The sequence below is a fragment of the Acinonyx jubatus genome, chromosome D4 (genome assembly GCF_027475565.1).
Source record: "Acinonyx jubatus isolate Ajub_Pintada_27869175 chromosome D4, VMU_Ajub_asm_v1.0, whole genome shotgun sequence".
In the NCBI taxonomy this organism is placed as follows: domain Eukaryota; kingdom Metazoa; phylum Chordata; class Mammalia; order Carnivora; family Felidae; genus Acinonyx; species Acinonyx jubatus.
The window spans coordinates 5,117,730-5,185,315 of record NC_069391.1 but is presented as its reverse complement, the minus strand read 5'-3'; the positions used below and the strand labels follow the sequence as shown (position 1 = coordinate 5,185,315).

Here is a 67,586-nt window from a genome sequence, read left to right as displayed (position 1 = left end):
GAGTCTTAAGTCTGGTGGTGACCAGAGCCAGGAGGAAGCCGGGCAGAGCCACCTGCCCTGCCCGGCACCACACACCCCTGCCCTCTTAGGCCTGCCATCGGCTCTCGCAATGTTTCTTCCCCAACAGAGTCCTTCATTTCAGAAGAAATACCTGCCTGCTTGTGCCGGGGACACTGCTGCGGCCCTTACCACGCACCCGTCCAGTCTACCCCACGCACGTGGGCTGACCGTGGACATGGACCGCAGCAAACGTTCCGCCTAACGTGCGGTTACGTGCCCCCATTCTGCTGGCTCCAGCCTTGTACGTGGTCATCATCCGTCTAAACCACGGCCCCTGGGAGGGAGGCGGGGCAGAGGCTCAATCTCTTCAGCCCGTGTTGGTGCACACCACACACAGATGGGGGCCGACCGGCTGCTCTCTGATGAAGGCGATCGGACCCTGGAGGAAGCAGCTGGCTTCATGCCCTTGAGCCGTCTAATCCCCTCTTTCCTGTGCCGTCTCTTCCGGGGACGGCTTTGAGGCTTTCCAGAGTCCCCCAGGAGGTCAGGCCACAGACCCACCGAGGCAGCAGTTGCTCCGTTGTTCGGCCCCTCTCTGCTTATAAATAGAATCCTGTCCATTCCACAGCCCTGGCCGGAGATTCTCCACATTGTTTGTGGCCCGAGATCACCGGCTCCGGTCTGTGTGGGGAAATGGGGGGAAACGCAGGCAGGAGCCCGCTGCTGCACGTTGCAGCGAGCCGGGCTCTCCCCCATCGCGGTGTGTCCCCTCACGCCCCCTCCCCAGCACTGCCCCTGCCCACCCTCCCCTCGCAGGCCCGGCTGGGCTTGGGCCAGGGGGACACCAAGGAGGTGCTGCTTCCTGACCTCCCCGCGTTCGCTGTCCACGTTCACACCTCGGCTTGGCCTTCCACCTAGAGTCCTGACCATAGCCTGCGGGTCCCACATCTGGTCTCTCTTACCTCGGCTGCCCCCTCTTCTCGCCTCTCTGTCCTGATTCTCCAGGCCCCTCTGCGCTTTCTCCCTTCTTGATGGCCCGTTGTCCTTCCCCCACCCCACTCTGGGGCTTCCCCACTCAGTTTCTGCAGCCCTGCGTGTCCTCACGCCATTCCCACTCGCCTGCCAGGCTCAGGTTAAATAAGCACACTTGCCCCCAGTGCCTGCCCGGCTCAGACTCCGCAGCTCCCGTCTCGTTCTCTCCTGTCGCTCTGCACTAGTTTGAGGCAGGCGTCGCAATCACAGTTATTCATGTAATCGATCGCTTGATTTGTTTATCTAGTCTCGTCTCCCCCCCCCCCCCGCCCCCACCTCCAAAAGTCAGTTCCCAGAGGGCAGGGGCCATGTCAGCCTTGTCTGTCCGCCCTCGACCGCACCAAGACAGCATGAGTCAGGAACTGTGGAATAAATGCCACCCGGAGCAACTTCCTAGGCGGAAGCTAGGACGTGCTCAACAGCCAGACCCCGGCAGGAGATGACAAGGCTTGGGGGCAGGTCAGGAGCCCCGTACACCGGGGCCACACAGCAAGGGCCGTGTTCGAGCGGGGCCCGGGGGCCGGCTCCAGTGCTCTCTGCCCGGGCCGAACAGAGCCCCCGCCTGTCCCCACTGCGCTGGCCCCAGGAAGGCACTGGCTTCGCGCTACAGCAGCTGTCTGTGGCACTCTGGTGACAGCGAGCACAGACCGGACACGGGGACGCCTGGCCGTGAGGCTCTCTGACACCTGTCAGCTGGAGCCGGTCACATCATCTGGCCCAAACTGAAATGGGGCGGGTACCCCCTACCTCACAGGGCAGGTGTGCACAGGGCGGAGGGCAGTGCCTGGCAGAGCCCCTGGCCGTCTCACAGAGGAGCCCCGGTGCCCCCTGCCCCGGGCACACGCCGCCCCCAGAGCTGACCAGCAGCGCTCACTTCCGGACCAGGCTCCCCAGAGGAGGGGCAGGGCCTCGGGCCGAAAGACCCCTTGGCCTTGGCCTCGTCTCCCCTTCAGCCTCATCCTGGCCCAGGAAGGAGGGTGCGGGGCCGGCCCCAGGGAAGGGTCACCCCCCCCCCCCCATCTTCCAGTCTCTAGGTTTCTGGCCCCGCCCCTTGCCAATCTCGGCCCCAGAGCCCTCCGGTTGGCCAGGGGGGTGCAGGGGGAGCAGGAAGGGCCGGCGTGGAGTCACTGGCTGCAGCTGACAGAGGAGCTGTGGGAACTGAGGGTACAGCAGGACTGTCACCAGCCAGCATTCTCAGAAGCGTTTAGAATTCTCAAGTCTCGAGATGTCTGCTTCTAAGTCACTTTCGTTTTCTGGGTTTTAGGGAACAGCGCGTGCCCCAGCGTAGGGAAATGGAAATGCTGTAACGCGGGTGGTTTGACAGCGTGGCCCGAACCCCTCCCGCCCAGGGCCCGAGGGAGCCGAGCTCCTCTCTTTATCCTGTAGTAGCAGTTGGCCCGGAGCTGAATCGAGCCCCGGGTCCGCTTCCCCTGGCGAGGGCTTCAGACGTCTGGCCTGGCCCGACTCCCCTCCGTAGGGTTGTCTTTTTTCATTCGGAGCCATCGCGGCAACAGGAGTAAACGCCACATCTGAGGCACGCAAGCCAAGTGGTGCTCGGGCCGCGCTGTGGTTGTGAGCATCACAGATGGTGGGGACCAGCGGTCATCATCCAGAAGCACTTACTGACGTGTCGTACTTCCTGCGTGTGGCTCCCCAGCCGGTTCGCCATCCGCACGGCACACACGCTGTGCTCTCTCCTGTGGCACGCTGGGTCTGGCCGTTCCCATCCACACACTTCTCACCCGGGCCCTATTCTCACCAGGTGTGCTGGCTGGCTGAAAGATGGGTGCTCAAGGGAGGAGGCGGTCCTGTCTGTGGCCCTGTCACACAGCAGAGCTGGCCCAGGTGGGAACCAAAGAAGCCTAGCAGTTTAGGGCTGAAGATCATCCGGTTTGCTTCCCCCACTTGAACACAGAAGGGAATCGAGACCCAAAGAGGGGAAGAAAGTGACTCAGCCTGGCAAGTAGAGTTTCTTGGTTAAGATTGTGGGTATTGTCTGCACCAAGATCCCGTCCTACCTGTGTGACCTCAGACAAGTCACTTAACCTCCCTTAGAACCCTAGATTCGTCACCTCTCAAAAGGGTGAATGATAACACATTCCTCTAGATTTGTTGGGGATTAAACGAGACGTTGTATAGAAAGCCGGTAGGACTTTTGTCATCATCTGTTGGAATGAGCAGAATGCAAAGTTCCCATTTCTGACCCATTTGTCTTTGCACGTAATGATTCTCATGTTCATTAGTATACGGCTATAACCAAAGAGCTAAAATTGAGTCTGCTGCAAGATCTGAGTCACTTGCTCTGTTAGCAAATGCGACGGCTGGCCAGAGGTGGAAACTTTCTCAGAGTCTCACAAGTTAAAAAGATACGCCTGATGGGTCAGCTTGTGCAGTGAGTGTTCACCGGATAAGAAAAAGATCCACGGTCAAATTCATTGTGGTACACATTTTATCTTCACCTATTCGGCCACAGAAATCAACTGTTGGAGAGGCGCCTGGGTGGCTCAGGCGGTTAAGCGGCCAACTTGGGCTCACGTCACGAGCTCCCGGCTCGTCAGTTCGAGCCCCACGTCGGGTTCGGGCTCTGTGCTGACAGCTCAGAACCTGCAACCTGCTCCGGATTCTGTCTCTCTCTCTCTCTCTCTCTCTCTCTCTCTCTCTCTCTCTCTCTCTCTCTGCCCCTCCTCTGCTTGTGTTCTGTCTCTCTCTCAAAAATGAATTAACTTAAAAAATTTTTTAAAAATCAGTTATTGGAAGTCACATCATGGGGATCTGCTATCCCATGGGTCCTTATAGTCTCGAATGGCAGGAACGCATGGTCCTTTAGAAGCTTTTGCTTGGCCTTAGAAAACGGTGCCCAGAGCTCAAAGGTGCAAACCAGGCTGGTCCCGCCTCCTCTCACTTCTGCCTGTTTACCAAGATTTGTACCTATTTGCCTTTGGGGGTCCCATTATAATGCCCTCACTGCATAATTTCCCCCGACAGAATGGCACCTATGAAGGCAAGATTTCACTTCTCAGCAATCCGTGTTGAAGTGAGGCCTCAAAATGCACTGGGCCTGAAATTGGAAGCTGCTAATAATACACAGAAATTAACACTCTCCCTCCGGAAGCTTCTAGTCTGATTTTTATTGTAGAGATGAGCATTTTTCATGATGGTGTCCATCCACTTGCCTCTTAGATAGAACATCAGAGCGCACCTTGAGTTTCTCTGCAACTCTCTCTTCTTTCCAATGGCCTATCCTGCCTATAAAGATTATGTTGTACTGAAGGGATTAGATTGGATGGTCTGGAGCAGAAAAGGGCTTGTCTCAACTCAGTTGGTCAGGTAACGTTGATCAGGGCATGAGCGCAACTTGTCTGAGTAGGCAGAGCTATTCTAATCTAAAAGCCAATTTACTTTCCAATCGGATTCTTTTTCTTAAGTCTTTTTTAAGTTTATTTATTTTGAAAGGAGTGAGCGAGCCGGCGAGGGACAGAGAGAGAATCCCAAGCAGGGGGTTGGGGCTCGAACCCTGGGATCATAACCCAAGCCGAAGTCAAGAGTCAGACACTTAACCTACTGAGCCACCCAGGCGCCCCTCCAATTAGATTCTTAATCAAAGATGTTCATTTTGTCTTACAGCTAAACTTCTGTCTAGAACAAATAGAATATTGTAAGCACACTTGACTTAGCTGCCTGCCAGTAACAGCAAACAGGGCCTTGGGGACCTGTGTTAGGGTGATTCATTACCCTGTGTAGGTTCATGAATACCATCAAATACTCCTGTCTTGTTTTGTTTTGTTTTTCCCGGTGCTAACATAAGATTTGAGAAGTAGGACAGGGCAAAGGACGAGAGAAGACAACGGAACCTCCACTGCCCATCCTTAAAGCAGAATTCTCCATCTCCACCTCAGCCCCTGGTGTCAGCCACTTCTTATTGGCCCAGTGCCCAAGCCTCTGGGCAGCATTCTCTGTGGACCTAAAAATGAACGTCTGTTCTTCCACACAGAATTAGATTTCTTTCATGTGCAAGGAAAATGACCTACTGCGTTAGAAAGGGCTACCCATTGTAGCTCCTCACAAGTTAGAAGTTTGGAGAAAGTCTGTGGGGGACTCTGAGTCCCGGTGGAGGCGTGTGGCCATTGTGTGACTTTGGGCAACATGTGCTTCTGCAAGAGTGCCTGGCCGGAGAGCCTGGAAATCCTGCGGTTTGGGCGAGGACCGCGTTGTTTCTGCAGGCGCCGCCGTTGTCTTGAGTTGCTCATGGTTTTCGGTCACTGCCTGTGGATGAATTAACGAACCGTAGAATTATTATTGCTTTTCTCTCTAGTAATCATGAGGTTCTTATGAAATGGCTACAGTAATACCTTTTTAAGAAACCCGTTGATTCCTCCAATTCTAGGTTGTTTCTGAGTTCTTTTCCTCTAGAAGATGTGGAAATGGGGGACACTGGCCCACAGATTGTTTTATTCCCAAGTAAGCTGAGATGAGCTTTCCTGTTTCCAGCAAGATGAATGGGTAGGTTACTGGATTCACTCTGATCCGACGGAAAATTCGGTCAAATGGTTTTCCAGATGGTTGACGTCAAACAGCAAGGGATGCTGACCCCTGAGATTCAAGACATAAAGAGGTAAGCCCTCCAGTTGCCCCAGTTGCCCACCTCGAGGACATTTCCAGAGCAGCATAGGGGAGGAGAGTCCGAGTGGAGCCCAGTGATCTCTGTGAGTTCACAAGGTATCAGAGAGGAGAGGAGAGGGCTCCACAGAGAGGACTCTGGCTCTGCAGAGGGACTCTGAAGTATTGGCTAAGTAGCGATCGGTGTGCACATTTGAGGGAATTCTATGGAGAGAAAGCAACATGAAGGGTCTAGAGGCAGAATCCTCAGAACTTTAGGGCAGAAGATAGTGCTGGCTCCTGCCAGCCGAAGTGGAAATCCTCATAACTCACCTAGCTTTGGGTAGAGTACTCAGAAGGGTTTTGCCTCAGTAGCAGGGAAATAGTAGTCCTAAACACATGGCCACTCTGACCTCATGTAACAAAGCTTAGAAGCAAGACCCAAGTGAATCAGACTATTTCCAACTAAGATCCCAGAACTAAACTCAAGAAACTCACAACAATACAAAACGACCCAGTACCCAACAAGGTAAGTTTCCCCATTTCCAGCATCCAATCAAAAGTTACCAAGTATGCAAGGTACCTGGGTGGCTCAGTCGGTTAAGCATCCAACTTCCGCTCAGGTCATGATCTTGCGGTTTGTGGGTTCGAGCCCCACATCTGTGCCAACATCTCAGAGCCTGGAGCCTGTTTTGGATTCTGTGTCTCCCTCTCTCTCTCTCTCTCTCTCTCTCTCTCTCTCTGCTCCTTCCCCACTCATGCTCTGTTTCTCTCTCTCTCTCTCAAAAATAAACATTAAAAAAAGTACCGAGTACACAAAAAGCAGAGAAATATGGCCAACAATGAGAAAAATCAAATAACTGAAATTGATCCAGAAGTGACACAGATGATAAAGTCCGTCATCGAGAACTTTGAAGCCATTATTAAAACTGTATTCTGTGCGTCTAAGAGGCTAGAGGAAAGACTGAGCATGTTACATAGTGGCATGGAAAAGACCCAAATCAAACTAGAGATGAAAACTGTAATGTCTGAGATGAGAATGTCCTGGATGGCACTAAGAGGCTGTTAGGCATCGCAGAGGAAAGCTTTGATGAAATCGAAGATTGAGCGATAGTAATGACCCAAAATGAACCGCACAAAGAGAGAAGACTGAAAAAGTTGGAATAGAACATCACTAAAAGTGGGACAACTTTAAGCAGCTTAATAATATGTGAAATGAGAGTCCCTGAAAGAGAGAGGAGAGTTAGAAGAAATAGGAAAGACATCAGAAATGGTAACTGCATGAGTAAGTATAAAGATTTTGGAAGGTATTTTTCAAGTCTCTTTAGAAGATAACTAAAGCAAAGATTAAAAACCATGCATTATGGGTTTTATGACATATGTGGAGAAAAATGTCTGATAACAATAACAAAAAGGTAGGGAGAGAAGAAATGAAAGCATACTGCTGTAGGGTTTATCTACTACCCCCAAATGGTAGAACACCAACTGAAGACAGACTATGACAGGTTAATGTGTGTGGGTGAACCTCAAACCAACCACCGCAATAGTACAACAAAAAGGTACAGCTGATAAGCCAACAAAGGGGATATAATGAAATCATAAAACCTGATCCAGAAGAAGTCAGAAAAAGGGGAAAAGAGGAGCAAAGAACAGATAAGACAAATAGAAAGTAAACAGACAGTCAATTTAAACCCGGCCATATCAGTAAGTACAACAAACGTAAATAGTCTAATTTCTCAATCAAAATGCCAAGATTGTCAAATTGGATTAAAAAACAAGACCCAACTATATGCTGTCTATAAGAAACTTTAAGACACAAGTAGGTTAAAAAGATGGAAGAAGATAACATGCCAACATAAATTTTTCTGAAAAGCTGGAGTGGCTCTATATCAAATAAGGTAGATTTCAGAGCAAAGAATATTATCAGGGAATACACAGTCGTTTCATAATCTATCATGCATCCTGAATGTTTCTGCACCTAACAACAGAGATTTAAAGTACATGAAGAGAAACCATTAGAACTGCAAGAAGAAACCAATAAATCCACAGTTACAGTCAGAGGTTTCAATAACCTGGTCAATAACTGATAGAAGTAAACAGAAAATCAATAAGGCTATAGAAGACATGAACAACACTTCCAACCAACTTCAACATAATCAACATTTATACAACACTACCCAGTATCAGAATATATTTTCTTCCTTCCTGTCTTTCTTTTCTTTCTTTCTTTCTCTCTTTCCTTCTTTCTTCCTTCCTTCCTTCCTTCCTTCCTTCCTTCCTTCCTTCCTTCCTTCCTTCCTTCCTTCCTTTCTTGTAGGCTCTACCCTGGGTGGGGCTTGAACCCATGACCCTGACTGAGATCAAGGCCTGAGTTGAGATCAAGAGTCAGACACTTAACTGACTAAGCTGCCCAGGCACCCCAGTAGAATATATTTTCTTTTCAAGTGTACACAGATACCAAGATAGACCATATCCTGAATCATAAAACAAGTCTCAATAAATTTGAAAGGAATCAAGCCATATAAAATATATTCTCTGACCTCAGTGGAATTAAATTAGAAGACATTAAGAGAACGATATCTGGAAAATCCCCAAATATTTAGAAGCTAAATAACACATTTCGAAATTACTTGTGACTCAAAGAAGAAATTTTAAAATAAATTAGAAAATAATTTTAACTTAAGTATATTTATTAAAACAAAACCAATCACAATTTGTGGTGCTAAGGCAGTACTTAGAGGGAACTTCATAGCACTAAATGCCTATATTTTAAAAGGAAGAAAGCTATCTAATGAGAAAGTAGATAAAGAAAAGTAAATGAAACCCAAGATAGGCAGAAGAAAGGAAATAATAAACAGAGCTGAAATGAATAAAATAGGATACAAAATAAGAAAAATCAATGAAACTAGTTCTTTAAGAAAATCAATTAAATTGATAAATCTCTAGCCAGACTGATGAGGGAAAAAAGACAAAAATGACAGTGTCAGAAATGAGAAAGGTAACATCACTACAACTTCTTAGATATTAGAAAGGATAATCAGGAATATTATGAATATCTTTATACCAGTAAACTCACCTAAGATGAAGCAGACAAATTTCTTGAAAAACACAATCATCGAAGTTCACTCAAGAAGAAATAGATAATTTAAATAGCCCAATAGCTATAAAAAAAATTGAATTTATCATCAAATTTTTCCCATAAAATAAATTCCAGATCCAAATGGCTTCCCCAGTGAGTTCTGCCAAGTATTTAAGGAAGAAACAATATCAATTAAATACAACTCTTCCAGAAAATTAAAGAGAAGGGAATACTTCCCAGTTCATCTTAGGAGACTAGCATTCCTCTGATACCAAAACGCAACAAAGATATATAATAAAACTACAAACAAATCACTCATCAAGATACTAAGAATTCTTAACAGAAGGTTAGCCATCCAATCCAACAATGTATAAAAAGGAAATGCATAATGACCAAGTGGCACTTTTCTGGCAACTCAAGGTTGGTTTAACATTTGAAAATCACTCAGTACAATTTAGCATATTAACAGAGTAAAAAAGAAAACACATGTGATCATCTCAATAGATACAGAAAAAGCATTCAATAAAATGCAGTGTTTGTTCCCGACAAACTCTCAGCAAAATAGAAGTGAAAGGGAACTTCTTTGGCCTGGTAAGGAGCATCTGGGAAGTAGGGAAGAACCTACTGTTGGGGGCGCTTGGGTGGCTCAGTCGGTTAAGCGTCCACCTTCGGTTCCGATCATGATCTCGTGGTTCGTGAGTTTGAGCCCACGTCAGGCTCTGTGCTGACGGCTCAGAGCCTGGAGCCTGCTTCAGATTCTGTGTCGAGGTCAGTTATGCAGAATAGAAAGTCCAGAGATAGATCCACACATAATACGATTGATTTTTTGACAAAGGTGAAGAGGCAGGTCAGTGGGGAAAGAGTCATCTTCAACAAATGATACCGAACAATTGGTGGCAGATAGAAATGTAACCGATTCATATTCGTTGGCCACATGCCCTCTTACTATGCTAAATTTGTTTAATTCTGTGTGTGTGTGTGTGTGTTGTTGTTGTTGTTGTTGTTGTTTTGGATTTTCTGCACACATAATTTATCATTTCACTGCAAATTTTTTTTCCTTAACATTTTTTTTTTAGTTCGTTTATTTATTTTGAGAGAGAGCATGAGCAGAGGAGGGGCAGAGAGAGGGAGAGAGAGAGAGAATCCCAAGCACGCTTTGCACTGTCAACGCAGAGCCCACTACAGGGGTCGATCTCACAAACCGTGAGACCATGACCTGAGCTGAGAACAACAGTCAGACACTTAACGGACTGAGCCACCCAGGCTCCCCTTAAGGCACTTTTTTAAAGTAGGTTCCATGCCCAGCGTGGAGCCCAATGCAGGGCTTGAACTCATGACCCTGAGATCAAGACCTGAGCCAACATCGAGGGTCGGAAGCTCAACCAACGGAGCCACTCAGGCGCCACTCTTTATGCATTTGCTTTTTCTTCTTGCTTCGTTGCTCTGTGCCCAAGGCTGAATACAAGTGGTAGAATGGATAGCCCTGTCTGGTTCCTCCTACCTGCCCTCCAAGCAGCCAGAATGATGTGCCACGTAGCAGGGGCTTGGCCATGGGAAGGAAGAGCTGCTCCGCAGGACCTAGCTTTCCGGATTCTCAGGCTGGATTTCAAAACCAAAGGGAAGTGGGGCTTCTTCCTAGGGCGTCCACCTCCCTCCGACCTCCCAGGAGAGCAAGACAGATCGTGGGCAGGATTCAGACCTTTCTGGGTCTCGTGGCCATCACACAACCAGTTATGGCCAACCCCACCGCTGTTTCTCACACCCACAGTTTCTATAAGATCATCAGCTTCCTGTTGGGAGCAGGGAGTTGGAGTCTCATCCGTCAAAGGGGGATGGAGCATATCCGTGTGGCACATCACTGTGGTGTGGTGCTGCCTGTCAAGGGGACAGCTGCAGAGCTCGTGCCAGCCTTCCCTCAGCAACCTTTACAGGAAGCGGCCGTTTGCAGGGAAGTCTCTTTGCCTCCCACGTAACAACATCCTGATAAGTGCCACATTAACCACCCAATCCACGGCTCTGCAGTGAAAAGCCGGTGCCTGGTGCTCACGCCTTGCCAACCGCGAGGCTTATTCTCTGAGGCCCCGCAGTGCCGAACTCCTCACGGATCAGAGAGGTTCCAGAAGTCCCAAAGAGAGCTCATTTTCCGTTGCTGACAGGTCTGCAGCCAAACCGCATGATCACTGAACGTCAGGGCAGATGCCTCCTCTGCCAGTAATTCGTGATGAGGACACCGGCCGGTGGTCAAGTGGGGCACCCTGGCCGCAGCCTCTGGGGCTCCCCCTCCTGTCCCCACCACATCTTGGGATGAGCCGTGCCCAGATCAAGAGGATGGGGGGACTCCAAGTTTACACCTATAAACACCTGCTCCTGAGGATACGGTAAAGGACCTTCTCAAAGCTCACCCTGGAGTCCACCTTGGCTAAGCACGTCCCAAATGCTTCCTCCTACTCTTACCTCCTTATTCGCGCCTAGAAATAACCTCATTTCATGGAAAATAGCGTTTTCCAGCTAAGGGAATTTTCCAGATGAGAAAAATTTATCTCTTGAAGCACTTGGAATTTTATTATTTTAACCGATGGGGAGGGAAATCTTCCAAAAATGAACCACACATGGACTTCCTTGTACAGCTCTGTAATTTACTGGTGTATTGACGACTCACTTCGAGCAGCAGGGACTAGGCTGTAATCCCAGGATGCCTCTGGGTAGTCGAGACCCACGGCTCAGACCGAAAAGCCTGGAAAGTAAGGACCAGCCTTAAAAAGGAAGGAAATTCTGATGCACGCTACACTATGGATGAACCTTGAGGACACGATGCTGAGCGAAGTAAGTCACAAGACAAATTACGATCCCACTGATATGAGGTCCCTAGATACGTCCCATCCAGAGGCGGAAAGTAGAGAGCTGTTTGCCAGGGGTGCTGGGGAGAGGGGAGCTGTTGTAGAGAGTTTTCGCTGTGCAAGGTGACAAAGTTCCAGAGACGGACGGTTGTGATGTTTACACGACAACGTGTACGTAATGGCACAGAACCGTCCACTCAAAAGTGGTTACAATGGGAAATTTTAGGAGTATGTTGTCACAATAATAAATAATAGCCCATCTACATTTTCGGCCAAGGGCGCTGACGACGCTCAGAAGAAACCAGTGAAACCAAGATGGCAGGCAGTGGAACCAGCCTTGAGTTGCATGGTGCAGGACCATGCAACTAAGCTCTTGGGGATGGTTTCCAATAGGAGCGTCGGTGGTGAACGTTAACTGAGCCTTAAGCACCCAGCGGGCAGAGGCCAAGCCCATGCAGAGACGGGCTGGCAGGGACAGCCATCTTGGTGAGGGGCTGGAGTGAAGCGGCCATCCCGAGGAAGACAGGGTGCACGGAGAGCCCTCCGCAGGGCGGCCTTCCTTTGTCCTGCTCCATCCACTGCGCTTTGCTCACACCCCTGCGCAGGGAGCGGACCCAGGCCGGCCACGGTGCTCCTCGGTCCCTGGGCACGTCCAGCGTGCGTGGCCTGTGAGGGGGTCCGAGGGTGGGGCCGTACCACTTGCGTTGTTCCCTACCTTCTACGTGGGCTGAGACGGGGGCAGAAAAGAACACCATTTTAACATCTGGTCACAAGGTCAACAACAACTACCCCCCATGGGGCGCCTGACTGACGTGTGAGACCCTGCGCTAAGGGCTTTGCTTGCTGACCCCACTGAGTCCTTCCCTACGAAGAAAGCACTGTAGTTCCATCTTGCGGATGAGGAAACAGGCCCAGGGGCCAACCAGTATCAGTGGGTCAAGTTTCCTGAGCACCTGATGTGTACCCGATACTGTCGTTCCGCTTCCTTCGTGTCCGTTAACCTTTGGACGCCCACCACAGTCCTGTGAGGAGAGGAACCCCTCTTGTGCCCACTGAGGAAACCGAGACCTGAGAGCAAAGGTTACCTGCTCAAGGTCACACAGCCAGGGAGGGGCGGCGCAGGCCTGCAAACCCAGGTGAGCTCACTGCGTCCCCTCCCGCCTCCCTTTTGGCAGGTGTATATCAGAAGTGAGAGGCCACGCGGTCCCAGAAGCCCAGAGAACTCCCTCCTGACCTGCAGAGATGTGGGCTCTTCCCCTCCCTCCCGGAACCTTCTCCTTCGTCCACAAGTGGCAGTGCCTTTAAAGAGCTACGACCACACAGTTAACTGGGCGGAGGGGTGTCGGTAGGCGCCCTCTCCCACGGGGGCGCTAAGAGCCCGCAGAGAGCGATGGGCCCCTCCCTGGTGGCTCTGCTTCCTGTGGCTGCAACGCCCTTCCTCCCCACTTCTCTCATGTGGCCGAGAAGCCCGCATCCTCCACGGCAGGTCGGGCCCCCTGCAGACAGCGGCACAGCGAGCTGTCTCCCTGGGACAGCAGCCACCAAGTTGCTGCTTCCCCAACGCTTAGCAAAGGGCCTCACACGCAGGAGATGATCTCAAGCATATCTGGCAAAAAGGGGGCGCCGATGCACGCTGCAACACGGGGACCCTGAAAACGTGTGCCGAGGGAAGGGAGCCAGGCACGGGCGAGTCCGCGGGGTCTATTTCCATTCACGCCGGAATGGCCAGAGTAGGGACATCCACGGGGACAGAACAGAGATGGGCGAGCGCTTCGGGCTGGGGTGTGGGGGCAGCGCTACCTAACAGGGATGGGGTTTCCTTTTGAGGGGATGAGAACATTCCAATGTTGGGGTCCTGGCTGCACAACTCTGTGAATAAACGCCAATGAACCATACACTCTAAATGGGCGAGCTGTTTGATACGTGAACTCGGTCTTGGGGCGCCTGGGGGGCTCCGTCGGTTGAGCGTCCGACTTCGGCTCAGGTCATGATCTCGCGGTTCGTGGGTTCGAGCCCCGCGTCGGGCTCTGTGCTGATGGCTCGGGGCCTGGAGCCTGCTTCGGATTCTGTGTCTCCCTCTCTCTCTGTCCCTCCCCCGCTCACGCTCTCTCTCTCTCAAAACGAAAGAAACATTAAAAAAAACAAAAAACGTGGTGTGTGAACTCCAGCTCAATGTAGCTGAGGAAACAACACTGAAATCCACTTGCCTGACTGGCTGGCACTCCGTATGTGTTTGTTGAGGATGCTGAGAATCCCGAATAAACCCAGTAACGTTGGGATGTTGGATGTTGCCGGTGACGTTAGCCATGTTGAAGAAAGGAAGTCTCTGGTCCCTGATGTCAGAGGCGGCCCCGCGTGCAGGGTTAACACTGAGCGCAGCTGCTGTGCTTCGCTGGGAGGGCGAGTAGGTGTGCGTGTCCCGGCCTGCCGATCAGGAAACCCAGGCGTGCGAGGTCAGGCAACCGGCCGACCTCACTTAGCGAGACAAGTGGCAGCCAGTTATGGCCAAGAATAGCGCGGGGCTTCTGACTGCGTCTCGCTCGCTGCAAATACCGCCGCCCGTCATCTGATTAAAAAGGGACCATAAAATATGAAGCGGGGCAGCAGCACTCAGACCTAAGTTGGGCTCGGGCTGGCGGAGGAACGGATCCCGTCTCTGCCTTCCAGTCCACCTGGCCCCACGTCGGTCGTGCGGGTTAGCCTCCCCGGACACAAGCGCGGAGACGGAGCTCATTCGCTCAGATGCGTTCTCTTTGCACTTAATGATTTTCATCTTCCAGTGTCCGTGGGGCCGCTGCTGGCTGGTGTTCGGCACCACGCGGTGGGGTGGCCTCCGGCGCTGAGGTTTGCAGAAAAACGGCTACGGGCCGTCTGGCGGAACTGGAGTGCTGTGGCCAGGAGAGAAGAGACGGAGCGAGGGCAAAACACGGCTGTTTGAAACCCGCCCCGTTCTGCAGCGTCCCAGCTGAGTGACCTCCAGCAAGTCCCGCCGCCCTTTCTGAGGGCCACTTTCCTCCTCTATCAAAGTTTCCCTTCTGTATTCCGTGGGCTCCGCGGTGACAGGCACCTCTAGGGCCCCCCAGCCCTGAAGCGCTCGCTCTGGATGTGCGTCTTTGCAGGACTTAGCCGCACGCTGAGGACTTGCGAGGGCCCTTTTGGATAGTGTGTGTGCACGGTGCTTCGGTATTTGCCTTAACGCAATGGCCGGCCCCGGGCCCTGGCCAGGTGGGAAACAATGTCTGTGGGGCCAGCCCGGCGGGACAGAAGATGGCTGAGAGGCAAGTCGAGCCAGAGGTGAGAAGGCACATGTGAGCCGGTCGAAACGTCCAGGGGCCTGACGGCTCCGGCCGCCCTCGCCCTTGCAGTTCCCATTAAGCTGTCTTCCTCTTGGACCACAGCAGGTGGTGTTTCCTCTATGGACTGAAGCCCTGACAGTGAACCAGAGTCCAGAGCCTGGGCTCTCCCCAGAAGGGGCCAGAGGTGACAGGCAGGCTGCGCTTGGGGTCCTGGTGTGCCTGCTTCTCCCAGGCATCCCGGGGCAGGTGGGCCCGGCCCAGCCCAGACAGCCGGCTCGCCCAGGCCCCGCTCCTGGAGGGGACCTTGCGACAGCTGGCTCGAGTCTGGTGTCTGCGTCTCATCCCAGTCTGGGACTTCTAAATTTAACCTGCTATCAGCCTGAGAGGCGGGAGGGCTTCCACTGGGTGACTAAATGCCACTTGGAATCAGCTATACTCATGGACAGCCTCCGGACACACTCCCACCCCCCCCCCCGAAGGCTACCCCCAGTGTGGGGGTGCCCTCAGAGCACCCTCAGCTGTGTGCCGGCCTGAAGGTTCAAACCTGAGCAACTCTGGCTTAATCCTGATGTGATCCAGCTTGGCTTTTCTCCCGCTGCTGGCTAGGCCTGCACCCCTGTTCTGTGTTCACGCATGAACATGTACACACACACACACACACACACACACACACACACCAGGCACTCCCAGAGGCAGAGCTCAGGCGCCGACTCCACAACCGAAAGCCAAACCTCGGCAGTGAACTGAACCACCCATAAGCCATCTGGGTGGAGGGCGGCCAGAGGGGCCTGTTATGCAATTTCCTGCTTTGGTGTCTCAGACCCAGGAGACAGGATGCAGAATGCTATTGGGTGGATGCCGCGTGGAAAACCCAGAGAAGAAACCGAGTCCCCGATGCCCAGAGCGAATGGGGGGGGGGGGCCCTTGCCCTCCGGGGCAGTGCTGAAAGGCTGCCGCCAACCCTGAGGGGTGAGCCTGCGGTCTGCAGCTGACCGGGTAGCCCCAGGCCCGACTCACTGTGGGCATCAGGGAACTGAGGGCTGCACAGAACCTTCCTGTGGGAGGGGAGAGGCATTTCCTGCCCGGGGAAGCCCAGGATGGAGTGAGCCAAAGGCACGGGGCTTTCTTAATAGTCATTGATACTTATTGAGCACCAAATGTATGCTTCACAGCAACAAGCCAAGATTGAGCGTGCGCATGCAGCGGTAAGGGTTTGGGCTCCAGGGCCAGGGTTCAAACTCCACCTCTGCCTCTTCCCGGAGGCGTGGCCTTGGGCAGCTTGTCGACTCCTCTGTCCCTCAGTTTCCTCATCTGTAAAATGGGGATCCCACTAGCACCTGGTTTTGTGAGGGTTCAGTAAGTTAACACCTGGGAAACTGAGTAGGACCCGTGTTTTCACCACGTCAGCTGGGAGGCAGCTACCCAAAGAATCGCCACTTTCCATACAAGGTAAATGGGGCTCGGAGAGGCGTGGTGTCTGACCCAAACTGGTGCAAATTGCCTGGAATCCATGGCCCGCCCTCAGAGCCCACACCCACTCCAGGACCTCTGGACTCACCCACCTCGCCTCCTTTCATAAGAAAGTTCTCAGTAAAAGAAAGTTTTTACTCTGCAGGCTTGGGCCCCACGCAACCCCCTTCCGTCACCTGCCGGCTGGGGGCAGGGCACAGGGCCATGTTCTAGACTGACACTGTCCTGATGCCTGCTTCTCCATGCGAAGACAGGTTTGCAAGGTCCAGGGGGTAAGGGCCCCATCTGAGCACTAACTCCCCTTGTCGCGCGGGTTTCTTCTGTTTTCCAGAAAGCCAAGCCGCCCTCAAGTCCTGCCTCCACCTCAAGCCTGCGGTCCCTCCTCACCACGGGGCACAGCCAGGGGCACTTTGGGCGGGGACCTGAGGCCCCAGGGCTGCAGACAGCGGAGGACGCGTCAATAAGGTGACCCACCTCCAAATACGCTCACTCCCGTGGCCACAATACAGGCCCGTGGACCCCAAAATGAACCAGCACTTTAGAAACATCCAGACCCTAGCCAGGCCTACTTTAAAATTACATTTTATTTCTCTTTGTGAATATTTGTTGTTTTTCAAAAAGGTTAATATTACATGTTCTTCAAGAGTCTTGTGCCTCCTGGTAAGTGCATTGGTTTGTTTTCACAGTACTCTCCACGACCACGGATGGTCCTTATTGCTGGAGGAGTGTGTCCACGCCAGGAAACGGGGACACCGGAGGGATTGGGGACCCAGGTGAGAAGCCTGGGGTCTGTGCTCCCGACAGGGAGGAGGCCCAGGGACCAGACCCAAGCTAAGCCCAGTGTCCTTGGCCAGACCTGCCGTTTCTCCAGGGTCTTTCTAGCCCCGTGTTCAGAAAGGCCGGGAGGGACAGAGAGAAAGGGGTACAGGAGGGGCAGGGTGAGTCAGGGAGCAAGGTGAGCTGGGGCCCAGGCATGCGGGGGGGTGGGGGGGCGGGCAGCCACAGCAGGCGTGCCCCCTTCGGGTGGGCACAGCGCCGGCTCCTGGCAGGAGGGCTCGCTCACGCTCAGCGAGCGCCTATTTGCGGGACGCTGCCCCCAGCAGCTCAGGGCCACCCCCTAGCACAGTAAGATCCCCTTCGTGGTGACCCAGCCCAGAACCAGAACTCCAGCTTCCTGACCCCTTGCCCAGGGCCCTTCCTCCTTTTTTAGTGCAAGAAAGACCTGAGTGCAGAGAAGGGCCGCTCCGTTAGGAGGCCAGGTCCTGTCCACGGCATCAGGACGCCGTCACCCTGGCCCCCCGCCCACCCGCTCCCGGCCTGGCCCTTCCCCAGAGGTAGAGCTGGGACCCATCGTCCCTCTCACTCGAGGCTCAGGCCTCCCCGGGCGACTGGGTCTCTACACACCAAGGGGCACAGGGGGAAGGTCCTAGGCCTGACACAGGGGTTCCCGGGCATCGCGCAGGCAACCACAGTCCCGTTGTTCCGGGACAGCTGTGGGCCCGATGTCGGGAGCGGGGCTGGAGAGAGAGTTTGGACGTGAAGCACCCCTTGGATAAGTACCACGTGGATAAAGGAGCAGAGCAAGGTGACCCACATCCTCCCACGCTGTCACCGGGGCTCGTCCAAGTGGCTCATCGGCTGCAGAAATGAACGCTTTTTCTTTTCTGACGGTTTTCTGTGCTTGGGTATTATTATTAGTTGGAAACCCAGGGCCCGGTGAAGTGGCTGTGGGGTTTGGCAAGCTGGAGGGAGGGGGGCTTCCGTGGGGTGTCCCTTGTAGGTCCCGCAAGCAGCCTTCAAGGCAGAAGGCTCGGTGTCGCTCAGGACCATCCTAGGGCTCCGGAGGGCCCTGGACCCGAGGGAAGGTGGCCCTCCAGACTGGCCACGCTGTCCCGACCAGCCTCCAGAGTGGCCCCGATGCCTGTCAACCATGGCCCCATGTGACCCCCGCCAGTCCGAGGCCCCACTTTGCTTCCTTGAGAATCAGCAACAGAGGGGTGTCTGCCGACAGCCTTCCCGGCCTCCCCAGATCCGGGACCACCCCCCCGTCACCGCCCCCCGCCGGACAGCATCTCCCCAACCTCCGACACTGGCGCCCAGAGCCTGTTTGCAGCTTCCCCCAGAGCCCCCGGGAGGGGCATCCCCTGAGAAGGAGCCAGGAGGGAAGTCACCCGCCTTTCTTACCTTAGAACTAAATCTGGCTCAAGGTGGCCGGCCCTCCAGGCGTTTGGGGCCAGTGTGGACGGAAAAGGGAAAGGCGGACCCATCTGTGGCTGGGTGCTGAGGACAGGAATGGTGAAAATCCCCTGGGCTCAACCCTCCTTCTCTCCTCCCAGATCCACCCCAGGCAAGTTAAGGCTGCCAAGAAGAGAGAGGAGGGAAGCCCAGATCCCTTCTGCACAGGTATGGGGTGGGGGGGTGGGGCACGGGGGTTTCCACCTGAGCCCGAGAGAAGGGGGGAGGGGTCTTTAGGTGGTCTGTCTGGTTTCGTTTCTGCTGAAACGAAAGAATGAGCAGCTGGTTTTAGGTCTAAATCTGTCCCCCTGGCCCCCCCCCCCAAAAGCCACCCGGGAGGAGGGGCCAGGCACCCTCTCTCTCTGCCCTGGCCCTGCCCCCTCCCTCACCTCTAGCAGAAGGTGAACAGTCCGGTAGAAAAGAGATCCTATTTCTTTGTCGGTTTGGGGCTTTTTCCTTTAAATTCAGCTTAAGGCAGAAGAAGTTTGGCAAAGCGAGTCTACGTAAGGCCGCGTGACGGGGGGGGGGGGGGGAGGGGGGACGAGGGAGCTGCCGCGGGGGTGGGGGGAGCCGCCACTCACAGATCAGCAGCAGTGCCGGTCAGGGTCATGACCAGCTCCGCCTCCTCCCGCCCCTGAACCTCGTAAAGAGGTGTTTAAAAAACAAAACAAAACAAGAAAAAAACCAAAAAACAAAAAAAACGAAGAAGAAGAAGAAGAAAAACTGAAAAAGCAGTTGATTCGGGGGGGCTTGCAAGTGAATGACTGGACTGCCAGGAAAGGAGACCCGAGGTGAAGGGGCACGTGGGGTCAGGTGTCCCGGCCGGGCCTCCCCCTCCCCGAAAGGAAGCAGGTGCCAAGAGGGCTGGGGGAGGCCATCCCGGGGCCTTTGCACAGTGAGATCCGCCCGCTCGAGAAGGTAGAGTGGTTGTATTTTGCTGAATGACCGAAGAGTCCGTGCGGGTGTGGGTAGGAGCAGCGTTATAATTCGAGTCTAGCCTAGCAGGGCGCCCTGGCCGTTACCGGTGCTTGGGCGGGATCACCACGAGCGGCTGCCCGTACTTGGGCCGCCACATGAGGACCTGAGCGTCGTTGGCATTGGGCTTGACCAGGGCGCTGGGCGGTATCGGCTCGTTCTTGCTCAGGATCTTGGGCTGGTCCTGGGCGATGGGCTCCCGCAGCCTGGCGCGCTGGCCGAGGGGCCGGTTGGGGTTCACCTCGATGCTGAGCTGCATACGCCAGTGCAGCGTCTGCAAAATGATCATGTCATTGGTCGAGGTGTTGGTGGCCACCAGCCACGTGGTGAAGCTCTGGTCCCGGTAGATGTTGGTCAGCTTGGCCACGTTGCTCTCACTGACGGGCACGGCCCATGTGACACTGGGGTAGAAGTTGTCGTTCATGCTGATGATGAACTTGGAGTCTCTCTTGGTGGGGCCCACGATGGTGCACGTCTCCGTGGTGTTGCCGTACCAGGGGTAGTTCACCCCGTCTGAGTCACTGATGGCCTCGATCTTGCCCTCCTGGAGGTCCGGGAGCTCCCAGCTGGACCTGAGGACAGGAAGACCAGTTTACTCAGTCGGCCACCCACAAGGCTGCATCCCTGAGGCTTACCTCGCGGGGCCAGGGCGGCACCAAATGATACACAGACAGCCACCGTCATGTCTGGGCTCCCCCAGACACAGCCCCCATCAAAGCCACATCCTGTCCTCCTGCACCGTCTCAACTCGGTCACGGCAACTGTTACTGTGACAGTAGCTCTCAGGCGGAAGGAGACACCAACCTGTCCTAAGTTACTCTGGGGACACGTGCCCCCGGGGGGCTGGGAGCACAGCAGCGTCTGGGGCATCAACACTCATCAACAACACTCATGTCCATCGTGCGCCCGGCAGATAAAGAGAGTGAAGCCAGGGGCTGGATTTTTCTTCCCCAAGCAGTGGGGCCTGGGACCCAGGCGGCCAGACTTCATCCAGGGCCACTCCCACCCGAGCCCCTGTGATCCCAAAGGTCAGGCCGTGCTGCACCCAGACTTCGGCACAACCGAGGAAGCCAGCGGTCCTCTCCAGAATACACTGCTCCCTGCGACGCGTTCTGGTTCACAGCCGCATGATTCGCAGTGGCCAAAAGGTGGGAGAAACCCAAGTGTCCATCAACGGGAGCGTGGATAAACAAAATGGGGTCTGTCCACACAATGGAATATTCTTCAGCCTCGAAAAAGAAGGAAACTTTGCAATATCCTACAGCGTGGATGAACCTTGAAGACATCATGCTGAGTAAGAGAAGTCAGACACAAAAGGATAAATACTGTATGATTCCACGTATAGGAGATCTCCCTCGGGTCATCAAATTCATAGAAACAGTAGAACAGTGGATACCAGGGGAGTGGGGGTGGAGAGTCAATGTTTAATGGGTGTAGAGTTCCAGGTGGAGAAAATGGGAACGTTCTGGAAACAGATGCACAACGACGTGGATGGACTTAATGCCACCCAACTCAAAAATGGTTCAGATGGTGAATTTCATTGGGCATAACTTATCGGTATAAAAAGACGCACCCCTCCACCAAAATGCATCGCTTCACGTCAGCGATTAGCAAACCTGGGGCCACCCTGGGAGGGATGAAGAGGCATGTGATTTTGCTAATTCTCCTGTTTATTTCATTTCTGTTTTCGTTTCATTGAAAAAGTCACAAATTAGGGTAACACCTGCCTACCAGGCCATCTCCTGCCCGGGGCCCTGAGCTCATCAAACTCCCAGGGAACTGGGGCAGCAGCTCAAACGACCTCCCATTTCTGAAGTCCCCACCGGTCCCCGAAAGCCAACAGGCCACAGCAGTCACGGGCAGGCGAGGCCAGGCAGGCCACCCACACAGCAGGTCGTGAGCCTGCTGACCCGGCTCTCCTCGCAGGTGGGTATCACGGGCCGGAAAAGGAGTTTAGGGTCCCTGTCCTGGATTTCTTAGAAGCCTGTGCCTTTGCCCCACCTGTGTCCAGGCGCCTAGAAAGCACCCACTCTGTGCTCTCACGGTGACCGTACTCGCTTGCAAAAGGTTTTCTTTTTTTTTTTTAAGGCAGAAAAGTAAACTTGCAAAAGGAACTTTACTCTTCAGTGGCTTTCACTTCCTAAGAGCTGGCTTGTTTTGAGGGAGCGGGGCTCAGCACCAGAGCGGCCCCCCTCTCCCCCAGCCTCAGGTTTCCTTTCCTCCCCAGCCTCCAAATGCCCGAGCCTCGGCTCAGTCACAGGCGGGTGACGGTCCTTATGAGCCAGCAGACAGTCGTGTCTCATGTGGGATATTACTCAGAATCAGGTTCCGGGGCCTTTGTCTTCCAATCATCACAGACCCGCATGGGCTGCCTCTGTTCCCCAGGGCCCCAGCCACCCCCCGCCGCCCTCGCCTAGTCGACGAGGTGGGAGTGAATGCAGTTAAGGGAACAACTTCTGGGGGACACACGCCAGCCCGGATCCAGCCTCAGTCCAGCTGCTAGCTCTGATTAAGTTACAAGTCTCTGAGCCTCCGTTTTCTCATCAGTTAACCGAGGATAGTCCTACCCACCTTGCAAGGTTTTTGTGATGATTAGATGTATTGATATAAACATATAAACGGCAATACGTAGAAGCTTCCAGAAACCATGTTGGGGGGCATTTAGAGGTGCGCCAGCCCTGACTGATCTGAAGCCTTTGTGACCTCTGCAGTTTGGGGATCATACATGCTTGGAAAGGAATGAACTGCATGCAGTCACTGCCTCCTCCAAGATTCCCTGTTTGTTCTGGGACGACCTTGAACTTCAAAGCAGACCCTCGGTTCTTTGCTCCATGGCAGAGAGGGGCGAGGTGGGACCCCAGCCCTGCACACACCGAACCTTTTCCTTGTTGCACGGCAGAGGTCCCACAGGCGGGCTGTGGTGCACAGAGGCCACTTAAAGGTGTGAGCAAGGCTCCCAGGACGTGCACACACACGTCGGAATCAGACTCCTCACTCTCCCTCACATGCCCTGTTCCTGTGGCAATCCCCATCCACCATCCACTCACCAAATGTTTGCAGAGCACCCGCCATCGGTGTTTGCAGAGCACCTGCCGTCGGTGTGTGCAGAGCACCTGCCATCAGTGTGTGCAGAGCACCTGCCACTGGAGGACGCTGCACCCTCCGGGCACCTGGCACCATCCTGGACTCTCTCTCACCTCTGCACACTCCCCTTCTCCTTTGCCTTCACCCTGGCCAGGACCCCTCCCTCCTCCCCGGTCTCCCGGCCTCTACTCCTGCCTCCTACAATATTCTCCCAGAAGCGGGAGTGATCTTGTCAAAACACAAATCTGTCTGCACTGTCCCTCAAAGCCAACGCATCTGAAGCCCAGGACCCCTCGTGCGCACGCACGCACGCACGCACACTCTCCCCAGGCTCCAGACCCACCAGCCGCTCTCAGTTCCTCTAATGGGCCGTGCCCCTCCTGTCCCTCCCTGTCTCGAGGCCTTCTGCCAGGACCAGTGTCCCTCCTCCTCCTGTGCGGGTCACTGCTCCTCATGGCTCAGCTCCGGAGCCCCCCAGAGAAGCCCACCCTGACCCCACCCAGGTGGCCCCATATCCACTGCCATTCAGTCCTCGCCCTGCTGCTTCCTGGAGCATGCACAGGGGTGATCCGATGACCATGCGATCGCTTGGTGATGATCTCTAGAGGGCAGGGGCCAGGCCTCCAGGATGTAGGCAAATAAGTGTTGGTGGCTTGGATCGGTGACTGTGGGCGGCCTGCCCGGCCTCGCCTTCAGGGCCTGGACCCCAAAAGGGGGTCTCCTTAAGGAGTTTAGAGTGCCCAAAGCCACCCCGTTCATGCATTGTCTCACCTGGAGCAGCTGTCCCTAGCACCCGCTGTCCTTGCAGTGACGCCGGTGACAATGGTCATGTTCCCTAAGCACAGAGGACGTGTCAGGTACCCTATGTACGTACGTCTCCCCAGTGCTTCTCCTCAACCACCCTGGGGACACGTCAGAGGGGCACGTTTTATACAAGAGGCTTGGAGACGGTACAGGCCTATCTCAAGGTCACACAACCACAAAGCCGCCAGGCCAGGACCCGCAACCTGAGGGAGCTCTTAGCCAGCGGTTTCAAAAGACCCTCACTCAACCATGCACACACACACACACACGCATGTGCACACACACACAGAGGCCCTTACCCACAGGCCTCCAACACAGGCCTCGCCCAACACTCACACACACATGCACATACACACACGAGCTCGAGCATCACAGCTGGCCGAGGGTGTGGGTCTGAAGGGGTTAGAAAGGCCTTCCCTGGAGACCGAGGAGGGTAGAGGCGATGCTGAGGGCCACCCCTGGGGGCCGGGGAGCATCACGGGGGCAAAAGCTTCTGGGTGGAGGTGAAGGAAACCAAGGATGCCCAGCGCGGTGCCTCGGAGGGAAGGTGAACTGGCCCTTTCATTGACCTGGGACGACAGGAGCACACCTCTCCCAGCCGCCCGGAAGAGCCTGAAGGGCTCTCCCCCCAAAACAGACGGCCCCTCACACCCCCAGGGTTTCCCCTCCTCTCCCGGGGCTCTGACCGCGTTTTGAGTTCTGGACCCCAGAGCCAGACTGGACCCCAGACAGGGGTCTCAGAACAGAGTTTCCAAACTTCCCATCTCTATTCATTTTGGTCCCATCTACATTCTATATACTTCCTGTACTATTATTCACTTCATTGTTTTCCTTAAAATCATTTTTTTAAAAAACTGCATTTAGTTTTTCCTAAGAAACACACGGAAATAACACGTTGAGTGTCCTAGATACATTTTTCCCCCAAATATACATTCAAATAAACACGTTGCTTTAAATTACAGTTGCATTGGGGCGCCTGGGTGGCTCTGCTGGTTAAGCGCCAACCTCAGCTCAGGTCACGATCTCATGGTTTGTGAGTTCGAGCCCCACATCAGGCTCTGTGCTGACGGCTCAGAGCCTGGAGCCTGCTTGCGATTCGTGTCTCCCTCTCTCTCTGCCCCTCCCCTGCTCGCACTGTCTCTCTCTCTCAAAAATAAAATAAACATTAAATTACAGTTATACTTAGGCTTAAATGAGTTCACTTCAATATTATTTCACATCCCACAACTGATGCCCGTTAGATGCTCTGAGAAACTCATTTACAGACAAGGAGTTGAGGCTTGAGGGCAAGAGGGCTGCTTGGACCGAGGCTTTTCTGCCCACACTGGTCCCACTGGCACTTAGGGCTTATCTCGCCCGGTCCCCAGTTTTACAGATCTCATGGTCTTGTACAATTTGCAAAAAGTTCAAATTCTGCAAAAGTTTGCAACCGGGAGCCCAGTTTCCTGATTTCTGCCCCGTGTGCCCGCCTGCCAGGCCAGCCCCTTCCCACCAGGCACCTGCTCTCCGAGGGAGGGTCTGGGGGTGTCCCCCCACCGCCTGCTCCCAAGGCTCTCCCAAAAACCAAGCCCCACTCCTTTTGCAGCCCACCCCCCCCCCCCGCTTCATCCAGGCCCCAGCACCATGTCCCCTGGAAAGGACCAACGGTGCCTAATCTTAATTTTTAGTTGTAAAAGCTGTGTTTTTCTTTAAAAAAAAAAAAACCAAAACACATTGCTATAGAGAAGTATATGAAGTGAGAAAGGAAAGCCACGTCTTCCACGCCCGCCCCCACCTCACTGAGGTTACTCACCACATTACGCTTTGGTAAACATCCTTCTAGACCTTTCTCTGCATAGACCCACGGTACGTGTTCCCATTCACAGTGTTTTCTTTTAAACAAAAATGGGTTCCTACGCTACATGCTTTACAACTTTTCAAGAAACGTTTTATTTTGGAGAGGCAGACTGAGAGCGAGCGAGCGAGGGCACAAGGAGGGGAGGGGCAGAGAGAGGGAGACAGAGGATCCCAAGCAGACTCCACGCTGTCAGCCCAGAGCCCAGTGTGAGGCTCAAACTCACGAACTGTGAGATCACGACCTGAGCCAAAGTCAGATGCTTACCGGACTGAGCCACCCAGGCGTCCCCTTATATTTAAAAAAAAAAATTTTTTTTTGCAAGTGCTGGAGTTTCCATCCTCATATATACATCCTTCTGGCCTGGGTCTTCCATTCACACATTAGGCAATTTGTTGTTGTTCAGATGTTTTTTGTACGCCTACCCTATGCCAGGCCCCGGGCCAGGTGCTCAAAGTCCCTGTAAGACAAACTCTACAGGTAGAACAGCACTGAAGGGCATGTAGGTTTGAAATTGTAACAGAGCCAGCCAAACCCACCTTCTAGACGCTGCCTGAACTGTATGTACCCCCTCAAACAGCCCGTGAGGCTGCCCATTTCCCCCCAACCCCAACACCGAATCAGCTGCATTTCTACCCGGAGCCGATCAGCAAAGACCAGAAGATCTCAGGATTTAATTTGTTATTTCCCTGATTGCCACGGCTGTCGGGTGCCTCCTCGCACGTCTCCGGGTGCAGCCAGCTTTTGTTTTCGGCACTCGGAAGGTGAGGGCTGGAGCCATCGCTTGGCTGGGGCCGGTCCGTGGGGAGCTCTCTTTGGGCTGGGCAGTCCCCCTCACTTCCTCCCGCCCCAAAGCCTGGAAACAAGGACTTCCCTCTCCCACCCACGCCACCCTCGCCTCCGCCAGGGCCCAGCAGATGGGGGGAGGCAGCCTTCCGGTCCCAGAGAGGAAGCTTCGTCCTCGATTGTTCTGCGTGGGCCCGCGGCTGCAGGAAGGGGCCACGTGGTCACCCGCTGGAGCAGAGCAAGCCTCCTTGGGCAAGTGGCCTCAGGTCTCAGAGGCTGTGTCCTCGTCATGAAAGGAGGGCCCCATGACGTCCTTGGGACACAGGAAGGGGAGCCCGGGCAGCTCTGTTCATCACCCAGCTCCGGTGTCCTGCCACCGGCCTGTGGCCTCAGTCCCTGCGCCCCCGCCTGGCCCCTTCCCACCAGCCTCCTTGTGGTCCCGAAGCAGGTGTCCCCCCGTGTGCTGGCTGGAAGGACCTTGCAGGTCTCCTCGCTCCAGGCTCTCACGCCGTAGGCGGGTCTGCGACACCCAACCCCGGAAGAGAGAATGGCTCTACATACAGCAGTCTTCCCGCTGACTCCACCAGGCATCCCAGATTTAATAATCAACTACTAGCAGCTACCACACCGACACCTGTCGTGGATCGAGTGCATCGTGTGTGCCGGGCACTGTGCTGAGCTCTTATCGTGCACTATCTCATTTAACCCCTCACAGGGAAGGGACCATTCTCCCCATCTCACAGATGGGAACAGAGAGGCCTGGAATGGCTAAGAGACTGGTCTCAAGGTCACAGCACCGTGGGAGGGCGGAACTAGGATCCGCACCCGGCTGGACCAGGGGGACAAGGGTGAGGGGAGGTGGCCCTGTCCCCCCTGAGAGACCCTGTCTCTTGAGCTATCCCCCCACTTCACCCCCAAGTCTGCCCTTTGGCCTTGGCCGTGGGCCGGCCGCCCTGAGGGCTTCAGAGAAGGGCAAATGAGGGACGACATGAAGCGTCTCCCGCGCGGGCTAGAAACTGTGACTTGTCACTTAGAAGGCTGTGCCAGCTGACAGGTGGTGGCTGAGGAATTGCGGAGGATGGGGTTGTGAAGACAGGTGTCTCCAACAGTTTGGGGTGGGGGAGGTGGCTTTTAAAGCAGTGTGGGCTGGCCCGAAAACCATATAGAATCCCGTGAAGCTGGCACGGAGAAACTCAGCGCTCCATGGCTCTCCTCTGGAGGAGTCGGGGTATCACCGAGGTGGCTTGTGTGACAGTTCCACTGCATATATTTCCAGCCCGGGATGTCATTCCGTAAAGTTCTCCTGGATTAGGGATTAATTTTAAGCAGGGATAACGTCAAAGGGTATTACGGGTTCCGGTTAAGGATTTGGAATTAATATTTTGAATACAAGCCCGTTCGTAGAGAACGGGAGCCCTGACCTTAACCTTTGCCACCTGGCTTCCCTCTCCCCTGGCCACTGAGGTCCCGGGCGTGGGTTTCATTCTAATGATCTCGATCTTCTGGGTCTAGTCTGGCGGTTCTCATTCGAGGGTGGCTTTGCACCCTTCCCGGAGACATCGGGCAGGGTCTGGAGATCACAGCGGGGGCACTGGGTGCTCCTGGCATTGAGATCGTGCCCCGCGATCGCGAGTTCGAGCCCCGCGTCGGGCTCTGTGCCGACCGCTCAGAGCCTGGAGCCTGTTTCGGATCCTCTGTCTCCCTCTCTCTCTGCCCCTCCCCCTGATCGTGCTCTGACTCTCTCTTTCTCTCTCTCTCTCTCTCTAAGTTGAATAAACGTTAAATAAAAAAAAAAAAAAAAACAGGAAAGAGCGTCGTTTGGGGTTGGGAAGATGGCACCTAAATGTTTCCAATGCTCAAGAAGGAGCAGACATCAGGCTTTCTCTAAACAAGCCCTTCTCATCTGCAGAGGCCGCCGGTCGAATACAGAGCTCTGCCCAGGATCGGAGGAGCCGTGCTCTCTGCTAATTCCACTTTTTAGCACGATTTGGCCAATCAGTGGTAAGTGGAGCTTTTTCCAACTCAGCGTCTCAGCCACACGGTGGTCACCTAGCACTGTCCTCTCACTGGCCCCTCAGAGCCACCTGCGGGCAGTTCTCTCCTTATCCGCCCTGGCGGCTGTCACCCGGCACACGAGGTGGCTGGCAGGGGGGATGGCTCCACACGGCCCCTGTCCAGAGAGCCTCAGGTTCTGCCCTCTCTGTGGAGCTGGTCCTGCCCCAGCCGGGAGTGCGGAGGCAGGAAGAGCGGGTGCAGGGGGACCCGAGAGGGGGCGGGGGGGGGGGGGAGGGCAGGGCAGAGGAGGAAACAAAAGGAAGCAAATGGAAAGCACACAAAACGGCCTTCAACCTCGGAGAGCTCAAATCATTCGTGACTTGCGCTATTTTAACATTTTTAAAAGTCAGGAAGTGGGTGCTTTGTGAACGAGAGAGACCTGGGCTCAGGAGAAACTTCACTCCCAGGAGAAGTTTGATCTGCCCGGATTCAGCCACGATTCTCAACTTTTTACGGACACCGTGGCTCACCCCCACCCACCCCCCAGGAGAGAAGAACGCTCACATAATAACCACGTTAAAGACCACCGAGGGCTTGGTGCCGTGCCGACTGCTTGACAAATGTCATCTCTCGTAATTCTCGCAGTAAAAGCTACAGGGCAAGGACTATGACTGGCCCTACTTGCAGACGGGGAAACCGAGGGTCAGAGTGGCTGAGGTCACACACCCTGGAAAGTGGCAGAGCCTGGACGCCCGCCCAGGTCTGCCTGACTGCAGTCTAGGTGCGCACTGGGTTCCTCTAACCAGGAACCAAGGACTGGCACAGAAAGGGAAAGTCATCTCGGGTCTCCGGCCTCAGGCCTGCCTCCAGCAACAGTGCCTGAAAGTGCTCAGAGCGGAGGCTTTAAGCCCCTGTGTGCAGATGGGGAACTGGAGGCCCCGGCCGGGCCTGTTCCTCCTCGCTGCCCGCCGCGCCGCCTCGGCACTCGGCCCCTTTGGTTCTCCCCCAACTTCCTCCCGGCACTCGGATCTTTCCAGTCTTTCCAAGGTCAGCAAAACCCTCTGCCTTCCCTACCCCTTCTCGGGAAGAACGTAGCCTGTGCCTCAAACCCCCAGAAAACCCTCTGCGCCTGTGTCTTGTCACTCGTCCCGGATCCTTTGCAGGGTCCAAAAAAGGTTTCTGGCTGAAGGCTTCCTAGGATCTAGTCCACGCCGAATAACTCAGAATCATGTTTCCCTTCTTGCAATAGAAAGTCAGCACCCCCCCTCACACACACATACACACACACACCGAGTTAAAAGCCACTTTGGAGAATGAAAGGGCCTTGGGTAGAGACATCAGGTTGATGGAGGGACATGCCCCGCGTGGGCCCCTGTGGGGTGATCCTGTTTACGCCCTCATTTTACGCTTTACCGCGTTTCTCGTCTGCCTCACAACTTCAGAGTCATTAAGGAAACGCAATGAGATTTAGGGTCCTGCCACCTTCCATCCCCTCCCTGCCCCCTCTAACTTCAGAGGGGCCCAGGATGTCCTGAGACCCGGGAAAAGGCCCAAGTCCTGGGGGTGCTCCCCTGCTCCGCTCCTCCCTTGAAGAACTGGGAAGAAGCAGCGTGCACCTGGAGAGGCTGGCCGTGGGAGAGTAGCCCCCGCCAGTCCCGGGCACAGTTGGGAAGCTGTCCCTGGGGCCCGCCTCGCTCTCTCAGAGGGACCTCGTGCTCGGAAACAGCTATTTTCACCTCCCTGTCTTCAGGCGGCCCTGGAAGCTAAGTGGCTTTCCTTCCTGTCCACCTCTTCTCTTTCCACACTGGGACGACCACCCCCAGGAACCCCAGCGCACGCCAGGAAAGAAAGCGTCGGCTCCCCGTGTCCTGCACTCACACGTGCATTGTCCTGGGAACGTCCTGGGCCCCAGGCTGGAGGGAAGAGGCCAGTGGGCTCCTCTCAGCTGTGAGGGCCCTCTGGAGCCTTCTGGACACTGACACAGGATGTCTACATCAAGCGGCCTTCTGCCTCGGGGAGAGAAAAACGCTATACCCTGAACCGAGAAGGCTCGGTTTCTAAAACGAGCCACCCTCTCAAACAAAACACCGGAACAGCAAAGCGTTTCCCCCCCCCCCCCCCGCCCCACCTCCCCGTCCTGATATGCATGTGAAAACACTGCAGAGACAAGTTCGAGCCCAGCACCTGTGCAAGTAACTATGGAGGGCTCCACTCTCTTCTCCTTAACTTCCGCCACATGGACCTCTCCGGGAGGCCTGAGCCCCGGGGTGGGGGGGGGGGAGCGAGAGGGGGGTGCCAAGCCTCAGCCTCTCTAGCAGCCCCAGGACAGCACGCTTGTTTTGCCAAAGAGACACCTGGTGGAACGTGCCTCTGCTTTCTCAGCATCTCGCAGGGAAGGACGCAGGAACCCCAGGGGCCGGTGACAGCAGGAAGAGAGGTCCCAGAGCCGTGACCCCGATCCGAATCACCAGGCAAACCCTGGAGATCACCTGGCCAAGGAGGACACAGGGACGGCTTCCACCGCTGCCTGAAGCTTCCCTCCCACCCCAGGCCTCCAAGCTCCCCACCCCGAGCAGCACCCCCCCACCCCCGACAGCTTGTGTCTGAGCAGTACTCACATGCCCTGTTCCCCATACTGGTTGTAGAACTCCATGTGGCTGCACGCCTGGATCCAGCCAACGACCCAGGTCTCTTTCTTGGGGATGGGTGGCATGACCACCTGGGCCGAGGCACGGAAGTGGGGTGTCCTGTAGCGGAGCACCACGCTGGAGGACTCATCGATGCTGGTGGGGATGGGGTCAATAGAGGCTTTCACGTCAATCACGGTGATGCCTTCCCGGAAGACTCTGGCTTTGCCCCCGATGCTCTGAATACAGCCCATGGCACAAAGCAGCGCTCTGATCTCCAGGGAAGGCCAGCAGTCCCAGAGAAAACTGGGCATTGAAAGGATGGAGGTTGCGGGACCCAGTGCAGACAGGACTGCTCTCCAATCTCAAATCTCAAGACCGATATCCATAGGATAGAAAACTTCACTGAGTAGAGGGGGTCTGCATATCACTATCTCGGGCCTGCTTAGAAATAAGGATTTTGCTGCATTTCAAGAGCCCTGGGTCCTCTCCTCTTCTGCTAGCAGTGGACAAAAATCACCGATATTCTTTGGGTTAAGAAAAAGGAAAGTTTGGAGGTTAATGGGTAATCATGGTGCTCAGCCAGCCAGCCCTTCCGTGCCTCACACGCGGGGAACGCAGCTCGGAGACGCTCCCTGAAGTCTTCGGGCGGCGAAGGCGAACGCCGGCAGACACATAAATAAGGAAGGCTCCGTCCCCTGCGCCGCGCCGCCACCGTCGCTGCAGAAGTCCTACTTCCTGCCCTCTGTCTTCCGCACGCGCTCGCTCGGGGCACACGCACCGGCCGCTCGCCCAACGGGGCCCAATCAATGGAAGAGCAGTTTCTGTTCGAGCGCAGAGGCCCCGGCGCCCTCGGGGGCGAGCGCCGACCCGCGGCTTCCAGGAGGCGAGCGCCGGGCACCGGCCGCCCGCGGGGTCCCCGAGGAGCGCGGCGCGGCGCGAGTCCCCGTCGGCGCCCACTCGCGGGCGCGGGCCGACGCCCCCACGCGGGCGCCCCGCGTCCCCCCGCCGCTGTCGCTGTCGCCGCCCGCCGCCGTGCGGGGCTCCGGGGCTGCGCTGGGGCCGCCGCCCGGCTCGCCGCGACCGCCGAGGACCTGGTCGGGGGGTGGAAGGGACAGGGCGTCAAGGCCCGCCTCAAAGTTGAGCCGAACTTTGCTGCGGGGAACGCGCGAGGCGGCGACGCGTGTGCGCGGGCTGCAGAGCTGAAGGCGCAGCTCTGGGCGGTCTCCCCGGAGGCGGCGGCCCCCCCCCCCACCTCCGCCCGCCCCGTCAGTGGCGGCTGCACGACCGCGCGCACCAGCGAATAATCGCCGCCCGTGACATCTCCGCTGACACCTCCCGGCCTGGGAGTGGCGTGGGGGGGGGGGGGCGACCGGCTGGCACTGCAGTGGGCCGCGTGGACTTGCCCGCCCTGGCACTGCCCCTACCGCCTCGCCGCCGGCGCCCCTTCCCCGCCGGGTCCCTCCGGCCCCCTGGGGGCGCAGTGCCACCCCGCAGGCCGGTCCGATCGGGCGTGTGCCCCTTCCCGGGCCGGGATCCTCCGACTCCGGAGGGTGCAGTGCCCCAGCCCCGCCGCGTCGGGCGCCTCTGTCCCCCACCTCGCCAGCCCCAAGCGGCCCCGGGTCCCCGCGCGTCGGGCGCGCTCACCGCCGCCGGGCAACTTTGGCGCGCACGCCCCCACCCGGGCGGCGCCACCGACTCACCTGCCCCTCGGGCCGCTCCGCGTGCCCCGGCCGCCGCCCTCCGGACGCCCCTGACCCCGCCGCGGGCACGTCCTCGGGGCGTCCCCCCCCTTCCCCCGGGCAGTGTCCTTTGGCTCTACTGGGGTCTGGGGCGACCGTGGGCGCCCCCGGCCCCCACCTCCTCCTAGCTCGGGGCTGCCAGTGGGTGGCCGGGGGCGGAGGGCTGAGGCTCGGGGCTCTCTCGCCCCCACCCCGCGCGCCCGCTTTATTTTATGATCATTGTGAGCGTGCTGTCGCCTCTCAGCCCCGCCGCCGCGCCGCAGCCGCCTGGCGCGCCCCGCGCTGCCTCGCTCTGCTGCAGCATCGGAAAGGCAACCAGGTCAAACTTTGCAGAAACTCAGCTCCTGCGCCGGCCTGGCCCCGCGTCCGCCCGCAGCCGCCGGCCGGAGCGCAGCGCACGCAGGGACCGCCGCCCGCTCGCCGGCCCCGCGGGGATGCAGGTCCGCAGGCGGCGGCGGCGGCGGCGGGCGGGCGCCGCCTCCTCCTCGCCGCCCGCCCAGCTCTCCACCCTCGCTCCCCGCACACAGCCCGCCCTCCCCCTGCTAATCCTCTCCCCGTCTCCCCCCTCTCTCCCCCTCTGCAGCTTGTGGGGAGCTGAGCCTCTCCTTGCATAAACGACATTTCCTTTTTGGCCAGCCCCGGGAATTCTGGGTAGTGTAGTTCGGGTTCTGTCTCTGGTCCGGGGGGGCTCCTCTGCCCTTTGAACTGGGCAGCCTGTCTGGGGAGAAGGGTTGCACCGTCCTGGTGTTCCTGGCCAAGGTGGGGCCGTGACGGAGTGGAAACAGGACAGGGGTCCCGGGAGGCTCCAGGGCTGGGAAGCTTGGGGTGGGGGAGAGAAGTTTGGGGAAAGGGTGCCTGGGACTGAGCCTCTTGGCACGCTGACAGGTGGTCAGGCCTGTTGAGCCCCAGCTGTGATAAGTGCTGGACAAGCTTCATCATTTCATCCACCATCAGGAGGTCTCTTATGCATTCCTCACAGAGCTGGAATCCAAAGCTGGGAGACCCCAGAGACTTGCCCTAGGGCCCTGGCAGGTGGCCCAGCCGATCCTGGGACCCCAGAAGTCTGAGTGCAGAGGTTCGAAGAGGGTTTGACCCTGGACGGCGGTAGGATAACTGTGAACCTCTCTAAGCTGCCTCAAGCCAACCGCCCCACCCCCACCTTGCAGTTTACCCCCCCAGGGAAAGGCCAGGTGGTTTGTGACATCAGAAAACCTGGCAGCCACATTAGAGCCATGCTCTGCCCCCGCCCCACCCCCATGACTCTGACTTCCAAAGGTACCCACAGCCGGCTGGGGGACAGATCATCCTGACCCCTTCAAGCCTGACCGTCTTGCGTGCCAGTGAGGGCAGGAGCTGGAGAGGAAGAGTTCTGGCCGCTCTGAGGTCTCTCCTTTGAGGGATGATCAGCCAGGTCAAGTGATCTGTCTCATGCCAGCACCAGCTCAGGCCACAGGTACCTTATTTCTAGTCCTGCTGACTGAGACCAAGGCGGGGTGGCCTCGTGACCTGCTTTCTGCCACACAGTAGAACCCCAGACAGCAGAGGTCTCCTAAGGACCCCGTGCAAGTGCCCGTTTCCAGGCAGAAGACTTCCCTGAGCTCATAACCATGGTGGCCCCTCTCTCTGCTGTAAAGTCAGGGCACACCCCCCCACCCCCGCAAACATTCTGCCCTCCTGGGACTCACTACAGCCTTCCACACCCCCTTTGCCAGCAGATGATTATTAGGATATTCAGTTTGTATGTAAGTAAGATGTTAGCATTGGGGGACGTTACAGACATCACCCCCAGCACCTAGACCAGAGCCGCCTGCACCGGCCAGGGTGCTCTCTGAAGTCCCAGATGCCACCCTGGTGACCAGGACAGGGGTGCTCCATGAACACGTGCTGAGCCGCACATTTTCCTCATTTGTCGTGAAAAGGACAGAGACCAGAGACGTAACCTGCTCACTAAGCAGCCAAAGCCCTGGATAGGAAGCTGCCTGAGTGAACACCGAGCCCGGGAAGTGGACTATACAGGCAGAGACCCGGGGGTCGGGGCACAGTAGCTTTTCAGAGTCTGGATCCCCAGCCACATCTGGCCAAGTCCAAAGCCCGCTCAGTTCCTCCTCCTGGGATGCTGTCCTTGCTGGCTGGGGCCAGCGCCTCTGAATGGAAGGGAACCAACCCCTAGAAAGCCCTGTCCCTAGCGAATCCCACCAGAAGAGGTGCTCAGGTGCCCATGGGGTGAGGGTTCTTGCAAAATAGAAGCCCCCTCCTCCCTTAACCTCTCAGCCCCGTAGATGCCTCCCCTTTCACATCACCCCTCCCCCATGCAGTGCCTTGTCCTGGGTTAGGTGAGGGCCCCTTTGGTGGGAAGAGGGCTAAGGCAATGTCCGTAGGCCTGTTTGTCAGGCCCTGAGCTGAGGAGTGCTCCCCCCAAGGCCAGCCCTAACAGACAGAGGGGTCTTCACGGGCTGGGCTCATGTCCCCATCCCATCCCAGCTCCCGATGAACACTTCAAGGCTCCCTAGCTGCTGCCCCAGCTGCCAGGCCCCTTTGGCCCTTCTGCCTCCCGACTCAGTCTTCCTCCCGCTCAGCATTTTCTGGAGCTTTGTGGGTGTTGGACACAGACCCACAGCTGCCTCGGCACATGTGGAAGGCCCAGGATGCATCCACACGTGTGTGAGGCGCTGGCATCTGCAGAAGAGAGGAAGGGGACATCTGGGTGTAACATGCCCAACGCCACGGGCACACTCACATCACCTCCACCGCCGGCCTCATCCCCTCCCCCAGACCTCAGTCTCCCTAGACTCCTCGCTAAAGTCACCATTGAAGGGGGAGGAGGAGGGACTGGAGGGTCCAATCTCGGCCCGGAGATGGTGAACTCTTCAACGTGGCCACTTTGGGGACTCAGGGTATGGTCAGCGGGAGGACAAGGTCCCTCAGTTCTGGGCACGTTGGCCCAGAGAGGCCACGGAAAACCAGTCACGCAACTAATCTACATGCCCCTGCCCAGTTGGGCTTTAACGTGCAGCCCAAACGAGCCGAGAGCCCTCCGAGGTCTGCAGAGACAGCTGGATGCAGTTTCTCCCCACCGAGCATCACCCATCACCGTAAACCATCATACATGGCTCCCCACAACCACCCCACCAGCTGGCCTGTGTCACCACGGCATCCCGCAGATGAGGCCCTGAGACCTGGCGAAGACGGTGGTGTGGACTGAACGCAGCAGCCTGGCTCTAAACCCCGGAGGCTGGTGATTCAGTGTAGCAGGTGCTCTCGCTGGTGTCCCTGCAGGGGTAGGGGCCTCGCTTTCATGGCCATCGGAGACCCTCTCAAGGCTCCTCCTCCCTCATTGGCCAACATGCATCTCAAGGCCAAAGCCAGTCCTTCAAGAGCTCTCGGCCTCCAAGGGTGTGGTCATCATGGGACTAGAAAGGCATTTCTCAGGAAGGAAAAGCCCTTGTTCTGCAGATGGAAATGTTAATGCTGGAATTCTGTTGCCCTGGGAAACAGGGTTCTCTCCTTAACCGTTTGGGACCAGACTGGAAGGCAGTGGTAAGGCTTGGAATGTCCACCTGAGAGAACAGCGGGCAGGGCTGGACGGCCAGGCAGACGGCTGGAGGTGAGGCGCCGGGGGACAAGGAGGTGAATCCAACTGGAGAGCCCACCTGACCTCCTCACTGTGTACCCAACCTGGGCCGGGAGTGGGCGCAGGCCTGGCCAGGCGAGCAGAGATGGGATCTCAGACCGGGCTGGTCCACGGCCTCCGCTATGGAACACAGTCCCGGTGAGGTCATCCAGAGAGGGCCCCCGGTTTGGAACCTAAGTCACTCTCCCCGGAGAGGCGGCGGCATGGCGTGGGAGATGTCTGCGAGGCAGTGTGTAAGACCAACTGCTTAGGGTGGCTGCATGTCGGGAGGTGAGGGCCTTTCCGGCCAGAGGTTCAGAACCACATTTCTTCCAGAGCGCGTTCGGGTTAGGGCTTCTCAGCTGGCCCTCCCACCATCCGCAAGTGCCTCCCTTCCCCGGTGTTGACTGGACACCTGCCCTGGGCTGGACGCTCAGAGGACACTGAGGGCATGGGCAGGGCCGGGACAGCCAGCAGGTGTGGTCCCCACACCACTTAGGTCCCATGGGCTCGAGAGAGGTCAGTGTTAATCCAGGAATGATGAATGGAGGTATGAGTTAACATGAATAATAGAGAAGTACAAATTCATACTTGAAATGGTCACAAGTATTGCTTGCTATAAATCAGGACCTATAGTGTAAGTTGTTTTGATTTGTGTGTGTGTCTAGTGTTGGGCTGGGGGAAAGGAGGGGGAAGGAAGCGCTCTCAGGAGGGCGGGGCGGGGGGGGTGCGAGGGGGCGCGCAGTAAGCACAGTAGAGGAGGTTAGAGGGTGTGATTGAGCGTGCGTGTGCGGGTGAGCGTGGCAGTGTGGGTTTGTGCGTCTCCGTGTGGGAAGGTAGAGTGACGGTCGCGGGGGGAGGGGGGTATGCGTAGGAGTGTGTGTGTCCGGGTTACTGTATGTGCCCATGAGTGTGAGGGTGTGGGGGGGGGGGGGTGTCCGTGCGTGTGAAGTGTGTCGTGTTGCGACGAGCGTAAGTGGTGTGGGTGCAGAGGAGCCCGTGCGTCTTTACCGTGGACGACAGTGCGTGTGCCTCGTGTGAGGGTGTATCTGTAGGAGCGTGTGCGTGCGCCCCGCGCCCCACAGTCCGCGTTGGCCGGAGGCGGCGTCAGCGGGCTGGGTGCGGCCCCGCTTGGTGCGGCACTGGGAGTTCTCCAAGGTGCTAAAATAAACCCCGCGAAGGATCAGGTTTCCCGACCGAAATAACCCAGGAGCAGCCTTCGAAATGCGAACTGCGATAGAGATCCGGGAGGGAGCGCCCGGGGGCGGGCGGGCGGTGGTGAAAAATGCTCCCCTCCCCTCCCCTCCCCTCCCCGCAGGGGCCCCGCCACCGCCGCCGCCGCCCCTCCCTCTTCTCCCCTCCAGCTGCGCGCGCCCCTCCCCAGGACGCCGCCCTCCGGGGAGCAGAGCTTCTCCCCCACCCCGCCCAACCCCCTTCCCCCTCCCTTCTGGGGTCATCACCCCAAATAACCGGCCTCCTTTGGCCATCCGTCTTTGTAGGAGTTAGTAAGTTTGTAGGAGACTTGGCGCCCGGGTTCCAGAACCAAATAGTCGTTCATTTGATGAATATTTATTGACTGCCTTCTATAGGCCGGGCAGTGCCCCTGGGCCCGTAAGTGAACGAACAGACGGCTGTCCCTGCCCCCCCTCCCTCGCCGGGGCAGACCCTGTGTTAGGAGGACACTAGCCATAGACACGCACAGAATAAGGGTGACGGCACGTTAGAAAGGACAGTGACCAAGAGGAAAGGAAGAGAGCAGAGGAGGGGGAGGGGTATTGGGGTGATGTTTGAGTCCTGGGGTACCGCGCTGGCTCACTGGATGACCGGCAAAGAATCCCTTCGCCTCTGAGCTTTGATGCTCCCATTTGTGTGATGGAGACTAAAAGCTTGACTGTGAAGTTGGCCGGAGGGTTAAGGGACCCACACTTAGCTCCAAGTAGGCAAGAGCAACCGTTAAGTACAAGCCAACGATAAATGCACTTGGCGGTAGTAAGTAATAGCAGATTGGTGCTAGATCGGAGCGGAGCTCCATCTTAAAGCTTCAGAGACAACAAATAACCCGTGTCTGCCATGTGCAAACTGCTCTAGGCCCCACAAAGCTGCCAGAAAACCTCTCCTACTCTCAAAGGAGAGAGAGGCAGTGTATCCAGCTGGTTAGAGGCAAGGGCTTGAGGCTGAAACCCAAGTCTGAATCTCGGTTTCCCCTGACGAGCTGTGGGCCCTAGCAAGTCGCAGCACCCTCCACCCGGCCCTTCCTTCAGCAGCTGACAGGGCTGGGACAGGAAGGCTGTGTGGACCATGGGCCAGGGAGGGCAATGGCTCAGGGGAGGCCAGGTAGTCTGCGGCATGGGGCCACCCCAGAGTCACCTTCGCGCTTCCCTCGGGTCCTTGCACGAGGCCTGGTGCGTAGCGGGCCTCAAGCAGTGTTCCAGGAGTGACCGAGTGAATGAGTGAGGGCCAAGCAGTCGGGAAATAGAGAAGCGGTGAAGCATATGGCCAGAAAGACAGCCTGCAGGCTCAGAGTTGCAGGGACCAGCCAGCCCCCGTTCCAACTCTGGCCTCGACCCGCTGTGCAGCCTCACAGGTGATGTCACCACCCCAGGCTGCTCTTCCTCATCTCTAACGTGGGGACAGGGTGGTTAGACTTGCCCTGTTGGCTAGACGTCTCTATAATCCGTGCTCTTCTGGGCCCGGGTACGGCAGTGGGTGGCTCAGGGTGACCCATCGGATCTCTGGGGGTGCACTTGGCACTTGCCACTTTAACCACGTATTCATATTCTACTCTGGTGTGCAGGGGTGTAGTGTAAGGATGGCCATGCCAGAGGAGTTCTGGAGAGTCATAAGATGGGGACAAACTACCTGTCCAATAATCAGGGGTCGCTTCCATAAAGTATGGCCCGTCCACATGACCGAATGCCAAGGAACCGTTGAAAAAAAATGGTGGGTCGTCATGGAAACATGGTCAGGTTTCTATTAAGTGAAAAGGGTAGGTTTTTATTTTTTTTATTAGTTTTCTTGATTTTTGAGAGGCAGAGAGAGACAGAACGCATGTGGGGGAGGGGCAGAGAGAGAGGGAGACACAGAATCGGAAGCAGACCCCAGGCTCTGAGCTGTCAACACAGAGCCCGACGCAGGGCCCGAACTCACGAACCGTGAGATCGCAACCCGAGCCGAAGTTGGATGCTCAACCGAATGAACCACCCGGGCGCCCCGAAAGGGTAGGTTATTTTTTTAAAGGGCATGTAATCCAACCATATTTTTAAATGCATTTCTGTGCAGAGATGATATCTATAGATACAGTCTGTTTAATATAGATTCTTTCTGGTTATTAAAGTAATACTCGCTTTTGTAAACTATTTCCGGAACCGGAGAGGGGACCCTTTATAACCTGACCGCCCTCGTGTTAACAAGGGGTGGTCTCCAGGCAGTGGGATTACACCTGTATCATCTGTATTTATTGAGTTTATTTGAACAGGCATGTAAAACCTTGACAGTAAGGAAAAAATAAGGGTATCGGTAAAAGTACACTGTTTTATAAACTGGCTAGTTATTTCATGGGTGTATATCCTCTCTAATTAGACTTCAGGAAAAGATCAGTGACAGCATCGATTCAATGAGTGAATGCATTCTGAGAATTCTTTTTTTTTTTTTTTCAATGTTTATTTATTTATTTTGAGAGAGAGGGAGAGTGCAGGGGAGGGGCAGAGAGAGAGAGGGAGAGAGAGAATCCCAAGCAGGCTCTGTGCTGTGCTGTCAGCGCAGAGCCTGACCCGGGGCTCGATCCCGTGACCGTGAGACCATGACCTGGGCCCAAATCCAGAGTTGGATGCTTAACTGAGCCACCCAGGCGCTGCTGAATTCTGAGAATTTTTGAGAAGTAGGACTGTGTGGCCTATGGTAGGGCCCCGTAAAGGGGTGGAGCCTGCTTCTCAGCTGTCTGAGAAAGTGAACAGGGCCACCCTACCTGAGAGAGGAAGGAGCAGGTCTCAGGCTCAGTGAGCCCCTCACACCATCCTTCCATCAGCCCCCCGCACCCCCCCAGGATGGGGAACAGAGGCCAGGAGGGCTCATAAGACTCACTCGTGGTCACTAAGCTGGAGGTGGCCAAGCCAGGGTTTGAACCTGGGGCTGTCTCACGCCAGAGCCTCCCCTTAACCACTCCTGGGTCAGAGCGCAGCTGGACCCCGTGGACTTCTTCAGCATGGGTCCCACTGTGGCCCTCAGAACCTGCTGGCCGCTCTGACCAGACCGAGATGCTGACACAGACCTCGGGGTATTAATAGCCCCAATCTGGGCTAGGCTCCTCTTCCCCTCCTGAGGCCAGCCCAGGTCATGGGCCCCACGCAGGGAGAGGGAGATGCGTGCCCTGGTGGAGGACTGAGCGAGTGTGCCCAGGTCCCTGCTGTCTGAGGGATCCGTGTCTGGACGCCCTCCTGTTCCACCCCAGGGGCTGGCTTGGGAGTTGAACCTCCACCCTTTTGGGCTGTTTGGCTGGAGGCCTTCATGCCTCTGAGCCTCAGCTTCCTCATCTGTAAAATGGGGGTGGTATCACATCTTCACAGAAAGGCTGGTTATGGGGCGCGAAGGAGCTAGAGCACACAGCTCAGTACACTGCCCGCCACCCACGCATTCCGAGCACATCTGCATGTGTAGCTGTCTAGGAGCCAGGATGAGGCCGCCCGGGTCATCAGTGCTCCACCCAAGAGGCTGGGACGCCACCCAGTCTGGAACATCGTCTTCTGTGGCTGCGTGATCTGAATGGAACAGTCTGGAAGAAGGATGCCGGGGAGTCTGCAAGGGACCCCGGACTGAGGGCTCCTGGAGTCTGCCTTCGCACCAACCAGGTATGGCATAGGTGTGGGTCCTTCTGAAAGGGACACTCGGAAGTGAGACAAGACTGGGCCTTTTTTGCCAAACAGGATCAATTCCTAACCCACAGGGTTGAGGGCTCACTGTGGGGCAGGGACCCTGCTCAGCATTTAACAGACGTCATCTCACTGACCTCACAATGGCCTTTGAGAGGTAGACGCTAATATTCCCATGTTACAGGTGGAGACACCAAGGCCCAGACGGGCCACGTGACTTGTTCAAGATCCCACGGCTTAGTTGGTGCCGGATCCCAGGTCATCCCCCATTTGTCAGACTCTGGAGACCATGGCTGGTGCCCTGTGGCCAGAGAGCACTCACCTCCCCCACCTTGGAAGGCTCTGAACCTGGTGCCTGGAGGCTGTGGGGTGTCACGGGTGGGCTCCATGATTGGAAGGGAAGGTCACAGCCTCCTGCCTCCATCCCAGCTGGATGGACAGGCCCTGAGCTGTGAAACCAGGGCATTCATTGCTGAGCCTTCTGGTCACCCTATATCAATGGCTTTCCCTTGAGCCCAGGCCCAGCCAGCCCTCAAAGGGCTGTAGAGACTTTGGGTTCCTGTAGTCACCCAGGTGGGGACAGAGAGGCCTGACTCAAACCCCAAGTCCTCAGCTGGGCCCTCTCAGTCTGCCGTCTTTGGCTCCCAGCCTCTCTTGTCCTTCTGCGTCATGCACTGGCCGCACAGGCCTCTGGGACTTCATGTGGGGTAACCTGTCCTCCCACCGTGATTCTCAAGACAAACCCAGGCTGTGGTTCTGTGACCCTATCCCACGTCTCTGCACCTGCAATCATTTCCATGTCATTTGTCTGACCCCCCCCCCCCCCCCGAACTGAGCTTCCTGGGGACAGGACGGACCTGTCATTTGTGGTGTGTGCCAGGCCCCTCGGGTCGCATCAGGCGTTTGATAACCACTGGTGGGCTGCCTGAAGCTGCTGGAGTGCCCCTGTCCTTCGAAAAAACTCTAAGCAGTGGAGGCAGCCTCCAAGAGGCAGATCCATTACCAACCGATCACCCAACCCTCCCTCTAATGGAAATCAGATTATTGCCATTTGATTGGACTCTCATGCACCGAAGCCAAATTCAAGACTGATCAAAAAATAGGAATAAAGCCCCAAAAGCCCCAACCTGCCAGCTTAATGAAATGCTGTCACGGGGGGGGGGGGGGGGGGGTGCTGGGCCCGGCCCCAGCCGACCCAAGATGATGCCGTCAGTGACGTCCTTCACTCCGTCTGGTGCCCGGGGAGGCCTTTGGCGTGGCCCCACCGTCCGGTCCACAGGACGGGGTCCCAGGGCCCAGGCCAATGGGGCGGGCGGGCCTGGCTCACAGGGGTCCGCGCTGCTCCGAGGGAACCTGGTAAGAGCAGGGGTTAGTTCAGGGCCTGCGTCTGGGGGCCTCTGGGCCAGGGCAGCGGGAGGACTACATTTCCCAGACTCCTCCAGTCCCGGGGAGTGAGCCATTGGAAGATTTAAATAGCCCAGGCCCCGAGGCAGCGAGGCCGCAGCTGTGGACTCGTCCGCCTCCCCGGTGGCTCCATTGGCGCTGGCCCGCATCGGTGGGCTCGATTGGCTGCGCAGCTGGCACTGACGTCCCCGTGGAGCCCGGTGGCAGCTGGAGGTAAACAGCCATGTGCAATCCTGCACTCTATATTTAACAGCTGCTGCGGAGAAGGCAGGGAGGCAGGGAGTGGTGGCGGGATCCCCGGGCGGCTCCAGTCTTCGGGGAGAAGGCCTCCCAGCCCGGCTGGCACCGGCCCTCGTGGCGCGAGGCGTCACCATGCCAGCCTCCCAGAGCCGCGCCCGGGCCCGGGACCGCAACAACGTCCTCAACAGAGCCGAGTTCCTGTCCCTGAACCAGCCCCCCAAGGGCGCCCCGGAGCCCCGCAGCTCGGGCAGGAAGGCCCCGGGCCCCTCGGCGCAGCCCCCGTCCCCTGGCGATGGGGCCCGCGAGAGGCGCCAGTCACAGCAGCTGCCCGAGGAGGACTGCATGCAGCTGAACCCCTCCTTCAAGGGCATCGCCTTCAACTCCCTGCTGGCCATTGACATCTGCATGTCCAAGCGGCTGGGGGTGTGTGCCGGCCGTGCCGCGTCCTGGGCCAGCGCCCGCTCCATGGTCAAGCTCATTGGCATCACGGGCCACGGCATCCCCTGGATCGGGGGTACCATCCTCTGCCTGGTGAAGAGCAGCACACTGGCCGGCCAGGAGGTGCTCATGAACCTGCTCCTGGGTGAGTGTGCCTGCCGTCCGCCACCCGCCCCGCCAGTTCCCCCGGGAGGGAGCCCACACCACCCCGCCCCGGCCGGCATGAGTGGGGCCCTCAGAAGCCGCCTGGCACCATCTAATGAGGTTAGGCAGGAAGGGTGCCCCAGAAACAGGCAAACCTCCAGCCTGGGAAAGAGAGAGCCGGGGATGTGCAGGCGGGGGCCCCCCTCCAGAGCGGGGGCCTCGAGAGGGTGGAGGCCCTGAGGGAACCTCCAAGGAAGGGCCCGGCTCTTGGCAAAGTGCCCCCACTGCCCCAGAGGCGGCTTGAAGGGAGGGGGTGCTGGAGGATGTGGCCTCGAGGGAGGCCGTCAAGAATCTGGTGGGGGTCCTGGAGCTGGGATCCCGGTAAGTGTCCAGAGAGGGGGAGCTCCCATCCCATGGGTTGGGGTCCTTGAGTTCCTAGGCTGCTTGCAAACAGGGCTTGTGAGCTGCCCCCATGCCCCCCCCCCGGTTGGTTCAGAGCCCCTGCCTGCTGCCCAGGCCTGGGGGTGCCGGAGGTCCAGTCTGGGGCTCCTGCCCACTTGTGGCCGCCTAGAGTCCTTACCTGCTGCTTCCCTAGGTGAGTCGCTGGAGGAACCGGCCAGGTGAGCTGGTGCTGGTTTGTTTTACCACCGTCTCTGCTGCCGGTATCTCTCCGTTTGGCACCGTCCTGTGCTGGGGGACCCACTCCCCTCCACTCGCAAGGTGACACCGACCCCCATCCTGCGCACCTGCAGATCCCCAAGGTGCTAGGGGAACCCCGGCTTCCACCCTCCACGCCGGGCCCACGTTGGTCCCCTCGGCCCTCTCAGTGCGGCCACCAATTTGGGCACAGGTGGTCGGAGGTCTCAGGCCAAGCAAACCCTGCCGAGGGAACCCAGCTCCAGAAGGGGGGTAGTAGGCTGGGACACCAACAGCTGCGATCCCAGATAAAGTTAGGATAATGTGCATCTTGCTGCTTAGGTCTCAGAGGGTCTGGGACTGGACATGCCGTGGGTGGGACGTGGGGAGGAGGAGATGGTCAGGGGCTTCCTTGCAACCCCCCCCACACATGTTTTTCCGTTCTTCTTATTAAATCGTTTACGTGACTTGTTGTTTGTCCCGAATAGACAGTCCCGCGTGACTGGTGCTATTATTGCTCCCACTTTACAGATTAGGAAATTGAGGTTCCTATAAATAAAGCAACCTGGCCAAGGCTTCCGAGCTAGAGATTTGCACCGGGCCCGCCTGACACCAGGCTTGTGCTCTTTCCAGGCGCCCTGCCACGGGCTTCCCGGGACAGAGCCCTGCGCTCATTATCCAAGGTTTCCCTGGGGCTCTTACAGCCCCAGACAGAGCAGCCGTTCCAGAAAGCCGTGTTGGGAGTTAGGTTGTCTGGTGTCCGAGGACAGGGGTGAGAAGGGACCCTGAAGCCTCCCTCTCAGCCCTGCTCCCTAGCCCCTGTCCGCAGGTCCCTTCCCTGGGTGAGGCTGGAGGTGATAAAGCTGTATTTGTAATGTGTTCAGTGTTAACTGTGTGCCCAGCATTGCATGAAACACACCTTCGCTTCTAATCCTCTCACAGTCCCGGGAGGGAGAAGCAGCATCTTCCCCTTGTAAAGAGGAGGAAACTGAGGCACAGGGCGGCGGCTTGCCCACGGTCATGCAGCTGGTCAGAGACGGTGCGGGGAGCACTTCTAGCTTGTTAAGAGGAGGTTTCTGGCTCATTCCGGCAACCAGCAGCTGTGGGCCCAAAGGCACCTGCTTCGGATTCGGGATGCCTCCCTTCTTGAATAAGAATGACAGTCGTTCTTAAGTTTTTAAAAACCTCATTCATTGAGCTTCTTTGTGTACCGAATACGATGCCATGAATGTCCTGTATTTCATAATCTAAAAATACTTTTAACGACTTAATAAGCATTCGTGTACCCGCTTTACAGATGAGTTAACCGAGGTTCAGAGGGGTCCAGGGACATGCCCACTCCACACAAGCGTTAGTGGCAGGCCCAGGGACCAAAGCCACGTCCTCCAGATGGCAAACCCTTTGCCTCCCCACTCGCCGTCAGCCCGCAGGCTGCGGGTACCACCCCATCGTTCCAGAAGCATGAGTACAGCAAGGAGGTGAAGGGTCTGGGGGGAAGTTTTCCACCTGCCAGCACCTTTGCTGGTGTATCTGGGCGCTAAGAGCACAGAGAAATAGGGGCCTGGCACAAAGCAGCCTCTCAACAGCAGGTGCTCAGAGCAGGCAGAGCGGTCTGTGGGCTCCACTCTGTGGGGGTGCAGACCGAGCCCCTCAGTTCCGTGGCAGGAAGCAGGTAGCCAAGGTGGGTTCAGTGCAGAGTTCGGTCTGTCCTTCAGTCTTTGGGGGGACGGCGGGGGGCAGCTTTCCACCCTAGACCACAGGCTCCCAGGTCAGACTGGGCTTTTTCCAATCCTTCCCTGACCCTTTCTCTCTGTGAACTTGTTCAAGCCAGTTCCCGTCTCTGAACCTCAGTTTCCTGATCTGTACGTGGGGCCCCAGGGCTTAGAGGAAGCTGATAAGGCACTTGGCACAGTGGGTTGCAGGTGAACATCCCAGTCCTGCCCTCCTGCCCTGAGCACTGGGGCACCTAGCTAATTCCCGGGGGCAGTCTCTGGGCTGGGAGCGGAGGCCCCGCCTGTGTAGTTGGGACCTAGGCTCCCTGCGGCCCCAGAAGGGAAAACTCAGGTGCCCTGGGAACTGAGAGTTCTAGCCGGTCACCCTGGGAGGGGTCCCAGCTGGGCCAGGAGGAAGTCCTCTGCACTGCCCCCCCACCTCCGTGTTCCCTCCCCCCAGGGCCATGCTGCCCAGCCTGGAGAACAAGCCAAAAGGGGTCTTAGCAGCTGGCAAAACCTTGGACTCCAGAGTCGGCTGGACCTGGGTGCAAATCCTAGCCCCGCTGTGGGAACTCGGACACGTGACTTTGCCTCTCTGAGCCTCATTTTCCTCATCCGGCAAATGGGTGGCTGGGACAGCTCACTGAAGAAGCACGCATGAGCAATTGGCTCATACTAATGCCAGTTAACGCTTGTGCGACTCTGCATAGCACTATCCTTGCCCCATCTCCATTATCAAAAGCAGTCCTGGGTCCCCCCCGCCGCAGGCCCCAGACACCTGTGAGATGACTCAGTCCCCTCCCTCGGCCCTCCCCTGCAGCGTCAGGCTTGATGATCCCACAGAGAGCCATGCGACAGGTGACCTAGGCCAATCCCAGCTCACCAAGCCCATCCCGGTTTCTTCGTGGGCCTGTCCTTGGCGGACCATGGCTCCCATGTCTTGTTGCCATGATCTATAAAAGTGTCGCTATTGAGATTGTCCTGTCTATTAAAATTTTAGCCATTTTAAGTGTTCATGGCCATTGAACGCATTCGCAATGTCATGGAACCATCACCGCCACCCGTCTCCGGAGCTTTTCCTCTTCCCAAACGGAACCCCCATCTCCATTAAACGTTGATTCCCCAGCCCCTCGCCCAGCCCCTGGCACCCACCGCTCTCCTTCCTACGTCTCTATGAACGTGACTTCTCTAGGGGCCTCAGAAAAGTGGAGTCACACACCGTCGTCCTTCTGTGTCTGGCTGATTTCACTTTGAGTAATGGCCTCCAGGTTCCTCCGTGCTGTAGCGGGCATCAGGAGTCGCTTCCTTTTCAAGGCTGAGTAATATTCCGCGGTATGGCTACGCCACGTTTTGTTGATCCGTCACCCATCGGTGGACACTTGGCTTGCTTCTGCCCGATGGCTGTCGCGAACAGCGCCGCCGTGAACACGGGTGCGCAAGTCCCTGCTTTCGGCGCGCTGGGGTAATTTTTCGAAGAACACCCGCACTGTTGCCCGTGGCCGCTGCACCATCCCACCGGCGATGCACGAGGGCTCGCGTCTCTCTGGGTCCTTGCTAGCGCCCACTGGTTTCTGGGTTTTGATAATGAGCATCCTAGTGAGTGTGCAAAGTGGTATCTCGTGGCTTTGAGTTGCATTTTCCTTAATGATCAGTGACGCTGAGCACTCTGTCATCATATCCTCTTCTAGCAAGGGAAATTCGAACATTGCGAGGACAGATGACCAAAACAGTGAGGGCTTCCCTTAAACCCCCTCCTCCCCAGGAATAACATCCCCTGCGGCTTGGGTCATGGGCCTCTGGACGCGTGTGACAGCCTAACTCTGGGCACATGCTAACATAGCGTAGGTTTCTCAAATGACCTCCTGCAGTGTTGTTCCCAGCAAGGCCTCCTTCTCACAGGACCCGCCGGGCCATGAACGTGCCCTTTGGGAACATGGTCTCAGCCCCGCGTCCCTTTACCTCAAGTTTCAAGGTTCAGAAATCAGAACTGGCCCGTCGGCCTTGCAGCAGCCCTAGACCCACCCGGCCCCCCGTGCAGACCCTCTGTATAATCTGTGATGTCATCTCTCCCTCACCACCCACTGGGTCCGCTCTTAGCGACGCCTTGGTGACGACCGCCCCCCACCCCCCCACCCCGCCGCCTGCCTGTCCCTAATTGATGGCTACCTAGGCCGACCGGCCTTCCCATCTGGAGCTCTCCTGTGGAGCCGGTGGCTGCCAGATCTGTAGGGAGAGAACATTCCCCCGCCTTTTCCTGGCTTCACTTGTCATGTCTCCGTGGGGCTCAGTGAGACATCGGTCCCTCCACGGGAGGGGGCCTTCAGCCGCCCCCTGACCACGCACCGTCCTGACAGCTGCCCTTGTGGCCATGCGTGATTGGGCAGGCTCATGTCTACACTGCCTGGTGCTCAGCTGAGTGAATAGATGATGCTGTCAGAGTCCTGTGCCTGTGGCTTTGATTTCCTCGTCCCCCAAGAGTCTTCGGAGAGAGCTGGAGCCGGCCTTGGTATCTGGATTCTTCAGATGAGAAAGCAGATCGTTCAGGCCAGGGGAGGTAGAGACAGGCCAGGGCCCTCGCATTGCCTGTCCCCCCCCTGCCAGGGTGCCCAGGGCTGGGGGCGTGGCTCTGGCTGAAGTCAGGGGCTGCCCAGGTCGGGAGAGGTGCCGGGCATGGGCACATGCATCTACACACACACACTGCTCACACCGACAGAGTGGAGGTCCCGGTGCTAAAAGACTAGAAGGTTCCCACCTACCCTCGGGACACCCACCCCCGACTCCACCCCTCTGCTCGCTGTGCACCTCCCTGAGAGCTACATCCTGCTGGAACCGTGCACTGGTTTTTTAAAGAGATTTCACGTGCCTGTGCTGAAACACACATGAAGTTGACCACGTGAACCATCTTTAAGCGCTAAAATGCAGGGGCATTAAATGCATTCGCATCGTAGGTAACCGTCACCCCCACCCACCTCCAGAATTTTTCCATTTTCCCAAACTGGGGCTCTGTCCCCACTTAAACAAGAACTCCCCATTCCCTGCCTTCACTTGAGAACGTCCCCAGGGTTCATCCATCCCCCAACCCTTGGTAACCGCTGTTTACTTTCCGTCTCTATGAATTCGTCTATTCTAGGGCGCCTCCTAAAAGTGCAGCCTACTTGTCCTTTTGTAAAAATAACTGTTTAACAATGTGCCCAATAACGCCTGTTCGTGGGAAGAAAACGACTAAATGCAGGATGACAGAAAGACAACAAAAAAAATCACCCTCGTCTTCCTACCTAGAGAGAAGCACTCTTAACCAGTCGGTGGAGCCTTCCGGACTCTGTGTCTCTGCATATAGACACATTTACATCTTATTTTATAAGAACGGCATCATACTGCCAATCCTGTTTGGTACTTGTCCTTCTCCACTTAACAAAAAACCCCACAGGGCTCCTTCGGTGGCTATAAATACACACCTGCCTCATCGTTGGAGGTGGCCCCGGCACGCCATTGTCTAGACTTGGCCACGACACATCCCATCCGTCTCTGACTCAAGGGCATCGCGTTGGTGCGGTCCTCGGTGTTAGGAAGACCGTGAATCACGGTGCGTATCCCTAATTATTTCCCAAGGAGATATTCTACGAATGGAAGAGCCGAGTCAAGGAAGTCGTGTTGCAAAGGCTTCTAGGTCTGAGGCCGAATGCCTTCAGAAAGTTTAGAGGGATTGGTGCTGCCCCACAGCCCTGCCGGCCGGTCCCCCAGCTCCTGGAGGAGTTGGAATGGGGGGCTAAGAGGCAGGGTCGGCCCCCGGGGCCGGAAGAGCTGGGACCCCTCCTCCCTGCCCCAGCCAGTGAGAGTCACGGCCCACAGACCCGTCCCCTCGCCGGCCAACAAGGAGCCCCCACCCACCCCCGCCCTGGTCAGGCCGGGTTTGGCTCTCTGCTGAACCCACAGCCTCCCCCTTCCCGCCTCCTGCCCAGCCTGATTCCCCCATGCTGGAAAGCAGCTGAAGCTCCACGGGGGCCAGGAGAGGTCACCTCAGCCATTCCTCTGCCTCCGGGCAGACACACACACACACACACACACACACACACACACACACACACACACAAGCGGCCAGTCACAGGCAGGCAGGAGGCCTCAGGAGCGGCCAATTCCAAATCTCCCATGATAGCAGCTCTTTTCTCAGAAAGGTCTGGCCCCTGGCCTTGGCCCTGTGACCCCCCCTGGTTCCGCAGGCAGCACAGGCCCCCAGGGTCTCTGGGGTGGGGAAGGACAGGGGACGCTGAGACAGGTCTCTCGTCCTGCTCTGAGGCGGGGAGGCTGCCGGGGCAGCAGGGCCTGGGGAACGGCTGTGCCTCCTGCCTGGGGGCCCGGACATCTCAGAGCCCAGCTTGCTGAGAGGGGCCGGAAGTGGAAATGGCTACAACCGGGATGGTGAGGGAGGCCGAGCCCTGTGTCCCAGGCGCCGTTTATGAAGCGCGTCCTGAGAGCCGCGCTCTGAGTGGCCTCCGGGACTTTGTCAATGAGGGGAAGGGAGGCTGGGAGAGGCGGACGTGCCAAGGTCGTGCGGTCGGCAAGCAGCTGACCTTGAAGCTGGCCTCGGATTCTGGAGCCCAGGTGCGTGCACAGCCACTGCCCTCGTTGACCGCAGGGGGTGGAGGCCCAGGGAGGCCAGGTGGCCCGATCTGCTCGCACGGCGCGCCGGGGGCGACGGGCTTCTGCCGCCGTCCCGCGCCTCTCCCCCGAGCATCCTGCCGGGCCGACCTTCCCCGTGGGCCCCCGTTGCCTCCTCTCCAAGGCCAGGAGGAATGTAGGTCAGGGAAGTTGACAGTGCTGTGCGATCGGAATTCACGGAGCCCTGAGTGATGGCTCCATTTGCTTCTATTTCTGGGCCCTAGATTATGCGCTGATAGTGTCAGAATCATGGTCACAAGGAGGGCTGGCCGGGGTGCTGGAGGAGGGGCGGGCAGCCCCGTCCTGGCAGCAGGAGGTGGGGGTGGGTGGGGGGAGGCCTAGGGAAGGCATCAGCTGTGCTGGGGAGCCGTCCTGCCTCTTCCTCCTCCAAGCCTCAACACCCAACGGCCACAGCGTGGGGACTGGGAGACCACTGTCCCGTTATAGAGAGGAACTCTATAACCAGTGCTTACTGCCCACCTGCTACCTCGGCCCCACGGCACTCGGCCAGCCGGGCTCACCAGCCCGGGGCCGGGCCCGTGCCTGACCTACCCGAGAGCCAGCCGTGCCCAGGAACTGGAGGTCCAGTGAATGAATGAACAAGGCATAGGATGGGCGGGGCCACACGGACAGCCAGCGGCAAAGGGGTAGAGTCTCTACCTCGTTATGGCCTCAAGAGACAGAACCGGCCAGAAATAGCAGCGGATTCCCCATGGCCCAGACACAGGGGCGCCTGGGTGGCTCAGTCGCTTAAGCATCTGACTCTTGCTTTTAGCTCAGCTCACGATCTCATGGTTCGGGGGTTCAAGCCCCACGTCAGGCTCTGCGCTGGCAGCATGGAGCCTGCTTGGGATTCTCTATCTCCGTCTGTCTCTGCCCCTCCCCTGCTCGCTCGCTCTCAAAACTAAATATTGAAATCAGGGGACACAGGTAGCCTCCGAGGCCTCTGTGGGGGGGGGGGGACCGGGGAGGGTCCCCAAACGGAGCTCCGCCCCCAGCTTCACCACAGGGCGGCCTCTCTTATCTGTTCCACACACTGAATCTTCGTATTTGCTTTCGATGGGGAAAAAATGCTTGGCTCCCAAAAAGTGAGGAGGGTGTGGGTCTAGCTCAGTCCTTGGCCTGTGGTTCCTGACCAGCCATGACGGGGGCCGGGGCATGTGGGGAGACTCGGGCACAAGCCCTTCATGCCTTCAGCCACCAAATCTGAGGATGCCAACGCTGCCCCCTCCCTCCTGCCTTCCTCTGTGCACACTTGCTCCAGGATTCACGCTTGTCTGGGAAGGCAGCTTTTAAACCAGCAACAGCCTGCCAAGGTGATGAGCCTGGGTTTCTGGCTGAGAAACTTGGTCACCAGTTGGACAGACGACTATGCCTTCCAGTGACTAATGTCACGTCTGGCTCCTTCTCAGGGCCCGATCCTGGTCCACATTAACCCCCCAGACCCCAGGAGCCCACCCGACACCCAGGCTGTGGCTGGCCACCGCCCAAAGCGCCAGGGAAGTTCTGATTTCCCTGTGGGTGGCGGAGGTCTCGGAACAGGTGTCGGGTAATTTCGACCCTGGGGGGAGCCCCAGAGAAGGAGACACTCTCACTGACGCACCTGCTGGATGCCGGCTGGCCGCCAGGATCAAGCCGGCTGGGACTGAGAAGTAATAAGGGCAAGTCCTGAAGGACGAGGGAGAATAAGTCAGCGGGGGAGGGAAAGGGCGGAACCTTCCAGAAAGGACAAGCCGCAGGTACGAATACTCCGACCTCTAAGGCTTGGTCTTGTCCTCCGTAAAAGGGGGACGATATGGTTCGGCTGCTGCCGCGGCCAATAGTGTGACGGTTCCTCCAGAAGTTACCAGCTAGAGTTACCATATCACCGTGCGACTCCGCCATAGGCCTGTCCTCACAAACACCAGAAACAGGCGCTTGGCAAATACTTGGACGCAAGCATCCGCAATAGCCAGAAGGTGCAAGGAACCCAGACGTCCCCTGACAGGCGAACGGATACACAAATGGCGGGGGGGGGGGGGGGGGGTGTCCCGGCAGCGGACTATTATTCCGCTTTAGGAATAAGGTACCAACGCATGCTGTGTGGACGGACCTCGAACACACGATCCTGAGTGAAAGCAGCCTCACACAAAAGGCCACGTGTCTGACTCCCTGCATGAGAAGTGCCCACGGGAGGCAGATCCGTAGAGAGAGAAAGCGGATTGGTGGCGGCCAGGGCTGGGGGCAATAGGAGAGGGACAGGTCGTGTCATGGGTCCCGGACTTCCTTTTGGGGGTGAGAAGCATGTTTTGTAACTGGGAACTGGTGGATGTACAGTCCTGTGAATGTATTTTTTTTTAAGTGTATTTATTTTGAGAGAGAGAGAGAGAGAGAGAGAAGGCACGCACGGGGAAGGGGCAGAGAGAGACAAGGAGAGAGAATCCCAAGCAGGCTCCGAGCCGTCAGCACAGAGCCCGACGGGGCTCGAACTCACGGACTGTGAGATCATGACCTGAGCCGAAGTCGGTGGCCCAACCGACTGAGCCCCCCCCCCCAGGCGCCCCAACCCTGTGAGTGTGTTGAATGCCACTGAACTCTACGCTTAGGTGACACGAATTTCACCTTCGCTTCTCAAAACCAGGGATATAGTCGTGTGCTGTTCCCAGGACCGCAGGGATGTCAGTGAGGTCCTTCCAGAAGAATCACCAGCCGGGGTTGGTGGGTCAGGACCGAGGCCCTCCTCAGGGGCCCGTGCTGCCCCCGATGACCCACTCTGTCATGCTGGCACCTTTACCGAGCCCCATGAACAAATTGGGTCCGGGCCCTCGCGGAGCACGTGTGGCATCAGGGAAGAGAGACGAGAGTGATGCTGAGAAAGCGTGTGATGGGCCAGGGCTTCGGTAAACGGGCGGTCGGGAGGCCAGTCTGCTGAGGAAAGGGAGGGCCCGGGCCGGGTGGGCGACCCAGGAAAGGGAGTTCAGGTACAGCACAGGCAAAGGCCCTGGGGTAGAAACGCGCCAGGGGGGTCAGCGTGGCTGGAGCGAAGGAAGCAAGGCAGGGCGGGGGTGCTGAGGTGTGAGGGGACGCTGACGGTCCCTCGGGGCCTCTTCCTCTCGCCCACAGCCCTGCTCCTGGACATCATGACGGTGGCCGGCGTGCAGAAACTCATCAAGCGCCGCGGCCCGTTCGAGACGAACCCCAGCCTCCTGGACTACCTCACCATGGACGTGTACGCCTTCCCCGCTGGGCACGCCAGCCGCGCGGCCATGGTGTCCAAGTTCTTCCTCAGCCACCTGGTGCTGGCCGTGCCCCTGCGCGTCCTGCTGGTACTCTGGGCCTTCTGCGTGGGCCTGTCGCGCGTGATGATCGGACGCCACCACATCACGGACGTCATCTCGGGCTTCGTCATCGGCTACTTCCAGTTCCGCCTGGTGGAGCTGGTCTGGATGTCCTCCAACACCTGCCAGATGCTCATCTCCGCCTGGTGAGCCGCCTGCTCAGGGCTCCGGGAGCTGAGAGAGGAGGCAGGCACGGCGGCCAACCGGCGGCCTCACGTCCCCCGTCGCGGTTGGAGGCTGGCGACCGCGGCCGGGCCGCCCGGAGGCTCGGTGCGGCCGGCAGGGGCGGGTGCTCTCTGCCCCTTTGCCTGGACCGCGCGTGTCCTCTCTGGGCCACGCTTTGCTTCCGCCACGGAGAAGGCAGGCGAGAACTAAAGGTGGCGGGAGCGGGGCCGGGTCTTGTCCCGTCCCTTGGTCGCCGTCACGACCGCTGAGTGCTTGGCTGTGCCCGCCGTGCCCACAGCACGATGCCTGGCAGAGCGCCCCCCCCCCCCACCGCCCAGCACAGGTGCCACTGCCATTAATGGTCATCGGCAGCTCAGGGCAGCACTCTCCGAAGGGCGCCCTGCCGGATGCCAGCCTGCAAGACGCTTTGGGAAGGAAAAGGGTTTTGTGGTCAAATAAACTTGGGCAATGCCGCACACCGTGCCCCCGTGCCGGACATTCACGAGGGCCGTTGTCGCCATAAAGGCTCTGACAAGTCCTGTGCAAATGCTTCCTGTCAAACTCCGTGTGTCCTCAGCGCATTTGACCACAGACCCCTTTTCTCGAGGAACAGCTACTAACCCCCAAAGAACCGCCGTCTCCTCAAGCGCGTTTTGGGAGAGGCCGCCCAGGAGCCGGAGGGCCTGAGGCACGCGTGGGCCTCTCCCAGCGCCTGCGCAGAGCTCACGGCCGCGGGCATCGGTGCCGCTTTGGCCCCCAGGGGCCGGACTCCATGTGACCTGATAGGTCGTTTCCAAGTACCCATCATGGATGTGCATTTCATGTGACAATACAAGGCGATATGCAGCGGACCCCTCTCCTGCGTGCTCTCTCCTCGTGTGATGCAAGTTTCCAGGCAGGAGGGTCTCTGTTGACACAAAAGGGTGGGATGTCTTCAGCCCCGGATGGGCCGTGGTGTCAGGTGGTCAGAGGTTAAGGGGCTCCTAGATTTTTCTGGGCTGGTTGGTCGTTCTCCCTGAGGTCACGATGCGGGTCTCGAACTCACAAACTGTGAGATCGTGCCCCGGGCTGAGATCCAGAGTTGGACACTTAACCAGCTGAGCCACCCAGGCGCCCCCATTTTCACTTATATCTTAATCACATCTGCAAAGACTCCATTTCTGAATGAGGTCACATTCACAGGCGCTGAGAGTTAGGACTTCAACATATCTTTCGGGGCCCACGATGCGACCCATAACACCTACGATCCTTTGGGGGAGGAAACCGCCTTCCTCTCTCTGCCAGGCCATGGGGACAGGGCAGAACATTCCCGTCTGCAGAGGGGTCCAGCTGCCCATGGTGAACGGTGGGTGGGTGGGTCTCCGGACCCAGAGCACTCCACAGGCCTAGCCCTCAGGCCTGACTACCCTCCCCTCCTGCTGCAGGGAACCCACATCCCCCCCTTCCCCCCCCACCCCCGCCTGGGACTTGCCCCAGCAGACAGGACCCGCCCTTCCTCCCCAACCCACGCCCCCAAGGCCCCGGGCTTCTCTCCTGAGCCTCCAGTGTTCCCTTTGCTGCTAGGGGTGTGGGACACCTGCACCTTGTCTTTTCCCTCGAGGGGCTCTGGGGCACCCAACCGGCCGGGCCACCACGATTTAAACCCCCAACTTGCCACGTTGAACATCGGCCGCTTCTGGAGCCTTTGAAATACATTCTGCCCATTTCCACGGACGCTCCCAGGTGGCGAGCTTACGGGATGCGGAACAGAGTGGGGTGAGGCTGTCTTCCTTCTTCACCTCGCCCCTACCCTGGGAACCTGCTGTCCACGGTGGATCCCGCTCCAGCTTTGGGCTGGGGACGGGCCCACGTCCCCAGCAGGGACACAGGTCCCCAAGGGCTCTGCCTCTGCAGGCGGTGGGTGGCGGTCTCTGGAGTGTCTAGGATGAGAGGGGATGCTGGAGAATGGAGGCCCCTCAGCGGCCCCCCTAAAGCTTAAGGGGAGCCGGTGGCACCCCGAGCGCCTAACAAATGCTTGAGAGGAAAGGCATCCTGGGAAGCCTTGTCTGGAAGGCACATGCTGTGGGGTGTCAGTTACACCGGGTGCTAGAGACCCAGGCTCAGGCCAGTGCCCAGCTCTTCCTGGCAGCGGTGGCATCCCCTCTCGGAGCCCTCGTGTCCTGATCTGTCAGACGAGGATGACAGTGATCCCTGTGAGGGCATGCGTGACCCCGGGGCGCCCTCCGTGGGGGAGCCTGGCGTAAGGTCTGTGCCCGAGGATGTCACCCTGGCATCCTGGACGGACCCCTCTGAGGGAGCCCACGAGAGCGGAGCTGGGGGCGGGGTTGGGACGAGGCTGTGAATCCTCAGGAACCCGCCATCCCCCCACTGTTTCTGGAGAGAGCCTGGGGGCGGGGACCGGGGGCAGGGGAGACGAGGGGACAGCTTCCAGAGCCCCAGCGATGCAACCGGAAAGTATGGGTGTGTTGTCGCATGGGTATAGGGACCGCACTCCTGTGACCAAAGCCAATACCTGCTCCCTCTTTCTTTTTCCTGGTGAATTTTAAGAAGTGATGTTTGAATGGTAAACCAAGCCTGCGTGCCCGGGATAAACCCCGGGGGTCACGACGCAGTACCCTTTTTTTTCTAAATACTGCTGGATTGGACTGGATAAAGATCTTGTTAAGGATTTTTGCCTCTAGAGCCACGAGGGCCGTCCTTGATCTGTCTGTGTCCGCTTGGGTCATCAGGGTAACGCTGACCTCGTCTATTTTTCTGAGAGGCTGTGCAGAATCGACATTTTCCTCTTTACCCCTCAGATCCCAGGCCTCTCCTTCATTCCTAACCTCTCCGGAACCACCTGTCAGCGGAGCTGACATTCAGTTCACGACTGACTCTGGGAGAGGAGGGGAGGGGAGGGGAGGGGACTTGGCCCTATTTTACAGGCAAGAAGACGGAGGCTCAGAGAAGGAAAGTCGTTTCCCCAAAGTCACTCAGCTAGGATGTGGCACAGCCAGGATTGGAGCCCAGGCCTGAGCGGCCTCAGAGCAGAGAAGCCCTCTGGAAGACAGAAGGGCAGGGCGCCCCCCAGCGTCGGGGCAAGGTTGCCGGCAACGGGTGGGTTGGCTTTTCGTATTATTTATTGACATCTAGTTGGTGCACAATAGTTGTATTAGCTTCAGGTGCGCCACTTTTTTATTTAATTTTTTTTTGAGAGAGAGAGCGAGAGCGCACGTGACAGAGAGAGTGGGGAGAGGGGCAGCCACGCCCAGCGCAGAGCCCGACGTGGGGCTTGATCCCACGACTGTGAGATCATGACCCGAGCCGAAATCAAGAGTCAGACGCTTAACCGAGTATCTGCCTTCCAAGAAGCGAGGCAGAGGCCTGAGGACAGGTGCCCTCAAGGTGGCCCGGCCCCAAAGGTGTAGGCCAGAGAATCGCCCGCCTGGGTTTCCTCGGTAAAGGTCACTTGATTGGAGGGCCAAGGCGGGAGTGGGGGCCAGACAGATCTGGCTTCAAATTCTGGCCCTGACGAATCACTGAGCCCTCTGAGCCTCGGTGTTCCCCTCCATAAAATGGGGCTGAGGCTGGCCGTGCACAGGTGTGAGCATTAGAGAGACAGAGCCCCCAGTTGAGGCCTGCGAAGGAAAGAATGAGCTGCCTGGGCCACCGTGCCCCTGGAGAGGACCACGCGTGCTCCCTGGGCCCTCGGGGGTGGGGCAGGACGCTAGGGGCTTGGCTGGGCAGGTGTCAGTCGGGAGCTGGGGATTCTGGAGGTGGGCGTGTGCCCGTGTCATGGTGGGACCAGTGCGGGCTGGCCTCTGGCATGGTTTGCCTGGACCCTGGGGTGGGGGTGCACAGGGCAGGGCCGGGTGTACAATCACCTGCCCCCTTCTCCATGGCAACCGCAGAGCTTCAAGGATTCTGTGCTCCTGGTCACCGTGGTTCAAATCCCGGGAGAGGGATGAACCCCACTCCAGCCCCAGAAAAGGGACAAAACAGCTGTTCTGTCTGTTGAGGATTTGGGGATGGGGTTGGCGAGGGCGGCGGGACAGAGGGACAGAGCTGGGTGTGAAGACTGGGGCCGCCACCTAGGAGGGGGCGGGCGGGGCCTGTGGCTGGGGCTCAGAGACCTTGCTGGCTCTGGGGCTGTGCCCGCTCTGCCCCGGGGAGGGGCTGCACCTCCAAGTCGAAGTTCACAGGTGAGAGAGGCCGCTGGGAGCCGGCTTGGGGACAAGCCCTGGGGGGGGGGGGGGTGGACCCTCGGGGAAGGCCAGAGCACTGGTCTCATCACGGTTACAATGAGGCTCTTGGGCGCCCAGATGCTGCAACCCCACCATGGAAAGAGGTGGCCCTGGGGCACGTCTGTCCCAGTGATGCTTCTGTGCGCTCACGCAGGCACAGAGACGTGTGACAGACACGCACAGGTGTCAGCCTGGGCCATAGCTCAAGCCCGGGCATCCAGAGTGCCCACCACACTCGCCCGACTCGCGAGCCAGCGGGAGGCGGGAAAGGTCACTCATGTTATAGTCAAACTCAGGTTGCCTTTATGGTTTTCTTTTCCTACGAAAAGGATATACATTCACGCTGGGGGAAATGGAAAGACAGGCACGAAGAAAATAGCCTTTCAGTTCATCTTGGCGTCATGTTGCCTTGAGATGACCCTTAACGAGACCGTGCCCTGTGCCATCCACCTGAATTCTCACACACACACACACACACACACACACACGCACACACGCACTTCAAACCAAGCAGAATGGCACATATTCTTTTCATAATCTGCTCTTTTATTTCATCGGATGTCACGGACACGTCTCTGGGGCAGGCACGTCTCCAGATGCCCTCCCAGTGTCCCACAGAGCCGTCAGCTGCACACATCACTTCCTCTTTTTTTATTAACTTTTTTCGTTTTCATTCCAGTATAGTTAACGTGCATCCATTTTCTTTCTTTCTTTTTAATGTTTATTTATCATGGAGGGAGAGCGCAAGCGGGGGAGGGGCAGGGAGAGAGAGAGAGAGGGAGACACAGAATCCGAAGCGGGCTCCAGGCTCCGAGCCACCAGCACAGAGCCCGACGCGGGGCTCGAACCCACAGACTGCGAGACCATGACCTGAGCCAAAGTCAGACGCTTAACCGACTGAGTCCCCCAGGCGCCCCGCCATGCATCTGTTTTCTTAGCCAGGCCTCTCTGAGTACCTATTGCTTGATTAGGCTCCTGGAGGTTTTTCGCGGCTGTAAACCACGTTCCCGTGAAAACTTGCACCCTCGTCGGGCACATCTGTGATTTTCTCCTCACGGGACATTCCCAGGGGCGGGAAGGAGAGAACAAAGCCTAGTCGGCACAGGGTGGGGGCCTCCGAGCCAGGCGGCCCTGGCCTGAGACCCCGCTTTTCCGCTCTCTGGAGGGGTCATCAGCATTGCAGAGCTGCAGATAAATCAAGGGTGACGATGACAGTCCCCACTGCCCGAGGATCTGGGGAGGAACTGATGACGCATGCAACGTGCTCTGGCGGACAGAATAACGGCCCCCCAGGGACATCCACGTCCCAGTGCCCAGAATCCGACATTAGATGGCCCTGGGAATTAGGGCAGCAGACGGAATCAGGTTTGCTAATCAGCTGACCTTAACTAGGGACATAACCTGGCAGGTGGGCCCGTTGCAATCACATGAGTCCTGAAAAGTAGAAGGGGGCGGAAGGAAGGCCAGAGCGCGCAACGTGGGGGCTCAGCCTGCTGGCCTGGAAACTAGGGGAAGGGGCTCTAGAAGCCGGGAAAGGCAAGGAAACCAATGCTCCGCTGGAGCCCCCAGAAGTAACCAGACCTGCCACACCTTGAACTTAGCCCAAGGAGGCTGTGGACTTCTGACCCTCCAGACGGTAAGACAAAAAACTGCTGAGCTCGAGGTGCTCTGTTATGGCAGCGATAGGGACCTCGGCCCGGTGCCTCACTCGGGCCCGCCCCCGGCCCCCCCCACCCCCGCTGCTGTGTCCATTGAACTCGCTGCCCCTGTCCCAGAATCAATGCCAACCATCAAATCTGAGGTCTCTGGGATCACGCAGCCCAGCAGCCCCTTCACAAATGGGGATACTGAGGCCCAGTGAGGCTGTCAGGGCCACACCAGGTGCCCAAGGCACCGTGCAGCTGCCCCTGACCCTCGTCCCCAGGCTCCTGGCTCCAGGCAGAGCCGCAGGGGGCCTGAACTCACCCCTTCCTGCCCTGAGCGCTCTGAACTGTTAAGTTCCCCTCCATGTTGTCCGAGGCCTTTCCCAAAGTCGCTGGTGGCCGGGCGCACCCCCCACCCCCCCGGCCTGGAACATTGGCCTCCGTTAGAGTTGTAATTTGTCAAAATAAAGGGCAGGATCTTGGGGTTTCTGAAGATCCCCCCAACAACTATTTTCTGGCCACGGTGGGGCTGGGGTGGAAGGAGCCCTCTCCAGGAAACACGCCAGCGTGGGTATCATGGGCTGAGTTGTGTCCCCTGCCGCCAGAAAAAAGACACCGAAGTCCTAACCCCCCCGGACCTCGGAACGTGACTGCATTTGAAGCCGAGGCCTTAATGATGTGCTTGAGTGAAAAAGAGGTCATGAGGGTGGGCCCCAATCCAGCAGGCAGGTGCCGCACAAGAAGAGGAAATTTGGACACAGACACAACAAAGGAAAACCATGTGAAGACACAGGAAGAAGACGGGGTCTAGCAACCAAGGAGAGGGGGCTTTGATCTTGGACTGCAACCTCCAGAACCGTGAGTGGATAAGTTTCTACTGTTTCAGCCCCCCCCCCCCGCCCCCCGCCCTAAGGCAGCGCTGGGACACTGACGCAGCGAGCTTATCAGGTCGGCTGGCTCTCACCTATCGGCACAGGAAGAGCGAGCCTCGGGGGAGACGGAGACACGCGCCAGGCTGGGGCGGGTCTGGAGCGTGGAGCCCTGCTCTGCGACCGGGCCTGCCCCACCCTGCCGGAGGGGCTGAGATACTTCTGGGCAGCGCGGGGAGAGCACTGTCCAGGGAGCCGCCCCGGAGGTCCTGGCGCGTCTGTAGACCCTACCACGGTGTCCTGAGCCCCTGCCCAGGGGAAGCTGAGGAAAGCGGTATGGCATGACGTCCCCGTGTCCCCCGGCCCTTCCCCGCTCGGGGCAAACTCCGCAAGGGGCAAGCAGAGGGACATCAGGAGTTAGGAACATGCACGGACTCCCGGATCAGCTGCCATCTGGCTCCAGGACGAAAGTGAGCATCTGGCCATTAGAGCGTTTATGTAACCCACGTGTGCGCACACGTGTCTGGGCGCGGGCTGGTGCCCAGGCCGCGCGCCCCCCCCCCACCGCCCGACTTGGCCCCGTGTGTGAAACGGGCCTCATGATAAGAGGGCTGTTGTGGGGGACCGGGTGATGCTGGACCACGATGCCTGGCATGAGGTCAGAGCTCAGCGAGCCCTCCCCGTGCCCCACAGAGCTCGTGCACTCGGGCACGTGTGCGCACACACGCACGCTCACGTGGCTGGCTGGCCGGCCTCGGCTTTCTCCCGTGTAAAAGTACACGCGGGACATCTCTCAGCTGGCTTCCGGCCTCACTATTCTGTAACCTGCACCTACGTAGGAAACGGTGCCCACACAGGCTCACACACTGTGACCCTTCTACACCTGCATTCTGATGGGCATATTTGCATACGTGGCCCTGCTTGTGTTTATACACACGCGTGTGTGCCCTTGCACGGAGGCACACACGCACACACACATATCTCTATGGATCAGGCTTGCCAGATGTAGCAAATGAAAATATAGGCTGCAGGGGGCGCCTGGGGGGCCCAGTCGGCGTAAGCGTCTGACTCTTGGTGTCTGCTCAGATCGTGTTCTCGCAATTCTTGGGTTCGAGCCTCGCGTTGGGCTCTGCGCTGACCGCGAGGAGTCTGCCTGGGATCCTCTCTCTTCCTCTCTCTCTCTCTCTGGCCCTCCCCTGCTTGTGCTCTCTCTCTCTCTCTCTCTCTCTCTCTCTCTCTCTGTCTCAAAATAAGTAAGTAAACTTTAAAAAAAAAAAAAGAGCAACATGCCTTATTTTAAAACATATATAGGTGGGGGCGCCTGGGTGGCTCAGTCGGTTAAGCGTCCGACTTCGGCTCAGGTCATGATCTCACAGTCTGTGGGTTCGAGCCCCGCATCGGGCTCTGTGCTGACAGCTCGGAGCCTGGAGCCTGCTTCCGATTCTGTGTCTCCCTCTCTCTCTGGCCCTCCCCTGCTCATGTTCTGTCTCTCTCCGTCGCAAAAATGAATAAAAACATTGAAAAAATAAATTAAAAAATAATAAAAGGCAACTGACCTATGTTTAAAAAAAAACATATAGGTGCAATATTTGGGACATACTTAATACTAAAACACTGTTCATTTATTCAAAGTTCAAATTCACCGGGGTGTCCTATATTTTCTCTGGCAACCCTAATGTGTATAGGTCTGTGCGCACACACACACACACACACTTTTACTCACAAAGACAGCAGGGTCCCCACGGCCAGCCTAGAACATGCCATCTCGTCTCCCCACCGGAATTTCCAAGGCCTTCCTGCGTCTCATAATCGAACCCACAGCTGTTCCCCTGGCCACGGTGCAGCTCTGGGCCCCGTGTCCCTGAGGTCAATAGCCCGGGCCAGGTCTAGGCCTGCTGGTGGGAAGGGAGCACTTCCGGCCGGAGCCTCGGGGTTTGCCGGGACCCCGAGAAAGCACTCATTGCCAACAGCCCAGCTGTGAAGTCTGGCAGGAGAGGCCAAGCCCTGGGAAGAGCCCCACCCTGAGCCTGGCCTCGAGGGGAGAGGTCCGGTTGGGGTCAGAGATGTAATCTGAGGCCCAGTGTGGCCTCTTCTCCACCCGGTGCTGGTGCTGCAACCCCCTGGTGGTAGAGAGTCAGCACAAGGGGGTCCTGAGTCCCTCATTCCTCAACTCAGATCCTTTGGTGCAGAGAGAGGAGTCCGGGGGGGGGGGGCTGTGGGGGGCGGGGGAGGACCCAGACCTACCCCTCCCCGTGTGACCTGGGTGGCCACCCACTCCCACCCCCCTTTAGAAGAGAGGAAGTCTAGTCCCGAGCCCCACAGCCCCAGGCCAGCGGATGTGGGAGCAGACATTTTTTGGTTGTTCCTCTGAGACATTTTTTTTATGCATTCATAAAAATATAGATGTGTTTTGACAAAAAGCGACCGTACCCTATAGTTTTGTGACCTACTTTTTTCATTTCCTAACATAGTGCGAATATCTTCCTGCGTCAATAACTAAACATCTACCTCTTGACTTCTAGCAGGATCGCGGTGATTCCTTCTATAGAAGAGCCACATATATGAGTTTGGTTTCTAATTGAGAAACATAGCATGGCATAAAATGAACCGACTTAAAGAGTACACTTCAGGGGTATTTAGTATATTTGCAAGGTGGTACAACCACCACCTCTACCTGGTTCCAAAACCTTTTATTTTATTATTATTTTTTTTTCATGTTTACTCATTTTGGGGGGAGACAGAGACAGAGCACGAGCGGGGGGGAGGGGCAGAGAGAGAGGGAGACGCAGCATCCCAGGCAGGCTCTAGGCTCCGAGCCATCAGCACAGAGCCCGATGCGGGGCTCGAACTCACGGACCGCGAGATCATGACCTGAGCTGAAGTCGGACGCTCAACCGACGGAGCCACCCGGGCGCCCCTCCAAAACCTTTTAGTCACTCCAAAATCAAACCCAGGGGCGCCTAGGTGGCCTCATAGGTTAAGCGGCTTCAGCTCTGATCTTGATCTCAGGGTCGTGAGTTTAAGCCCCACATCAGGCTTCACGCTGGGCATGAACCTACTTATAGAATAAATAAAGCTTTAAAAAATCCAAAACCCGTACCTCCTACTCCGTGAGCCCCCGTCCTCCTTCCCCGCCCCCCCCCCCCGCCCCCAGCCCCTGGAAGCTCCCAGTCTGCTTTCTGTCTCTATGGATTTGCCTCTTCCGATGGAATCCTACAATACGTGACTTTTTGTGTCCGGCTCCTTTACTGTCACGTCTTCACAGTACATCCGTGTTGTAGCAGGTGTCAGGACTCCATTCCTTTCTGTGGCTGAGTCGTCATTAATATCCCGTTGTCTGGATGATCCGCATGTTGGGTCCCTCCGTCCTCGGATGGATATTTGGGTTGTTGGCGCTTTCTGGCTGTTGCGAACGGTGCCGCCATGAACACTGGGCACAAGCATTGGCTGGGTGCCCGCTGTTAGTTCTTTTAGGCACGCACCTCAGAGTAGAACGGCTGGGGCGCGGGGCAACCCCGTGTGTGACCCTTGGAGGGACCGCCGACTGGTATCCACAGCGGCTGCACCGTTTTTCGTTCCCGCCAGCGAGGGACGAGGAGTCCTAATTTCCCCACCTGCCTTTCCACACCTTACCTGCCTTTTCACTGTGGCCCTTCTAGCGGGCACTGAGGCAGAGACCCGGTTTTCGTGTAAATACAAGTAACACGGTTACAGCCCTTGTCCGCGCCTCTTTGCACAGTTGGCTTCTTGTGTTAAATTCCTACCGGTGGCATTGTTCCGGCCAGGAGTGAGTGTGCCTGGGCTTGTGTTCTTGAAAAGGTGTTTGGGGGGCGGGGGGCGGGGGCGCCTGGGTGGCTCAGTCGGTTGAGCATCTGACTTGATGTCAGGTCAGGTCGTGATCCCGGAGTCATGGGGTCAAGCCCCTCATCGGGCTCCACACTGAGCATGGAGACTGCTTAAGATGCTCTCTCTCCTTCCTTCTGCCCCTCTTCCCTGCTCGCACACTGTCTGTCCCTAAAATTAAAAAAAAAAATTTAAAGGATCTTGGTGAGTGTTCCAAATGGATCAATAAAGAGGTTGTCTACTAGGATAAGAGAATTACACCAAAATGGGCCCGAGAAGTAGGACACTTGAATATAACCACTAAAGAATATTAGAGAATTAAATATTCTTTTATTCAAGGACTGTGTTAAGGAATGGGACAATGACAGACAACGCCAGGACTAGAAGACTGACAGGTGACCCTACCAGAACTTCAAGGGGCAGATCCTTCTAATAGTATACAAAATTCCCAGAGGACCGATAAGGAGGGACTCTCTCTTCTAGACCAGTCTAACCCGGATAACTAAGCCAGACAAGAACAGGACAAGAAAGGAAAATTATAGACACGTTTCACTCATGAATGTAAAGGTAAGACATCAAACAAATACAACTAATGCGTTAGCTGAATACAACACTGTCTAAAAATACATAACGCAGGGGCGCCTGGATGGTTCAGTCAGTTGAGATTCCGACTTCGGCTCAGGTCATGATCTCACAGCTCATGGGTTTGAGCCCCGGGTCGGGCTCTGTGCTGACAGCTGGGAGCCTGGAGCCTGCTTCAGATTCTATGTCTCCCTCTCTCTTTCTTCTGTTCCTCTGCTCATGCTCTGACTTTCGCTCTCTCAAAAATAAATAAACTTAAAAAAACATTTTTAAAGCAAAAACAAAAAACTGCTTCATGCACGTGATGAAATGAACCATATCCCAAGATTTCGCAAGGGATGGTTCACCATCAGGAAAAATCAATCGGTGTCATTGAACACATTCACTGATTAAAGGAGAAAAAAACAAAATACAGGATCATCTTAACAGATGCCAAAGGAGTATTTGTAAAAGTTCGACATAAACTCTTGGTAACAGATTCTCAGCAGTTCAGAAATGGAAGGGAACTACTCCGGCTTGATAAATGGGGAAACATTAGCAGCCTTTCCTCCAAGGTTAGAAACAAGAAACATCCAGGGCACCTGGGTGGCTCAGTCGGTTGAGCATCCAACTTTGGGCTCAGGTCATGATCTCACGGTTCGTGGGTTCGCGCCCCGCACCGGGCTGTCAGTGCGGAGCCCGCTCGGGGGTCCTCTGTCCCTCTCTCTCAGCCCCTCCCCAGCTTGTGCTCTCAACAATCAGTAAAACATGAAAAACAAACGAGAAGTGTTCTGTGTACTTTACTGCTTCTTCTGTCAACAGTGAGTATTTCTGCGGTTTGGGACACCCAGGGCGTGGGGTTTTGCAACGGCAGCCCTGGCAAATTCCTGCAGAGACCGAACGTTTTCTGGCGAGCTTGTTGACTGTTGGATTTGTTCTTGGCGAGTTGCCTGTCCCTGTCATCTGTCCTTCCCTTGTTCAGGAACCTGAAGTGTGCTGAGAACCCCTCACCTGGGCAGGTCAGCGGCCCGCCATGCTGAGAGCGAGATCTTGCTGCCAGACAGAAGTAAAAAGGTCCCCAGAAGCAGGTGGCCTCTCTTAGGACTGTGGGAATGGCTTTCAATTATTCAAGGAACCAGGAGCCCACCTGCAGAGGTGTGGGCGTGGTCTCCCCAGGGTGATTGTTTCCAGGCTCCCCAGGTGATTCGAGAACCAACAACCTTGACCCTCAGCTGGAGAAGTCAATGGCGTCCAGCTGGGGGGGGGGGGGGGGGTGGCCCAGGCCTCTGCCCCCAGGCTGATTCAGGAAGGCCCCGGTACCTATTTCTACCAATCCCGCTGCAGGCGAGGAGCAGGGGCGTCTCACCCCCCCCCCCCACACTGGTTTGTGTTTATTCTGTTTGCACAAGTCATGCTGTTGCCAGAGCCACTGCGTGTTAATCCAGTGGTGTTCCCACCTGCACATGAACCCAAACCAGGCTCTGGGTCCGCGGGACTGGACCGCAGCACCAACTTCCCATCAGGGTCTGCGCAACTTTGGGCAAGCCTCTCGACGGCTCAGGGCCTCGGTTTTGGCGCCTCTAACTTGGGAGGAATGGGGTTGTTTGGAGAATTAGCTGTGCCGGAGTTTCAATCCTGGGACGGTTCGGGTGCGTGAGTAGATCAAGTCTCTGTCTGCCGTGGGGTGGGGCTGGGTTTCTGTCACTTGGAACCAGTAGGGACTGGAGCGGACAGGAGGCTGTTGGGAGGTGGGGGGGGGCGGTCATGGAGGCGAAGGGTGTTCACTGTAACCAGGGTGGGGTGAGCAGGCTCACTGGAGACTGGACCACTCCTCAGTCCCCTACCCCCAACCCCAGGAAACGGGGGAAAGCCACGTTGACCCCCTGCCCCTGTCTCCAAGTCTAGGTGATCCCAGACAAGCGAAACAGTTGCTTGCACAGATAAAATCTACAAAAATATTCTACTGCCGACACTCACCCAAACCTCTGAGCTGGCCACCTGTCCTTACTCGCTAGGCTCACAAACAGCGGGTCCCAAAATCACGAGGGGGCTGACCTACATTTCCTGACATCTTTACGCGATCAGGCCTCCTTATCTGTAGTATGCATCCTCTATTTCTCTTACCTGCTTTCCGTGAAATGGTATCATTTGCTGCATAATTCTTATATTTCAGCTATATTAGACTTATTCTCTTTTTTTTAAATGTTTATTTATTTTGGAGAGATGGGGGGAGGGGGAGGAGACAGAGAATCCCAAGCAGGCCACGACTGTCAGTGCAGAGCCCGGCGCGGGGCTCGAACCCACAGACTGCAAAATCGTGACCCGCGCCGCAACCGAGAGTCGGACGCTTAACCGACAGAGCCACCCGGGGCACCCTCCCCCTGCCGCTGTTTTTTCAGTAATCTCTACACCCAACATGGGGTTTGAGCTCACAACCCCAAGATCAAGAGTCGCACGCTCCGTCGACTGAACCCCTCTTCATGTCCCTTTTTGAATTGAGTTTTTAAAAATTTTTTTTAATGTTTTTTATTTCATTTTTGAGACGGAGACAGACAGAGCATGGATGGCGGAGGGTCGGAGAGAGATGGGGACACAGAATCCGAAGCAGGCTCCAGGCTCTGAGCTGTCAGCACAGAGCCCGACATGGGGCTCGAACTCACGAACCGTGAGATCATGACCTGAGCCGAAGTCGGAAGCTCAACCGACTGAGACACCCAGGCGCCCCTGGAATTGAGTTTTTAGGTTTTTTTCTTTTCACTTTACTCTCTCGTATTCGAAATACGTGCTATTTCTCAACGTGTTTTTTTATTTTTATTTTTTTTTATTTTTGGGACAGAGAGAGACAGAGCATGAACGGGGGAGGGGCAG

The 67,586-nt window shown here is 56.9% G+C and overlaps 3 protein-coding genes and 1 long non-coding RNA gene across 8 annotated transcripts; 3 read left to right on the top strand and 1 right to left on the bottom strand.

Annotated features, from left to right (window-relative positions):
- The first annotated feature begins 11,905 nt into the window (after nt 1–11,905).
- On the top strand, nt 11,906–18,032 carry LOC128312083 (uncharacterized). Its single transcript, XR_008290888.1, has 3 exons — nt 11,906–14,838; nt 16,642–16,775; nt 16,997–18,032. It is a non-coding gene; the product is annotated as an uncharacterized LOC128312083 (long non-coding RNA).
- Nucleotides 18,033–18,064: 32 nt separating this feature from the next.
- Nucleotides 18,065–28,313, top strand: LOC128312082 (uncharacterized). 2 transcript variants are annotated; one of them, XR_008290887.1, is made up of 2 exons: nt 18,065–18,713; nt 27,938–28,313. XR_008290887.1 is itself a non-coding variant. In XM_053204495.1 (2 exons), exon 2 carries the CDS (start codon nt 22,260–22,262, stop codon nt 23,178–23,180), a length of 921 nt encoding a protein of 306 aa, XP_053060470.1. In that variant the 5' UTR covers nt 18,065–18,713; nt 22,232–22,259; the 3' UTR covers nt 23,181–24,518. The 2 variants fall into 2 exon arrangements, 1 of the variants encoding a protein (XP_053060470.1); XM_053204495.1 differs by lacking the exon at nt 27,938–28,313 and adding an exon at nt 22,232–24,518.
- FAM78A (family with sequence similarity 78 member A) lies at nt 19,257–32,710 on the bottom strand. Of its 3 annotated transcripts, none has more exons than XM_053204497.1 (2): nt 32,354–32,710; nt 19,257–20,092 (listed from the first exon to the last, which is right to left on the bottom strand). In XM_053204497.1, exon 2 carries the CDS (start codon nt 19,942–19,944, stop codon nt 19,564–19,566), a length of 381 nt encoding a protein of 126 aa, XP_053060472.1. In that variant the 5' UTR covers nt 19,945–20,092; nt 32,354–32,710; the 3' UTR covers nt 19,257–19,563. The 3 variants fall into 3 exon arrangements, with proteins under 3 accessions (XP_053060472.1, XP_026891218.1, XP_053060471.1); XM_027035417.2 differs by lacking the exon at nt 32,354–32,710 and adding an exon at nt 30,642–31,550; XM_053204496.1 differs by lacking the exon at nt 32,354–32,710 and adding an exon at nt 22,526–22,531.
- A 7,978-nt stretch (nt 32,711–40,688) lies between these two features.
- PLPP7 (phospholipid phosphatase 7 (inactive)) lies at nt 40,689–54,430 on the top strand. 2 transcript variants are annotated; one of them, XM_053204494.1, is made up of 3 exons: nt 40,689–40,846; nt 42,525–43,094; nt 53,200–54,430. In XM_053204494.1, exons 2-3 carry the CDS (start codon nt 42,644–42,646, stop codon nt 53,562–53,564), a joined length of 816 nt encoding a protein of 271 aa, XP_053060469.1. In that variant the 5' UTR covers nt 40,689–40,846; nt 42,525–42,643; the 3' UTR covers nt 53,565–54,430. The 2 variants fall into 2 exon arrangements, with proteins under 2 accessions (XP_053060469.1, XP_026891221.1); XM_027035420.2 differs by lacking the exon at nt 40,689–40,846 and having other exon boundaries at nt 42,058–43,094.
- The last annotated feature ends 13,156 nt before the right edge of the window (nt 54,431–67,586 follow it).

Coding starts and splice junctions, on each gene's coding strand:
- FAM78A (XM_027035417.2), bottom strand. CDS start 30,964: ATGCCCAGTTTTCTCTGGGACTGCTGGCCTTCCCTGGAGATCAGAGCG. Junction 20,093..30,641: donor CAGTATGGGGAACAGGGCAT/GTGAGTACTGCT, acceptor TCCTGTCCTCAG/GTCCAGCTGGGAGCTCCCGG.
- PLPP7 (XM_053204494.1), top strand. CDS start 42,644: ATGCCAGCCTCCCAGAGCCGCGCCCGGGCCCGGGACCGCAACAACGTC. Junction 43,095..53,199: donor GCTCATGAACCTGCTCCTGG/GTGAGTGTGCCT, acceptor TCTCGCCCACAG/CCCTGCTCCTGGACATCATG.
- LOC128312082 (XM_053204495.1), top strand. CDS start 22,260: ATGAACTGCATGCAGTCACTGCCTCCTCCAAGATTCCCTGTTTGTTCT.